Source organism: Coregonus clupeaformis, chromosome 36 (assembly GCF_020615455.1).
Source record: "Coregonus clupeaformis isolate EN_2021a chromosome 36, ASM2061545v1, whole genome shotgun sequence".
In the NCBI taxonomy this organism is placed as follows: domain Eukaryota; kingdom Metazoa; phylum Chordata; class Actinopteri; order Salmoniformes; family Salmonidae; genus Coregonus; species Coregonus clupeaformis.
The window spans coordinates 40,661,524-40,733,612 of NC_059227.1; the positions used below are offsets into that span (position 1 = coordinate 40,661,524).

The window sequence follows — 72,089 nt, forward strand, 5'->3', positions numbered from 1 at the left end:
ATAGTCCCACTAAGCGCAAACCAAATGTGATGGCGTATCGCTGCAGAATGCTGTGGTAGCCATGCTGGTTAAGTATGCCTTGAATTGTAAATAAATCTTAGTGTCACCAGCAAAGCACCATTACACCACCTCCGTGCTTCATGCTGGGAACTACACATGCGGAGATCATCCGTTCACCTATTCTGCGTCTCACAAAGATACGGCGGTTGGAACCAAAAATCTTGAATTTGGACTCCAGACCAAAGGACAGATTTCCACCAGTCTAATGTCCATTGCTCGTGTTTCTTGGCCCAAGCAAGTCTCTTCTTCTTATTGGTGCCCTTTTTAGTAGTGGTTTCTTTGCAGCAATTTGACCATGAAGGCCTGATTCACACAGTCTCCTCTGAACAGTTGATGTTGCGATGTCTGTTACTTGAACTCTGTGAAGCATTTATTTGGGCTGCAATCTGAGGTGCAGTTAACTCTAATGAATGTATCCTCTGCAGCAGAGGTAACTCTGGGTCTTCCTTTCCTGTCGGGGTCCCCATGAGAGCCAGTTTCATCATAGCGCTTGATGGTTTTTGCGACTGCACTTGAAAGTTCCATATTGACTGACCTTCATGTCTTAAAGTAATGATGGACTGTCGTTTCTCTTTGCTTATTTGAGCTGTTCTTGCCATAATATGGACTTGGTCTTTTACCAAATAGGGCTATCTTCTGTATACCACCCCTACCTTGTCACAACACAACTGATTGGCTGAAACGCATTAAGAAGGAAAGAAATTCCACAAATGAACTTTTAACAAGGCACACATGTTAATTGAAATCCATTCCAGGTGACTATCTCATGAAGCTGGTTGAGAGAATGCCAAGTGTGCAACGCTGTCATCAAGGCAAAGGGTGGCTACTTTGAAGAATCTCAAATACAAAATATATTTTGATTTGTTTAACACTTTTTTACTTTACTAGATGATTCCATATGTGTTATTTCATAGTTTTGTTGTCTTCACTATTATTCTACAATGTAAAAAATAAAGAAAAACCCTTGAATGAGTAGGTGTGTCCAAACTTTTGACTGGTACTGTAAATCTCAGAATATGAGAAGTAATGTGTTGCACCAGATTTAGCTGACGTCTAATTTACATCTGCAGTCCCTGGGCAACACATGACAACATTATGTACAAACAGATATATAAAACCATAGATCAGGACATACAGACATATGTTTAACAACATTTCATCAGGTGTAGTGCTTAATGTTTGCGAAGTTGAATAGGCTATGTATCAGAACAATATCTAGATTTATCATTCAGGACAAATCATTGAGTTTCCAAAGGTAATTCAAGATGTTCTTTATTGTCCCCAAGGGAAAATGTATTGGACACACACAGCTGCTCCATACAGTAACAATACAAACATGAAAGGTCATTAAATCACAAACATTGCATGTGTCCCTATCATACATACACAAATCACAGATTTAATCATATATATATATATATGAGTATACAAAACATTAACACCTGCTCTTTCCATGACATAGACTGACCAGGTGAATCCAGGAAAAAGCTTGTCACAACTTGATACAACTGTGGGAATCATTGGAGTCAACATGGGCCAGGATCCCTGTGGAATGCTTTTGACACCTTGTAGAGTCCATGCCCCGATGAATTGAGGTTGTTCTGAGGGCAAATGGGGTGCAACTCAATATTAGGAAGGTGTTCCTAATGTGTTGTACACTCAGTGTATATCACATTGCACATGGTCTCCCCCTACATCAGGGTTTCCCGACCCTGTTCCTGGAGAGCTACCCTCCTGTAGGTTTTCGCTCCAACCCCAGGCGTTACTAACCTGATTTCATTTTATCAACATGCTAATTATTAGAATCAGGTGTGCTAGATTAGGGTTGGAGCAAAAACCTACAGGAGGGTAGCTCTCCAGGAACAGGGTTGGGCAGTCCTGATGTAAACCTACAGGAGGGTAGCTCTCCAGGAACAGGGTTGGGCAGTCCTGATGTAAACCTACAGGAGGGTAGCTCTCCAGGAACAGGGTTGGGCAGTCCTGATGTAAACCTACAGGAGGGTAGCTCTCCAGGAACAGGGTTGGGCAGTCCTGATGTAAACCTACAGGAGGGTAGCTCTCCAGGAACAGGGTTGGGCAGTCCTGATGTAAACCTACAGGAGGGTAGCTCTCCAGGAACAGGGTTGGGCAGTCCTGCCCTACATACTGCTGATTAGGAGTTTGACTGACAGGGGGGAAAAAGGAGTGCTTATATCTGTTCAGCTTCCGCTGAGGAACCCTGTTGCATCTTCCTGATGGGGAGAAGCTGAAACGATGGGTGTCTCATGATTGTTTGTTCAAAGACAGTCTTTTTTTAATTTTAATTTTACCTTTTTTTAACTAGGCAAGTCAGTTAAGAACAAATTCTTATTTACAATGACGGCCTACACCGTTCAAACCCGGACGACGCTGGGCCAATTGTGCGCCGCCCTATGGGACTCCTAATCACGGCCGGATTGTGATACAGCCTGCAATCGAACCAGGGGTTCTGTAGTGACGCCTCAAGCACTGAGATGCAGTGCCTTAGACCGCTGCGCCACTCGGGAGCCCAAAGACAGTCTGCAGCGACGGGTGCTACCTCACACCTATCTCCTTCATGGCTGTCTGGACCAAGCAATTTATTTGTGATTTTTAAGGTAACTGACAAGTAGCCAAACTAGGCTGAAATGCCATAGAATAGAATGCTCTCTATGACAGCCTGGTAGAATAGGAGCATGACCGTCCGTTTGACACCAAAAAAAACCTGAACCTACACAGGAAATAAAGGCGTTGGACCCTAGAGCATTTGTAAGAGTGGACCTGAGTAATGTCCACATTATGGACCACCACAAAGGTGAGTGGTCAACAGATTTGGGGTCAAAAAAACAATTTCCTCACTTTGCTTGACATTTAGGATGAGTGTGGTCATCACACCACTGTACCTCTGACCTATAGACAGTAGTGTCAGTTTCTATACATTATATCTCTGCGCTATACACAGTAGTGTCAGTGTATTTACATTAGACCCAGAATGGCAGTACCATCAGAAAACTGGACAATATAGTTATCAGGGTGTCTACTTGTGTACAGTGTGAATAGGATGGGTGAACTCTCAGCCCTGGGAGGTACCTTATTTTTATTTTTTTGTCATTTAGCAGACGCTCTTATCCAGAGCGACTTACAGGAGCAATTAGGGTTAAGTGCCTTGCTTAAGGGCACATCGGCAGATTTTTCACCTAGTCAGCTTGGGGATTAGAACCAGCGACCTTTCGGTTACTGGCACAATGCTCTTACCCACTAAGCTACCTGCCTGACCCTGGGCTCAGGCAGGCTCTCGTTCACTAGGTCCTATTGGTCAGAAATAAGCGATTCCACCTGATGGGTTTGACTGACATCTGTCTGAGCTTACTGAGGAGGACGTGTGGCTGCAAGATGTTAAACGCTGAACTAAAATTCACAAATAGCAGTGGGGCACAGGCCTTGGGGGTTCCCCAGATGTTGCAGGATGAGATGCATTATACCGAGGATTGCTTCATCAGTGCCATGTTTGCGTTTGTAAGCGAAGTGATACAGGTCCAACACTGTTTTAGTTTGACTGACGCTTACACACCATGATGTCTTCAAGACACTTCATTACAATGGAGGTCAGAACAACAGGTCTACAGTTGTCGTTTTCTTTGGGAGAAGGTTTTTGGGGAAGAGGGGTGATGATTGCCTTCTTCCATCAACGTGGAACCGTGTGGGAATGTACAGACCTCTGAAAGACAGGGACACAGGCTGGTGTAAGTTCCTCTGCACAAAGCATAGATGCCTATCGGGGCCTGTTGCCAGTTTGCTTAAAGACTCTTGTGGCTTCTCTAGGGTTAAATTCTAAAATGGGGTCACAGCCATCAATAACAATGGTGTTGAGCATGTTAACACACTTGGCAGAGAAATAGTGTTAGTCAAACTTTATGTAGAAGTCATTAAAGTAATTATAATGAGCCTTATTCACAAAACACAATTTTATTGTCATCAGATGATAGCTGAACAGACTGAGTTATAGGCCTAATAATGATGGTGTATTAGTAATAAATAAAAATCTGGTAGACTAACTGATGTCAATTACTTTTATTTTCATATTTAGGCTGTAAGTGAGGTGTTTCTGTATTTTGTTAACATTCAAATGGCACAGTATGATTCTCTATCAAGAATAGAGTGGCTTTTAGCTCTCCCAGTCTTGTTTCACACGGTCAGGAACTGACCAATAAAAACGTTTTAAGAAACGGGAAAAACAACACGCTCAATCAAAGCCGGCTAACCAATTATAGAGCGCTGGTGTAACGCAGTTGAACCGCGCACTTCTGTTGACGCGCCCACTTTCAGACACCATTCTTGCAAAGGCAAAACAGTACCAAAGACAGTGTAGTATCAAGAAAGACTATAACTACTTCTCCAATAGAAATCCCCGATCGCACTTGTAGGCGGATGCCCATGGTGACGTTTGCAGCTAACCTCATGCGTAGAAAGAAGCACGTTATCTGGTCAAACGGTCGTCTCGCACCGAACTGCGGCATGTGCATGCCGTCAAATCATTGGCACTCCTTCGGTATAAAATATTTTTTTGACGAAGATGTGTCAGTTTGTCAATTTCACGAGGTTGGAGTAACAACATGTTCAACTACCTAAGACATTGGCTCGAAACTAGGTTGTGCCTTTCGATTTCGAGAAAATTAACAACTCAGGGAAGAATTGTTCACTTCTCATTGATTTCACAAACACAGACCTTGTCTGTTTCGCGAGCGTTCCCGGAAGTGTCGCGATGTTTCGCAAGCGTTCCCAGAAGTCTCGCATGCGTTCCAGGAAGTCTCGCGATGTTTCGTAAGCGTTCCCGGAAGTGTCGCGATGTTGCGCCTGTGGGTTTAGAAACTCTTGACAGTATGAACGGGACTGAAATCTAGCACTCCTACTACAATCTGGCGGTCGATGTGTTGTTGTTGCTACTGTTAATAAGTGGCATTTCCCCACACACTGTTCTGTGGTGGTGCGATTTAAATGGTCAAATGTACAGAGGCACATCGAGATAAAGAGCTAAGGTAAGATGTGATATTTACCTAGTTAACTTTAGACCTTGAATTAGCTAACGTTAACTAGCTAGCCTATAGCTAAATTATTTTCAGTGGTGCATTGGTGGATTAGCAGTTAGCTATATTGCAACCTGGTAAAATAGCCAAACACCCACTTATATGTAACTGAAACAGTTGTCGTTGGCTAATTAACTGGCTAAGTGCATGGCTAAAAGTCAGATAGCTGAATTTGTATTTTGAGTTTGCTAGCCAATAACCAAAGCAGTAGCTAGTTAGCGAACGTCGTTATGCCAGTCTATTTTTACTTAGTAGGTCAGTCTATCCGAAGGGCTAACGTAGTTAGCCAACGTTCACTAGCTCTGTTTTCAGCTACAGTAGCAGTTGTAGCAACTCCCTTTGTTTGCCATATTTGCCAGCGAAGTAACTAATGCATTGCAGAATCACTGTCATGTAAACGAATGTTTGTGTGAATTATTTGGGGATTGAATCTGGGAGTTCCGCAGATGTACAGCTTTAACCATACAAATATTAGAATGATAAAACTTTATTGACCTAATTTACGCTCCCAGCTGTTTGCAGATGTAAACACAAACAAAGTGTAATTACAGAACGCTAGTCGATTTATATTAAGAAGCAAAATGAAAACAGCCTTATTGTACTTTTTTTAATGTAATATTATAATTTTTCCTGTAATTTTTTTCCATGTTTTTATTTATTTGTATACCTCTGTGATTGTTGCATGTGCAGCATTGACTGAACGCAAGTCCCATGCTTGAGCAACAACAAACGCTCTCCTTGAGTGGCGGGGCGGTGCTAGGTTGTGTGGAAAGCGGCATGGAGAGAGATATATTTTGGAACTTTTGTGAGTTTACTGTTCATTTTTTGTTGTTTATTTCACTTATGTTTATTATCTAATTCACTTGTTTTGGCAATGTAAACATATGTTTCCCATGCCAATAAAGCCCCTTAAATTGAATTGAAATTGAGAGAGCAGAGAGAGATGACTCAAGTAGCGACGTAAACTATACAAATGGACGTTACACACGGCGTATCACATTTAACAAACCAAACATTCAAATATCGTTATAGAAGGTAAAGTATAAACCCAAACCGGTCCGTGCAATAATACCGGTATATCGTAACATCTGTTTGCAAAAAAACACCATGCAGAGAACGGTCACTAAGTGCATCATTGGAGCAATGTCCACTGATATGTAAAAAGGGAGCGCTGTTCGCGGATCAGCTTGCCCCATTCAAATCTGACCTTTTTTAAACATTATAATGTTATTCACAATACTGACGACGGATCAGCTCCTAGAGAAATATCACCGCCTACGGCTGCAAATGTTGACGTGGCTTATTCTAATGCTTACCCAATAAAAATGCATTAAATCACAGGTTTATCACATGCTAGGCTACACTTCATGAATTATATTGAGAAAAATTAGACAGCCTAGCCTACAAGTAGCGAGTCAGTGATTAGCCAACATTTTTACTACGTTGTACCAATAAAAATTATTTATTTAATCTTCAGAAATGACTTTGTTAAGGGAAAAAAAACAAGGGCTTTACAATGATGGTGAAAACTTGAAGACATGTTGGGGTGAAGTTAGCGTAGCCTCGTTCCCAGCCTGGGAACCCGGTGTAAATCATGTGATGCTTCGCAACATGTCAAACTAATTAAACGCCTTGCTCCAAAGTTGGTCACCAGATTTAGTGCCATATGAACTAAACATTTCAACAAAACAAGCACTGGTGACAAAAACGTTTGCAGCACGCTGATTTTCACAGCATTTATGTTATTTCGAGATGAGGTAAAGCTGCAACAAGGGGAGAGAAATGGTACACAATGCTGACCGTATAGATATTTTAACGTTTCTGAAGTGATATTTGTCTGTAAAGGCTAGCATGTGGGACAATCCACAATGGGGTTTGTTTTGAGAAGTCAGCTAACCTTGTAAGCTACCTAGGTATAATTAACTAGTTAGCTGCTAGTTCAATTTCTCTCACGATTATGAAGCCAACAAAATTTTAATAAAAACAACATTATTGACCTAACAGGTTAGCTGTGTTAGCCCAGTCGCTAGCTTATCCAGGGTCAGTGATGTATAGACGGTACCTGGTTGCTATGGGAACAACTGCAATCATTTTGTAAGCAACATTGCTAAAATGAATGAAATAAAATGAACATAAAATGTTAGCGCTGATGCTAATCTCCTGTAGCCTAATTGTCATCATCTTATTTTCATCCTGTACCTAAATTACAAGGGTTGGATTTGTACTAAACAATTTTATATGTCAGCACTTAAAAGGCATGTACAAAATCTGGTATATGGTTTTCCTCATACATTGTCTGCTGGTATCATTTTAAATGGAGAACATATAGCTCAACATGTAAACAATGTGTGAGTTTAGCTATTCTCTGCTTCAGATGCCAGATGCCCACTAGGCCAGTAATGACATACTGTAGGCCTCTGGTGCATTGGTGACGCATGCCATATGATAAGCTACAAAATGGATTCACATAGCTGATATACTGAGAGTGACAGTCAAATAAAACCGATTTGGAGATCTTACAACTAGACAAAAAGGAAATGTTCATTTGAGAATACAACACAGACACATTAGAGACAGAACCCTTCCCCTCTTTATTGCAGGACTGTGATATGTGATTAATCAACATTGACACTAGTTCATTTTAAATACTTTTTAAAAGTATAAAAACAAGTTTTTTTAAACACTTCACTTCAAATAATTAACACTTCATCACTTCAAAATGTACAAATATGCTAACTGGTATGTGAAGATTAGACATACAGTGAGGGGAAAAAGTATTTGATCCGCTGCTGATTTTGTACATTTGCCCACTGACAAAGAAGTGAAAAAAAATAAAAAATAACCTACCATTAAAATTATAGACTGATCATGTCTTTGTCGGTGGGCAAACGTACAAAATCAGCAGGGGATCAAATACTTTTTTCCCCTCACTGTATTAGTCTAAACAATAGATCATTGATTAGTAACAAGTAGACAATTATTACTAAAGCATAATTTCAGGTGAACAAGAGAACCTCCATACCAGTGGTGGTCAACCTTGCTCAACTGATCCTTGGTTTGATAAGTGGAATCAGTTGTGTAAATACACAAAAAATGTATGCACGCATGACTGTAAGTCGCTTTGGATAAAAGCGTCTGCTAAAATGGCATATTATTATTATTTATTATTATTATTAATGCTGGGCTGAAACAGAACCCTGCAGACCTCCAGCAGGGTTGGCCTGCTCCAATTGTAATAGGTTTATACATTGTGTGTGATGGTTAACTGTATTTTTGTATACATTTGCTAACATACAGTACCAGTCAAAAGTTTGGACACCTACTCATTCAAGGGTTTTTCTTTATTTTTACAATTTTCTACATTGTAGAATAATAGTGAAGACATCAAAACTATGAAATAACACATAAGGAATCATGTAGTAACCAAAAAAGTGTTAAACAAATCAAAATATATTTTAGATTCTTCAAAGTAGCCACCCTTTGCCTTGATGACGGCTTTGCACACTCTTGGCATTTTCTCAACCAGCTTCATGAGGAATGCTTTTCCAACAGTCTTGATGGAATTCCCACATATGCTGAGCACTTGTTGGCTGCTTTTCCTTCACTCTGCGGTCCAACTCATCCCAAAGCATCTCTATTGGGTTGAGGTTGGGTCATCTGATGCAGCACTGCATCATTCTCCTTCTTGGCCAAATAGCCCTTACACAGCCTGGAGGTGTGTTTTGGGTCATTGTCCTGTTGAAAAGCGCAAACCAGATGGGATGGCGTGTCGCTGCAGAATGCTGTGGTAGCCATGCTGGTTAAGTGTGCCTTGAATTCTAAATAAATCACTGACAGTGTCACCAGCAAAGCACCATTACACCTCCTCCTCCATCATCCGTTCACCTACTCTGTGTCTCATCAGACCAAAGTACAGATTTCCACCAGTCTAATGTCCATTGCTCGTGTTTCTTGTCCAAAGCAAGTCTCTTCTTCTTATTGGTGACCTTTAGTAGTGGCTTCTTTGCAGCAATACGACCATAAAGGCCTGATTCACACAGTCTCATCTGAACAGTTGACGTTGAGATGTCTGTTACTTGAACTCTGAAGCATTTATTTGGGCTGCAATCTGAGGTGCAGTTAACTCTAATGAACTTATCCTCTGCAGCAGAGGTAACTCTGGGTCTTCCTTTGCTGTGGCGGTCCTCATGAGAGCCAGTTTCATCATAGCGCTTGATGGTTTTTGCGACTGCACTTGAAAGTTCCATATTGACTGACCTTCATGTCTTAAAGTAATGATGGACTGTCGTTTCTCTTTGCTTATTTGAGCTGTTCTTGCCATAATATGGACTTGGTCTTTTACCAAATAGGGCTATCTTCTGTATACCACCCCTACCTTGTCACAACACAACTGATTGGCTGAAATGCATTAAGAAGGAAATAAATTCCACAAATTAACTTTTAACAAGGCACACCTGTTAATTGAAATGCATTCCAGGTGACTACCTCATGAAGCTGGTTGAGAGAATGCCAAGATTGTACAAAGCTGTCATCAAGGCAAAGGGTGGCTACTTTGAAGAATCTCAAATACAAAATATATTTTGATTTGTTTAACACTTTTGGTTACTACATGATTCCATATGTGTTATTTCATAGTTTTGATATCTTCACTATTATTCTACAATGTAGGAAATGGTCAAAATAAAGAAAAACCCTCGAATTAGAAGGTGTCCAAACTTTTGACTGGTACTGTATGCAGGTCTACACATATAACCCAGGGCATACAGGATAAACCCTTAGTGTCTTGGGACGTCTCTTCATCTGCTAACAGGCTTTCACAGCTTTACATATCTGAGGACAGAAAACATCACAAAGAAACAGGATTCATTATACTCAAATTAGACAGCACTGAATATTATGTTGCTATTATGTTTCTGCTCATGCTCCCAGGTGATATTTATTCATGACAACGTTTCCACCCTTAGGTCTTCATTTTTAATTTAACCTTTTATTTAACTATTTTTAAGGGCTCATTTGAGATTTGAGATCTGTTTTTCAAGAGCGTCGTGACCAAGATGGGCAGCACCATGTCATTACACAATTACAGACAGACAACATGAAAAACTACAAGTCATCTAGCAAACATCCATAGAAATCACAGGAGCATAACAGAATAATAAAACAGCAATTTAAAAAACATTGACAGGTCAAGGAATCAGCCTCAAAATCCTTCATCTATGATTTAAAGACACCAATCAGGACAAGTTCTTCCAGTTTTAAATGTATGTTGTAAGGCATTCCAAACCCATGGCGCTGAGTACATAAAAGCCCTTTTACCAAATTTCAGTTCGGACATTTGGAACAGTTAGCAGGATAAAGTCCTGCCAACGAAGGGCGTACCAACCATATTTCTGAAGAATAAAAAATGCCCAGATAAAATGGTAGTAAATCCAAAATGGCTTTGTAAATAAAAGTATACCAGTGACTGAGCCTACGAGTGACTAAAGAAGGCCAGCCAACCCTGGTATATAAAGTGCAATAGTGCGTAAGTGTGTTGTAGTTTTAAAATAAATCTCAAACACTGAGCGGAAGCATTTATATATATATATATATATATATATCTCCTTAGTCTAGTATAGGCATAAAAGTGTAGTGTAATAGAGATCAATATAATCATAACCAGGCTGCAGCACATTTTCCATCTTGTGAGGCATTGGCCGGTAATGTACGACTATTGACTAGATATTTCTGCTCGTGTTCCCAGGTGATATTTGTTTCGACCCTTAGGTCTTCCTAAGGGTGGAAACGTTGTTATAAATAAATATCACCTGGGAGCATGAGCAGCGGTGTGCGGGCTTTTTTCCTTTCTGTTTTCCATGAGTTCACCTACAACTCCAGCACCTGCGGAAAATACCTGGATGGGCCGATGTTTTTCAGCTTTTGCTATTATCTTTCTGCCTTCAAAAGCTTTCCCCTCTAGGGACTGGAACTGGAGATTCTTCTCGTAATGTCCTCCCACAAAATGACCTGCCCTATTCAGTAGCCTACGCTCTCCCTTTACTGACAGCTGGAGCTGCAATTTCACCCTCTTCCATGGTTGTTATCTAGAAATGCATTTGGAGACTGTTTTTTTTTAATGTACAATGGTTATATCAAGATAGCTAGCTGATGACATTTTAATTTACTTAGCTAAATAGTGTGTAAAGTTAGCTAGCTAAAGTTGAGTTAGCCTACAACGTGACCTACTGTAGCCAGCTAGCTAGCTAATAATACATTGTTTCTTTACATTTTAAAAACATATTTATTTACTTGAATAGGGTCTCCCACTGCCTCAGTTTTTTGGGTCCTTCCAAAAACAAAATAATGGGCAATCTTCACAGTATTTTGGGGGAAAAAGTGTCACCAGAGCAGTTTAGAACGTGTTGACTTTACCAGGGTAATCCAATTTCAGTAAAAATTAAATAGAAGACTGTCGGCCAAACTAGCATAGGCAATAACTCTCTACTAAATGTGTCCTACCCGGATAGAAAACAGTGACGCACATAACTCCCAGCAGCCCTTCTACGGACATGTGGGGGGAGGGTTCTTGAAATGTAACATCCAATCAAAATCTTGCCGCTGGAAGCCAGAGGACCATTCAAACCTTTTTTGCAATACAAAATCAACGATGTGATTTTGGAGGTATGGCAATGCGAGACTAGGGTTAAGTGGTTAAAATCTTTGAAGTCAGAGGGACGTGTGAAAATGTAGAATTTTGGAACTTTAGCAAGTCTTATTCGTATAAAACAAAAATATCACTTATTGAATTTTCCATGTGTTCTATATTAAAGGCCACTTAAAATATCAAAGGGACGCAAAAGGGTCTCTCGCGCGCGCACGCGTACATTGATACAATGTGGTAAAAACATGTCTTGTGGTCTAACTAGCAGTTCACCTTTTTGTTAGCTTTGTACTCCTTATGGTTAACCAAGCTGTGCTAGCTAACCGCTAACTCATGGCCTAGATAACTGCGTAAATAGCTCAGGCTCAGGTGGGTAGGTAATGGATACAATAGCAGTGATTTGAGCCTCAGCTGCTCTAGGCAAACTGTCTGTCAACAAAGAGAAAGGTAAGAATCCTGCTAATAAATTGTTCATTCACAACACCTTTTCAGCTTTGGTCCTATTGCATAACTCTTATTGATGGGCTATGGATTAGAAAAGTAAGTTGTACTACATGATTGAAATTGTTTAGGACTGTAGCTAGTAGCAGTTAGGTTCAAAGGTGTGATGGTTTAATAATGGTTTACTAGCCTACCCCTGACTCAGCCTAAATAGCAGCAGACTTTAAAAAAGCAAATTCAGGCTATACTGTAGTATGGTGGTTCTAGAACTAGGCTGTACTGTAGTATGGTGGTTCTAGAACTAGGCTGTACTGTAGTATGGTGGTTCTAGAACTAGGCTGTACTGTAGTAGTGTGGTGGTTCTAGAACTAGGCTGTACTGTAGTAGTGTGGTGGTTCCAGAACCAGGCTGTACTGTAGTAGTGTGGCGGTTCTAGAACCAGGCTGTACTGTAGTAGTGTGGTGGTTCCAGAACCAGGCTGTACTGCAGTAGTGTGGTGGTTCTAGAACTAGGCTGTACTGTAGTAGTGTGGTGGTTCTAGAACCAGGCTGTACTGTAGTAGTATGGTGGTTCTAGAACCAGGCTGTACTGTAGTAGTATGGTGGTTCTAGAACTAGGCTGTACTGTAGTAGTATGGTGGTTCTAGAACCAGGCTGTACTGTAGTAGTGTGGTGGTTCTAGAACTAGGCTGTACTGTAGTAGTATGGTGGTTCTAGAACTAGGCTGTACTGTAGTAGTATGGTGGTTCTAGAACTAGGCTGTACTGTAGTAGTATGGTGGGTCTAGAACTAGGCTGTACTGTAGTAGTGTGGTGGTTCTAGAACTAGGCTGTACTGTAGTAGTGTGGTGGTTCTAGAACTAGGCTGTACTGTAGTAGTGTGGTGGTTCTAGAACTAGGCTGTACTGTAGTAGTATGGTGGTTCTAGAACTAGGCTGTAGTATGGTGGTTCTAGAACTAGGCTGTACTGTAGTAGTGTGGTGGTTCTAGAACCAGGCTGTACTGTAGTAGTGTGGTGGTTCTAGAACCAGGCTGTACTGTAGTAGTGTGGTGGTTCTAGAACTAGGGATGTAAAGTGCAAGCATTGATCAGATCTAGTCAATAGTCGTACATTACCGGCCAATGCCTCACAAGATGGAAAATGTGCTGCAGCCTGGTTATGATTCTATTGATCTCTACTACACTGAAATGCTTAGCCTATGGAAAACCAAACAGAGAAATGCTTAGCCTATAGGAAACCATACAGAGAAATGCTTAGCCTATAGGAAACCATACAGAGAAATGCTTAGCCTATGGAAAACCAAACAGAGAAATGCTTAGCCTATAGGAAACCATACAGAGAAATGCTTAGCCTATGGAAAACCATACAGAGAAATGCTTAGCCTATAGGAAACCATACAGAGAAATGCTTAGCCTATGGAAAACCATACAGAGAAATGCTTAGCCTATAGGAAACCATACAGAGAAATGCTTAGCCTATGGAAAACCAAACAGAGAAATGCTTAGCCTATAGGAAACCATACAGAGAAATGCTTAGCCTATAGGAAACCATACAGAGAAATGCTTAGCCTATAGGAAACCATACAGAGAAATGCTTAGCCTATGGAAAACCATACAGAGAAATGCTTAGCCTATAGGAAACCATACAGAGAAATGCTTAGCCTATGGAAAACCATACAGAGAAATGCTTAGCCTATAGGAAACCATACAGAGAAATGCTTAGCCTATGGAAAACCATACAGAGAAATGCTTAGCCTATGGAAAACCAAACAGAGAAATGCTTAGCCTATAGGAAACCATACAGAGAAATGCTTAGCCTATGGAAAACCATACAGAGAAATGCTTAGCCTATGGAAAACCAAACAGAGAAATGCTTAGCCTATAGGAAACCATACAGAGAAATGCTTAGCCTATGGAAAACCATACAGAGAAATGCTTAGCCTATAGGATATCAAACAGAGAAATGCTTAGCCTATAGGAAATCAAACAGAGAAATGCTTAGCCTATGGAAAACCATACAGAGAAATGCTTAGCCTATGGAAAACCAAACAGAGAAATGCTTAGCCTATAGGAAACCATACAGAGAAATGCTTAGCCTATGGAAAACCAAACAGAGAAATGCTTAGCCTATGGAAAACCATACAGAGAAATGCTTAGCCTATGGAAAACCATACAGAGAAATGCTTAGCCTATAGGAAACCATACAGAGAAATGCTTAGCCTATGGAAAACCATACATAGAAATGCTTAGCCTATAGGATACCAAACAGAGAAATGCTTAGCCTATAGGATATCAAACAGAGAAATGCTTAGCCTATAGGAAACCATACAGAGAAATGCTTAGCCTATAGGAAACCATACAGAGAAATGCTTAGCCTATAGGAAACCATACAGAGAAATGCTTAGCCTATGGAAAACCATACAGAGAAATGCTTAGCCTATAGGATACCAAACAGAGAAATGCTTAGCCTATAGGATATCAAACAGAGAAATGCTTAGCCTATAGGAAACCATACAGAGAAATGCTTAGCCTATGGAAAACCATACAGAGAAATGCTTAGCCTATAGGAAACCATACAGAGAAATGCTTAGCCTATAGGATATCAAACAGAGAAATGCTTAGCCTATAGGAAACCAAACAGAGAAATGCTTAGCCTATGGAAAACCATACAGAGAAATGCTTAGCCTATAGGAAACCATACAGAGAAATGCTTAGCCTATAGGATATCAAACAGAGAAATGCTTAGCCTATAGGAAACCAAACAGAGAAATGCTTAGCCTATAGGAAATCATACAGCGGGGGAAGTGCATTTGTTATTGCTCTTAAAGCATAGCAGAATGATTGAGAGCATCAGCTGCTGCTTTCAAGGTGACTGCTATTGCTGCTGTTCTCCCCTGTTCTCCCTCCTCCTCACTCTCTCCCTCTACCCCGTTCTCTTTCCTCTCTCCTTCCTCCTCACTCTCCCTCCCTCTCCCCTGTTCTCTTCCCTCTCCCTCCCCCGTTCTCTTTCCTCTCTCCCTCCTCCTCACTCTCTCCCTCTCCCCCGTTCTCTTCCCTCTCCCTCTCCCTCTCCCCTGTTCTCTTCCCTCTCCCTCCTCCCCGTTCTCTTTCCTCTCTCCCTCCTCCTCACTCTCTCCCTCTCCCCTGTTCTCTTCCCTCTCCCTCCTCCCCGTTCTCTTTCCTCTCTCCCTCCTCCCCGTTCTCTTTCCTCTCTCCCTCCTCCTCACTCTCTCCCCCGTTCTCTTTCCTCTCTCCCTCATGCCTTCTATCCCCTTCACCTCTCACTTTATTTTTTCTCTCATCTCTCTCTCTCTCTCCCTCCCTCCCTCAGGATGTCTCATTACACAGACGAGCCTCGCTTCACCATCGAGCAGATCGACCTGCTCCAGAGGCTGCGGCGTACGGGCATGACCAAGCAGGAGATCCTCCACGCCATGGAGACCCTAGACCGGCTGGACCGCGAGCACGGGGACAAGTTTGGCCGTCGCACCTCCTATGGGGGAGGAGCAAGCAGCTCTGTGTCAGACCCCAATTGCACCACCACCAACAACAACAACACTGCCTCTCTCTCTGCCGCCACCACCTCCTCTACATCATCCTCTTCCTGTGTTATTAATAATAATGCCACCAGTGGTAGTGGGAGCAGCAATGTTACCAACACTGCCCTGGCCTCTTCCTCCACCAACTCTACCGCCACACACACCCAGTATCTCTCACCACGCGGGGGGCTGTCCCCGTCCCCTAGCAACAGCTACGACACCTCCCCACCGCCCGGCCCGCCCTCCGCCATCCTGCCCTCCCCAGTGTCGCTGGTCACCATGGCGCAGAATGGGGGGCGGGACAGCCTGGTGGCGACGCCCAATGGGAAGCTCTCACCGCCGCGATACCCTGTGAACAGCGCAGCGGCCGCCAGGGCGTTCGGGTTCGAGGCCACGGAGGAGGAGCTGGACATCGATGACAAGGTGGAGGAGCTCATGAGGTCAGTGATGATGGGGTCAAGGCGGGGTCAAAGTCACACCAGCCTATAGAGATCTAGCCTGAAATCCAGAACCCTTTTTTGTGCTAACTTTCCACTCCTTGTACTCCGTGTCATGCCAAACATAGGAGTGGCAAGGATTTGGCATGATATGGAGTACAAGGAGTGAAATGAAAGTTTAACAGAATGGTACCCAGGCTAACAGGGATCCTATTCAATATGTAATTTTATACAGCAGTCCACCACCATCAGGACTATATCAATCACACCTAAAAAAGCATGACAACATTTAGGCTACCACTTTCACGATTTAAGGCTGTCTTGCTGATCTGATACAACACAGCCTCGTTTGACCATCCTGATCCTGAGCTTAATGAACCGATTGAGAGCCCAGCGGTCAGGCTAACAACCACATGGCAAATTTGACAAAAACTGAAAGAACTGTGCAGATACAAAGAATTACAGTAAAATCTCCCTCAGGTTGAGAGAGACAGAGACAGAGAGAGAGATTCAACTACACATACTGTACATTTTGTTTAATCACAAAACCGGAGCGCAACATCTGTCTGATGTCCACAAAGCAAATATTCCATGTAACAATCAGTTACATGACCTGCAGCATGGTCAAGCAACTTAACGTTTCACAGTTCACTAATTAGAACCACGGCGTTACCGCAAGTCATCACAAAGACAACAGGATCACTGCCTCTGCTATTCCAGCACCATTTCAACTTCAACATTTAAACATCATCAAATCTAAAAGGCCATGGCTGCATCATGGTATGGGTATGCTTGTAATCGTTAAGGACTGGGGGACTTTTCAGGATAAAAAAGGAAATTAATTGAGCGAAGCACAGGCAAAATCCGAGAGGAAAACCTGGTTCAGTCTGCTTTCTACCAGACACTGGGAGATTAATGCACCTTTCAGCAGGACAATAACCTAAAACACAAGGCCAAATCTACACTGGAGTTGCTTACCAAGAATTGAGTGAATGTTCCCGAGTGGCCGAGTTACCGTTTTAACTTAAATCGCCTTGAACATCCATGGCAAGACCTGAAAATGGAGCTTGAAGAATTTTGAAAAGATTAATGAGCAAATATTGTACAATCCAGGTGTGGAAAGCTCTTAGAGACTTACCCAGAAAGACTCACAGCTATAATTGCTCCAAAGGGGCTTCTGCAAAGTATTCACTCGGGTGGGAATACTTATGCAAGTGTGAGAATTCTGTATTTCATTTTCAATAAATGTGCAAACATTTCTAAAAACATGTTTTGACTTTGTCATTATGGGGTATTTTGTGTAGATGGGTGAGATTTAAAAAAATATTTAATCCATTTTAAATTCAGGCTGTAAAACAGCAAAATGTGGAATAATCCAAGGGGTATGAATACTGAAGGCACTGTATGTGATAGTGGAAACACAGGTCCATATTTTACACAGCAAACTAATGTTGTCTGTGGCCCAGTTGGTAGAGCATGGCACTTGCAACGCCAAGATTGTGGGTTTGATTCCCGCTGGGACCAACCATTTGAAAATGTATATACTTAAGACTAAGTTGCTGTGGACTTTAAAAGGGTCTGTTAAATCGCATATGTTGTTTATTATTTTATATATATATATATATATACTGCTCAAAAAAATTAAGGGAACACTTAAACAACACATCCTAGATCTGAATGAATGAAATAATCTTATTAAATACTTTTTTCTTTACATAGTTGAATGTGCTGACAACAAAATCACACAAAAATTAATCAATGGAAATCAAATGTATCAACCCATGGAGGTCTGGATTTGGAGTCACCCTCAAAATTAAAGTGGAAAACCACACTACAGGCTGATCCAACTTTGATGTAATGTCCTTAAAACAAGTCAAAATGAGGCTCAGTAGTGTGTGTGTGGCCTCCACGTGCCTGTATGACCTCCCTACAACGCCTGGGCATGCTCCTGATGAGGTGGCGGATTGTCTCCTGAGGGATCTCCTCCCAGACCTGGACTAAAGCATCCGCCAACTCCTGGACAGTCTGTGGTGCAACGTGGCGTTGGTGGATGGAGCGAGACATGATGTCCCAGATGTGCTCAATTGGATTCAGGTGTGGGGAACGGGCGGGCCAGTCCATAGCATCAATGCCTTCCTCTTGCAGGAACTGCTGACACACTCCAGCCACATGAGGTCTAGCATTGTCTTGCATTAGGAGGAACCCTGGGCCAACCGCACCAGCATATGGTCTTTCAAGGGGTCTGAGGATCTCATCTCGGTACCTAATGGCAGTCAGGCTACCTCTGGTGAGCACATGGAGGGCTGTGCGGCCTCCAAAATAAATGCCACCCCACACCATGACTGACCCACCGCCAAACCGGTCATGCTGGAGGATGTTGCAGGCAGCAGAACGTTCTCCACGGCGTCTCCAGACTCTGTCACGTTTGTCACATGTGCTCAGTGTGAACCTGCTTTCATCTGTGAAGAGTGGCGTGGCGAATTTGCCAATCTTGGTGTTCTCTGGCAAATGCCAAACGTCCTGCACGGTGTTGGGCTGTAAGCACAACCCCCACCTGTGGACGTCGGGCCCTCATACCACCCTCATGGAGTCTGTTTCTGACCGTTTGAGCAGACACATGCACATTTGTGGCCTGTTGGAGGTCATTTTGCAGGGCTCTGGCAGTGCTGCTCCTGCTCCTCCTTGCACAAAGGCGGAGGTAGCAGTCCTGCTGCTGGGTTGTTGCCCTCCTACGGCCTCCTCCACGTCTCCTGATGTACTGGCCTGTCTCCTGGTAGCGCCTCCATGCTCTGGACACTACGCTGACAGACACAGCAAACCTTCTTGCCACAGCTCGCATTGATGTGCCATCCTGGATGAGCTGCACTACCTGAGCCACTTGTGTGGGTTGTAGACTCCGTCTCATGCTACCACTAGAGTGAAAGTACCGCCACCATTCAAAAGTGACCAAAACATCAGCTAGGAAGCATAGGAACTGAGAAGTGGTCTGTGGTCACCACCTGCAGAACCACTTCTTTATTGGGGGTGTCTTGCTAATTGCCAATAATTTCCACCTGTTGTCTATTCCATTTGCACAACAGCATGTGAAATGTATTGTCAATCAGTGTTGCTTCCTAAGTGGACAGTTTGATTTCACAGAAGTGTGATTGACTTGGAGTTACATTGTGTTGTTTAAGTGTTCCCTTTATTTTTTTGAGCAGTGTATGTATGTATGTATGTATGTATGTATGTGTGTGTAATATATATATATATACATATATATATATATATATATACACACCGTAATTTTCGGACTATAAGCCGCGCCTTTTTTCCAATTTTTCGACCCTGCAGCTTATAAAACGGTGCGGCTAGATTTTTACAGCTAACGGCCACTAGAAGACCTCCTAAATCTATGGATTTTACAGGTTACAGTCAACCAACTTTAACTCTATGGACTATATGACCGGTCCGCGCACCCCACCTTTTAAGCGGCGGGCTCAAGCAGGAAAAGCTGGAGGCCGGAAAAGAGTGAGACAGGTAGCGTGCAAAAGTAAAAGTGGAACCGAGAGTGGTACGAGAGATAGAACAAGAGACAGAACGAGAGCAAGACAGACATTACGAGAGCGAGATGATTGAAATGTTAATAAATGGGAGCTTCCTCAAGCAGCCATCTCTTTCCCGACAATCCCCTCTGTGCACGAACCCTTACATATGGTAATTAAACATTAAAACACCTGCGGCTTATAGTCCAGTGCGGCTTATATATGTACACATCATTCAATTTAGCTGCTGCGGCTTATACTCCGGTGCGCCTTATAGTGCGGAAAATACGGTGTGTATATATATATATATATATATATCCAATAACACTATGGTTAGCCTAGTTATGCACTGTCGTGTGTGTGTGTGTGTGTGTGTGTGTACACAGGAGAGACAGCAGCATTGTGAAGGAGGAGATCAAGTCGTTCTTGGGGAACAGGAGAATCTCTCAGGCTGTGGTGGCTCAGGTCACAGGTCAGTAACACACACAAACACACTGTGGTGGCCCAGGTCAGTAAGACCTTGAAGCTTCCACTATAATTGACAACCCCTCCCACAACAAGGCTCACACAGCAATCAGATTTATGTCAAACGCAGACATCAAATTAAATAGAATAGCCTTTGTTTAACTAGACATATCTAGGCAGTAGTGATAGCGGCAGTAGTGATAGCTACATTAGTAATAGATACATTAGTGATGTATATAGTCATTAGTGATAGCTACATTAGTGATATAGGCAGTAGTGATAGCTACAGTAGTGATGTATATAGGCAGTAGTGATAGCTACATTAGTGGATGTATATAGGCAGTAGTGATAGCTACAGTAGTGATAGCTACAGTAGTGATAGCTACAGTAGTGATGTATATAGGCAGTAGTGATAGCTATATTAGTGGATGTATATAGGCAGTAGTGATAGCTACATTAGTGATGTATATAGGCAGTAGTGATAGCTACAGTAGTGATGGCTACATTAGTGATGTATATAGGCAGTAGTGATAGCTACAGTAGTGATAGCTACATTAGTGATGTATATAGGCAGTAGTGATAGCTACATTAGTGATAGCTACATTAGTGATGTATATAGGCAGTAGTGATAGCTACATTAGTGGATGTATATAGGCAGTAGTGATAGCTACATTAGTGATAGCTACATTAGTGATGTATATAGGCAGTAGTGATAGCTACATTAGTGATGTATATAGGCAGTAGTGATAGCTACATTAGTGATAGCTACATTAGTGATGGATATAGGCAGTAGTGATAGCTACATTAGTGATAGCTACATTAGTGATGTAAAGAGGCAGTAGTGATAGCTACATTAGTGATAGCTACATTAGTGATGTATATAGGCAGTAGTGATAGCTACATTAGTGATGGATATAGGCAGTAGTGATAGCTACATTAGTGATGGATATAGGCAGTAGTGATAGCTACATTAGTGATGTAAAGAGGCAGTAGTGATAGCTACAGTAGTGATATAGGCAGTAGTTATAGCTACATTAGTGATGTATATAGGCAGTAGTGATAGCTACAGTAGTGATAGCCACAGTAGTGATAGCTACAGTAGTGATATAGATAGTGATAGCTACAGTAGTGATATAGACAGTGATAGCTACAGTAGTGAGACAGTGATAGCCACAGTAGTGATATAAACAGTGATAGCTATAGACAGTGATAGCCACAGTAGTGATAGCCACAGTAGTGATGTATATAGGCAGTAGATATGTAGATATATATATATATATATATATATATATATATATATATATATATATATATATATATATATATGCAGTAGTGATAGCCACAGTAGTGATAGCCACAGTAGTGATAGCCACAGTAGTGATAGCCACAGTAGTGATATAGACAGTGATAGCGACAGTAGTGATAGCCACAGTAGTGATAGCCACAGTAGTGATATAGACAGTGATAGCTACAGTAGTGATATAGACAGTGATAGCTACAGTAGTGATATAGACAGTGATAGCTACAGACAGTGATAGCTATAGACAGTGATAGCGACAGTAGTGATAGCGACAGTAGTGATAGCGACAGTAGTGATAGCGACAGTAGTGATAGCGACAGTGATAGCTATAGACAGTGATAGCGACAGTAGTGATAGCCACAGTAGTGATAGCGACAGTAGTGATATAGACAGTGATAGCTACAGTAGTGATATAGACAGTGATAGCTACAGTAGTGCTATAGACAGTGATAGCGACAGTAGTGATAGCGACAGTAGTGATAGCGACAGTAGTGATGTACATTGGCAGTAGTGATAGCTACAGTAGTGATATAGGCAGTAGTTATAGCTACATTAGTGATGTATATAGGCAGTAGTGATAGCTACAGTAGTGATAGACAGTGATAGCTACATTAGTGATGTAAAGAGGCAGTAGTGATAGACAGTGATAGCTACAGTAGTGATAGCTACAGTAGTGATAGCTACAGTAGTGATAGCCACAGTAGTGATAGCTACAGTAGTGATATAGATAGTAGTGATAGCTACAGTAGTGATATAGACAGTGATAGCTACAGTAGTGATAGACAGTGATAGCCACAGTAGTGATATAGACAGTGATAGCTATAGACAGTGATAGCCACAGTAGTGATAGCCACAGTAGTGATAGCCACAGTAGTGATAGCCACAGTAGTGATAGCCACAGTAGTGATAGCCACAGTAGTGATAGCCACAGTAGTGATAGCCACAGTAGTGATAGCCACAGTAGTGATATAGACAGTAGTGATATAGACAGTGATAGCGACAGTAGTGATAGCGACAGTAGTGATAGCTACAGTAGTGATAGCCACAGTAGTGATAGCCACAGTAGTGATAGACAGTGATAGCTACAGTAGTGATATAGACAGTGATAGCTACAGTAGTGATAGCGACAGTGATAGCGACAGTAGTGATAGCGACAGTAGTGATAGCGACAGTAGTGATAGCGACAGTAGTGATATAGACAGTGATAGCTATAGACAGTGATAGCGACAGTAGTGATAGCCACAGTAGTGATAGCCACAGTAGTGATAGCCACAGTAGTGATAGCCACAGTAGTGATAGCCACAGTAGTGATAGCCACAGTAGTGATAGCGACAGTAGTGATAGCGACAGTAGTGATAGCGACAGTTACAGTAGTGATAGCTACAGTAGTGATATAGACAGTGATAGCTACAGTAGTGATATAGACAGTGATAGCGACAGTAGTGATAACGACAGTAGTGATAGCGACAGTAGTGTTAGCGACAGTAGTGATAACGACAGTAGTGTTAGCGACAGTAGTGTTAGCGACAGTAGTGTTAGCGACAGTAGTGATATAGACAGTAGTGATATAGACAGTAGTGATAGCGACAGTAGTGATAGCGACAGTAGTGATAGCGACAGTAGTGATAGCCACAGTAGTGATAGCCACAGTAGTGTTAGCGACAGTAGTGTTAGCGACAGTAGTGTTAGCGACAGTAGTGATATAGACAGTAGTGATATAGACAGTAGTGATAGCGACAGTAGTGATAGCGACAGTAGTGATAGCGACAGTAGTGATAGCCACAGTAGTGATATAGACAGTAGTGTTAGCGACAGTAGTGTTAGCGACAGTAGTGATATAGACAGTAGTGATAGCGACAGTAGTGATAGCGACAGTAGTGATAGCGACAGTAGTGATAGCGACAGTAGTGTTAGCGACAGTAGTGTTAGCGACAGTAGTGATATAGACAGTAGTGATAGCCACAGTAGTGATAGCCACAGTAGTGATAGCCACAGTAGTGATATAGACAGTGATAGCTACAGTAGTAATAACTACAGTAGTGATAGCTACAGTAGTGATAGCTACAGTAGTGATAGCTACAGTAGTGATAGCTACAGCTGTGTGTAGACAGTAGTGATAGCGACAGTAGTGATATAGGCAGTGATAGCTACAATAGTGATAGCTACAGTAGTGATATAGACAGTGATAGCTATAGTAGTGATAGCTACAGTAGTGATATAGACAGTGATAGCTATAGTAGTAATAACTACAGCTGTGTGTAGAGTCACAGGCAGGTGACAGTAATACTATATATTGGATGTGTGTGTATCTCACTGGTAGCTATAGAAACTACTGTATACTATATATCTATACTGTGTGTTTAGAGTCTTACTGGCAGGTGCACTATTATGGTGCACTATTATTGGTTGTTATGACTACTGCCTCTCTAACCTGGTGTGTGTGTGTGTGTGTGTGTGTGTGTGTGTGTGTGTGTGTGTGTGTGTGTGTGTGTGTGTGTGTGTGGGTTCCAGGAATCAGTCAGAGCAGGATCTCTCATTGGTTGCTTCAACACGGCTCTGACCTCAGTGAACAGAAGAAGAGGGCTTTCTACCAGTGGTACCAGCTAGAGAAGACCACCCCAGGTACTCCTGTGTGTAACATCCTTGTCCTCTGCTGAATCACGTTCCTCTATGGAACTCTGCCAAATTACTCAGCATTAACTTCACACTTATTATGGAGAGACTGGCTGCCTCTACCCAACCCAAACTAGTCCCCCACACACACACACAGTCCTTCTCAATCCCACCTCTAATACGGCAGGGATCACTTTGGGAGTCCCTGAGGAATACCGCTCCAATGCTGGGTCCTATTCATTTCAGCAAAAGGTTTCAAAACATTCTACATTTTGGGATGAAATCAATTGTTTCTATTTGGAAGGAAGTTCAGATAGTACCTCCTTTTTCTGCCTCTTTGGTTTAATTTGGTGTCTAGTGAATACGAGACATGTTATAAAGGTTGTGACTTAATACTTTCCTGCTATTGGCTCTTCCAGGTGCCACTCTAAACATGCGCCACTCCCCCATGGCTCTGGAGGAAATGGAGTGGAGACAGACCATGCCCCCTCTAAGCAACGCCCCAGGAATCTTCCGGCTACGCAGAGGAAGTCGTTTTACCTGGAGGAAAGAATGTCTGGCTGTGATGGAGAGGTGAGGACTGAGGACAGAGGAGTGAGGTGAGGGGGGAGAGCGCAGAGGGAGGGGAGGAGAGGGGAGAGCGCAGAGGGAGGGGAGGAGAGGGGAGAGCGCAGAGGGAGGGGAGGAGAGGGGAGAGCGCAGAGGGAGGGGAGGAGAGGGGAGAGCGCAGAGGGAGGGGAGGAGAGGGGAGAGCGCAGAGGAGGGGAGGAGAGGGGAGAGCGCAGAGGGAGGGGAGGAGAGGGAGAGCGCGAGGGAGGGGGAGGAGAGGGGAGAGCGCAGAGGGAGGGGAGGAGAGGGGAGAGCGCAGAGGGAGGGGAGAGCGCAGAGGGAGGGCGGGAGGAGAGAGGTGGGGAGGGCGGGAGGAGAGAGGTGGGGACTGAGGTGAGGAGAGAGGGGGAGAGGAGAGAGGGGATGAGCGAGAAGGAGAGTGGGAGGGGGTGAGGGGGTGAGGATAGGGAGGAGCGAGGGCCCTGGTCTAAAGTAGTGCACTACCTGGGGAATAGTGTCATTTGTGACGCAGTTTAAATCTGTGTTTTGAGATGGCCACCTCTTCTCCTCAGCTACTTCAATGACAACCAGTACCCTGACGAAGCTAAGAGAGAGGAGATCTCTAACGCCTGCAACGCTGTCATCCAGAAACCAGGTATTTCCTTCCGACCACCTAACTGTTGTACCTTTCTTACACTGGGCTCTTCTTACTGGCACTGATTTAGCTGGTAGATGCTTTATTAAGGAATGTTTTACTATGATTGTGATATGTGGTTGTCCGTCTTACCTGGCAACCTGAAGTTGAAAGCACTAACTCTAAATCGCTCTGGATGGGAGTATGTTAATGACCAAAATGTAAATGTACAAATCAACAAAGATATATAAATGCAACATCCTACAATTTCAATGATTTTACTGAGTTACAGTTCATATAAGGAAATTGGTCTATTGAAATAAATTAATTAGGCCCTAATCTATGGATTTCACATGACTGGGAATACAGATATGCATCTGTTGGTCATAGATACCTTTAAAAAAAGGTAGGGGTGTGGATCAGAAAACCAGTCAGTATCTGGTGTGACCACTATTTGCCTCATGCAGCACGACGCATCTCCTTCGTATAGGGTTGATCAGGCTGTTGTTGATTGTGGACTGTGGAATGTTGGCCTACTCCTCTTCAATGGCTGTGCAAAGTTGCTGGATATTGGCGGTAACTGGAACACGCCGTCGTACACGTCGATCCAGAGCATCCCAAACATGCTCAATGGGTGACATGTCTGGTGGGTATGCAGGCCATGGAAGAACTGGGACATTTTCAGCTTCCAGGAATTGTGTACAGATCCTTGCAACATGGGGCCGTGCATTATCATGCTGAAACATGAGGTGATGGCGGCGGATGAATGGCACGACAATGGGCCCCAGGATCTTGTCATAGTATCTCTGGGCATTAAAATTGCCATCGATAAAATGCAATTGTGCTCATTGTCCGTAGCTTATGCCTGCCCATACCATAACCCCACCGCCACCATGGGGCACTCTGTTCACAACGTTGACATCAGCAAACCGCTAGCCCACACGACGCCATACACCTGGTCTGCGGTTGTGAGGCCGGTAGGACATACAGCCAAATTCTTTAAAACAACATTGGAGGCGGCTTATGGTAGAGAAATTAACATTAAATTCTCTAGCAACAGCTCTGGTGGACATTCCTGCAGTCAGCATAACAATTGCGTGCTCCCTCAAAACTTGAGACATCTGTGGCATTGTGTTGTGTGACAAAACTGCACATTTTTGTGGCCTTTTATTGTCCCCAGCACAAGATGCACCTGTGTAATGATCATGCTGTTTAATCAGCTTCTTGATATGCCACACCTGTCAGGTGGATGGATTATCTTGGCAAAGGAGAAATGCTCACTAACAGGAATGTAAACACATTTGTGCACAACATTTGAGAGAAATAAGATTTGTGTGTATGGAACATTTCTGGGATCTTTTATTTCAGCTCATGAAACATGGGACCAACGTTTTACATGTTGCGTTTACATTTTTGTTCAGTGTTCTTTGCAATATAATTTACTGTTTGGAATAATCTAGAATAATAATCTGGAGTTGTCTAATCTCCTGAATGTTATTTTATTTCAGGGAAGAAACTATCGGACCTGGAGAGAGTTACGTCTCTTAAAGTGTACAATTGGTTCGCCAACCGACGAAAGGAGATCAAGAGACGTGCTAATATTGGTAACATGGGCTGGGTCTGTTGTCATTGTTAATGTGGGCTGGGTCTGTTGTCATTGTTAATGTGGGCTGGGTCTGTTGTCATTGGTAACGTGGGCTGGGTCTGTTGTCATTGGTAACGTGGGCTGGGTCTGTTGTCATTGGTAACGTGGGCTGGGTCTGTTGTCATTGGTAACGTGGGCTGGGTCTTGTCATTGGTAACGTGGGCTGGGGGACGCTGGGTCTCTGTCATTGGTAACATGGGCTGGGGGGCGCTGGGTCTCTGTAATTGGTAACGTGGGCTGGGGGGCGCTGGGTCTCTGTAATTGGTAACGTGGGCTGGGGGGCGCTGGGTCTCTGTCATTGGTAACATGGGCTGGGGGGCGCTGGGTCTCTGTCATTGGTAACATGGGCTGGGGGGCGCTGGGTCTCTGTCATTGGTAACATGGGCTGGGGGCGCTGGGTCTCTGTCATTGGTAACGTGGGCTGGGGGGCTGGGTCTCTGTTATTGGTAACGTGGGCTGGGGGACGCTGGGTCTCTGTCATTGGTAACGTGGGCTGGGGTGCGCTGGGTCTCTGTTATTGGTAACGTGGGCTGGGGGGCTGGGTCTGTTGTTATTGGTAACGTGGGCTGGGGGGCTGGGTCTCTGTTATTGGTAACGTGGGCTGGGGGGCTGGGTCTCTGTTATTGGTAACGTGGGCAGGGGACGCTGGGGGTCTGTTGTCATTGGTAACGTGGGCTGGGGGGCTGGGTCTGTTGTCATTGGTAATGAAGCCCCTTAAAACCAGGGGATTTCAGTAGGACATCAATTTGTTTTACTGTCATCCATTTGTTCTATTAGTCTGGCTGCATATCTTTCAGTATTTAGACAGCCCCTTTTCTACCCCGTAGAAATCTCTCTCTACCCAGTACAGCCAGAACAGGACTGGCCGCCCCTCAGAGCCTGGTTCCTCTGGTCTACCAAGAACAGCCATGAGAGGACTGGCCACCACTCAGTCTGGTTCCTCTGGTCTACCCAGTACAGCCAGGAGAGGACTGGCCACCACTCAGTCTGGTTCCTCTGGTCTACCCAGTACAGCCAGGAGAGGACTGGCCACCACTCAGTCTGGTTCCTCTGGTCTACCCAGTACAGCCAGAAGAGGACTGGCCACACCTCAGAGCCTGGTTCCTCTCCAGGTTTCTTCCTTCTAGGGAGTTTTTCCTTCCTACTTTGTTTCTGCCTCAGCATTGCTTGCTGTTTGGGGTTTAGGCTGGGTATCTGTGAACTTCTGACGTAAAAAGGGCATTAGAAAATAAATGTAATTGATTGATTTTCCTCTGTATACAGCTGTGGTGTTCCGTTCAGAATTCTAGATTCCACCTGTGATGTGTCATGACTCATTAAATGTGATGACTTATTTATCGAATCAACTAACTATGTTTAATTGTTACATGATTCATTTAAAATTGGGTAACAATTAACTCATTAGGAATTTGGGGCACCACAGAAGAAGTTGTTTATGGAGTTACCATCTCCCGAATCAAAAGTTTGGACACACCTACTCAATCGAGGGTTTTTCTTTATTTTTACTATTTTCTACATTGTAGAATAATAGTGAAGACATCAAAACTATGAAATAACACATATGGAATCATGTAGTAACCAAAAATGTGTTAAACAAATCAAAATAGCCACCCTTTGACTTGATGACAGCTTTGCACACTGTTGGCATTCTTATGGAATGCTTATTCCAACAGTCTTGATGGAGTTCCCACATATGCTGAGCACTTGTTGGCTGCTTTTCCTTCTTTCTGCAGTCCGACTCATCCCAAACCATCTCAATTGGGTTGAGGTCGGGGGATTGTGGAGGCCAGGTCATCTGATGCAGCACTCCATCACTCTCCTTCTTGGTAAAATAGCCCTTACACAGCCTGGAGGTGTGTTGGGTCATTGTCCTGTTGAAAAATAATGATAGTCCCACTAAGCCCAAACCAGAAGGGATGGCGTATCGCTGCAGAATGCAGTGGTAGCCATGCTGGTTAAGTGTGCCTTGAATTCTAAATAAATCACAGACAGTGTCACCAGCAAAGCACCCCCACACCATAACACCACCTCCTCCATGCTTTACGGTGGGAACTACACATGCAGAGATCATCCGTTCACCCACACCACGTCTCACAAAGACACGGCGGTTGAAACCAAAAATCTCCAAATTGGACTCCAGACTCTTCACCTCGTGTAGAGATTCAAAGGTCTAACCCTTTTTAAGCCGTGTAGCCACAGCTCCACGCTTTCTGGTCTGAGTTTCAACCATTTGTAACGTTTAGCTCACGCTTCACGTCTGCTGGTCTAATGTAACATTTTGTTACCAAGGCTTTTTATCCTCGGGTAAAAAGGGGGCATTCCTTCACGCCGTCTGTGCTCACTTGGTGTGTGGCTAGTCAATGTGCATAGTTTACATGAAAACCTGATGATCTCGTTAGAAAACGAATCACATTCCTATCTTACCAAAAATACTTTCATAATTCTTCATTCATTATACACAACGTATTGGATGAAGACTTGACAGAAATGTGTATACTTTCCAATTTTTTAAAAATATGACATGATTATTCTTTAGATCCCCACTGACCATTCCCCACATTCTGATGTTGGAAATATTGATCCAGTGTTCACTTTTTGGACTTAAAAGTTTTGGCGGCAAAAGTCTTCTGGAGACAAAGCACATTCCTTTACCAATACTGAGGGGCAAGGGAGAGATACCCTTCCTGCCTAATTTACGACCGAGCGTTAAGGTGTCAAAACCGGCCCAGCCCCCCTTCCCCTCTTCTGTGGGTGAGAGGGTCTGGTTGTTGTCAGCCAATTGCCAAGCTGATCTGAGGCCTTTGGGTCCTCAACCAGGAGAGTCATGACAGATGAAAATGTTGTTAATGTAGTGACACAACCATCCACTGGGGGTCATGACCTTTTCACCTGGCTGGAGGTCACAGACAGTAACACTGAGGAAGATGTGGTGGAGTTGACTAGGTCTGACGCGTCATAAGGCTCCGATGAAGGCTATTATGCCGAAAACGTAAGCCTGTTTTGTATGCCCGTCACTAAATACTCAGATCTATGCAGAAATAGGGTGCTCCTTTTTTCTTTGTCCTCCTGGATAGTCAGTCACCAGTTGAAGTGTCCTGGGGTATGGAATGTTTTTTTTGTGTCATAATAACCGGCGCTCTGTTTTTTCCCAAGAAGCCACAATCCTGGAGAGCCATGGGATAGACGTTCAGAGTCCTGGAGGCCACTCCAACAGCGACGACATCGATGGAGGGGACTACACAGAACAGGCCTGTGACCTGCCCTACTTCGACAAGAGACCCATGGCCAGACCCTTTGGCTTCTACAGGCTGGAGCCCACTTCACCCACACAGGTATGCAGCCAGGACCAGGGGCAAATCAAACTGTATTTATTTAGCACATTTCTGACACGAATGCAACTCAAAGTAGAGCGCTGCGTTCTTGCGGGACCCACGGGCCCTGACATATCATTGTGGCGCGGTTGGCATTTTTCATGCTACAGGCGGGAGCGGGCAGTCGGACAACTTTGGGAAGAAAATATTTTAGTCCCACTGATTTTTTTCGAACAGTTGCATTTCTGTTTTGTATGTATCTAGTGTATTAAAAGCGCCTCTTAGTCACACAGGCTGATTTAAATTTCACTATCCTACCTCTTAGGGCTGGGCGATATATCAAATTAATTAGATTAATTTGAATGTATATTTTTGCACGATATTCCAAATGCCTGTATCGCAAGAATCAAGTTTACTTTTATAAATTTTTTGCATGCTCAGTTTGTTGCGTGCAGCATTGTGGTACCAAGTAGCAGCATTCTAGCTAAAAGACAGTTATACTAGCTGTCTAGTCTGTTTTTAAAAATGTGCAATATGCATAAAACACAATTATAAGGAATTGGCAACTCATTCTGAGATAAGGTAGGCCTCTTGATTTCAACATCTGAACAAAGTGGACAGGCTAACAGGCTTTTCAAACAGATGGAGATAGAAGGGTGTGGGGTGATTCTCACAAACTTGGTATTAATCTTGGTACATTTTGGAAATACTTTTTTTTGTAATGGATAAATTACCATCTCTAATTGTCTGTTAAATTAATCATCTTAACTGTTCAGATTTAAATTGTTTTTACACATGTTCTAAGACCATGCACAAAATAATCTCATTACCGTATCACTTGTAAAGTTAGAAAAAATACATAAAGGTGAAAATGTTAAATGTTTAATTGTCTAAGACACAGGAGAGTCATTACAACAATATTTCATAAAAGGACATTTTGATTTTAAATACACTGAGTATACCAAACATTAGGAACACCTTCCTAATATTGAGTTGCACTTCCCCCTTTTGCCCTCAGAACAGCCTCAATTTGTCAGGGCATGGACTCTACAAGGTGTCGAATGCGTTCCACAGGGATGCTGGCCCATGTTGACTCCAATGCTTCCCACGGTTGTCAAGTTGGCTGGATGTCCTTTGGGTTGTGGACCATTCTTGATACACACGGGAAACTGTTGAGCGTGAAAAACCCAGCAGCGTTGCAGTTCTTGACACAAACCAGTGCGCCTGGTACCTACTACCGTACCCCGTTCAAACGCATGTACATTTTTTTTGTCTTGCCCATTCACTCTCTGAATGGCACACATACACAATCCATGTCTCAAGGCTTAGAAATCATTTTTCGACCTGTCTCCTCCCCTTAATCTACACTGATTTTGAAGTGGATTTAACAAGTGACATCAATAAGGGATGATAGCTTTCACCTGGTTAGTCTGTCATGGAAAGAGCATGTGTTCCTAATGTTTTGTATACTCAGTGTATTTATTTTAAATCAGTTCTCATTGCCAGAATTTGTGACATGGTAATATAATTTCTGTTTTAAATTCGTATTTAAGAAAGTACACATCTAAAGAGCAAATTACACATTATGCACAGCTCAAATTTTGAATTCTGTAATATTATTCTAGGAATATTTTAATTGATGCATGTCGGTAATCAGATCCACGTTACTGTAGATGAGATCACATTACGGAAATGAGCAAACGGTACTTCATCAAGAGTAAAAAATATAATTTTGGCCTCCCGACTGGCGCAGCATCGCAGTGCTAGAGGCGTCACTACAGACCCGGGTTCGATCCCAGCTGTATCACAACCGGCCGTGATCGGGAGTCCTATAGGGCGGCGCACAATTGGCCCAGTGTCGTCTGGGGAGGGTTTCGACGGGGGCGCTCTATCAACTCCTTGTGGCGGGCCGGGCTCCTGCAGGCTGACCTCGGTCGTCAGGTGAACGGTGTTTCCTCCGACACATTGGTGCGGCTGGCTTCAGAGTTAAGCGGGCAGGTGTTAAGAGGCGCGGGTAGGCGGGTCATGTTTCGGAGGACACATGACACGACCTTCGCCTCCCAAGCCCGTTGGGGAGTTGTAGCGATGAGACAAGATCGAAATTGGGGAGAAAACAGGGGTAAAAAAATTAAAAATACTAAAACGATAGATAGATACAATTTTGAAGCATTAAGAACAACAAATTAATCATTAACTCCCCACCACTGCTAGCCATTACCTGCTAACAGCTGAGAACTGCTAGCTAGCAAGCACAAAAACGGTCAACTTTGGAAGGACAGACCCATAGAAATGAGCCGTGAATTTCTGAAAATGCACAGTCACTTTATTTTTATTTTTATAGAGGCATACGAAGATAAAAGAAATGTGACAGTGTGGAAATGAAGAAATTGATACAAATGCTGGAATTAAACAATTAACTATGCAAATGAGCAAAAGCTGTGTGCAATAAGGAAATATACGCCTGGCTCAAACAGAAGCCTGTCTCTAATAACCGGCTGTTGTGTTCAGGGAAGCAATTAAATGCACAGGCTATTATTTTAAGTTTGACTGTATATCGTAAGTGAAATCGCAGTATTTGGTTAAAATCACAATTAGATTTTTTGCCCATATCGTGCAGCCCTACTAACAACCTGGTATCTTTACCAGTATATGCAAACATTTGGTGGCACAGAAAGGAAACTTCCTGAGATGTGCTCCTAAATTAAGTAGGATTCATTTAGGCACAATGTAGGCTATATCTAAAAACATTTTGGGGTACTAAATTTTATATGGTGCTCCAAATGAAACATAAAAAAAAAAAAGGATGCATGGTTCTGATTATTATTATTAGTTTTATTAAGACAGACCTGAAAGCCAGATCGGTGATTGTTGCAAAAAAAAAGCAGGTTAAACAATTTTTATAAAATAATTAAATTATTAGTGGGAAGGCTTATATTTAGCCTAGGTATAATTTCACAAACCCTGAATTCTTTATATTATTGCTGACTGTTTGAAATGCAGTGTATTTGGCCTTTAAATGTGGTCCTCTGTAGCTCAGCTGGTAGAGCACGGCGCTTGTAACGCCAGAGTAGTGGGTTCGATCCCCGGGACCACCCATACAAAAATAACAAAATAAATGATGCACGCATGACTGTTGCTTTGGATAAAAGCGTCTGCTAAATGGCTTATTATTAAATTGTACAACAAAGCTTATTTAGAGAAAACTAACAAATGTAGATATCTTGAAGTTCGAAAAAAATTAAAATGTCGCCCAGCCCTACCATCACTCCTGTCTTTTGTTGGAGCTGAGATCAAATGATATAGCCTGTAGGCTAGACAGCGCCTTGTCATTTAGCAGACGCTCTTATCCAGAGCGACTTACAAGAGCAATTAGGGTTAAGTGCCTTGCTCAAGGGCACATCGACAGATGTTTCACCTAGTCGGCTCGGGGATTTGAACCAGCGACCTTTCGGTTACTGGTACAACGCTCTTAACCACTAAGCTACCTGCCGCCGTATTCAGACCCTTTGACTTTTTCCACATTTTGTTACGTTACAGCCTTATTCTAAAATGGTGTACATTTACTTTTTTTCCTCATCAATCTACACACACTACCCCATAATGACAAAGCAAAAACAGGTTTAGACATTTTTGCAAATATAAACAAACAAAAATAGTTTGGACACCTACTCATTCAATGAATTTTTTTTTTTTTAAACTATTTTCTACATTGTAGAATAATAGTATAGACTTAAACTATGAAATAACACATATGGAATCATGTAGTAACCAAAAAGTGTTAAACAAATCAAAATATATTTTAGATTATTCAAAGTAGCCACCCTTTGCCTTTGACAGCTTTGCACACTTGATTTGTTTAACACTTTTTTTGGTTACTACATGATTCCATATGTGTTATTTCATAGTTGATATCTTCACTATTATTCTACAATGTAGAAAATAGTAAAAATAAAGAAACCCTGGAATGAATGTGTCCAAACTTTTGACTGGTACTGTACCTTATGTACATAAGTATTCAGACCCTTTGCTATGAGACTCGAAATTGAGCTCGGGTGCATCCTGTTTCCATTGATCATCCTTGATGTTACTACAACTTGATTGGAGTCCACCTGTGGTAAGTTCAATTGATTGGACATGATTTGGAAAGGCACGTGCGTGTCAGAGGAAAAACCAAGCCATGAGGAATTGTCTGTAGAGCTCAGAGATGGGATTGTGTTGAGGCACAGATCTGGGCAAGGGTACCAAAACATTTCTGCAGCATTGAAGGTCCCCGAGAACACAGTGGCCTCCATCATTCTTAAATGGAAGAAGTTTGGAATCACCAAGAAAAACTGAGCAATCGGTGAAGAAGGGCCTTGGTCAGGGAGGTGGCCAAGAACACGATGGTCACTCTGACAGAGCACCAGAGTTCCTCTGTAGAGATGGGAGAACCTTCCAGAAGGACAACCATCTCTGCAGCACTCCACCAATCAGGCCTTCATGGTAGAGTGGCCAGACGGAAGCCACTCCTCAGTAAAAGGCACGACAGCCCGCTTGGAGTTTGCCAAAAAACAAGATTCTCCGGTCTGACGAAACCAAGATTGAACTCTTTGGCCTGAATGCCAAGCGTCACGTCTGGAGGAAACCTGGCACCATCCCTACGGTGAAGCATGTTGGTGGCAGCATCATGATGTGGGGATGTTTTTCAGGGGCAGGGACTGGGAGACTAGTCAGGATCGAGGGAAAGATGAACGGAGCAAAGTACAGAGAGATCCTTGACGAACACCTGCTCCAGAGCGCTCAGGACCTCAGACTGGGGCGAAGGTTCGGATCAAGTCTCTGAATGTCCTTGAGTAGCCCAGCCAAAGCCCGGATTTGAACCCGATCGAACATCTCTGGAGAGACCTGAAAATAGCTGTGCAGCGACGCTCGCCATCCAACCTGACAGAGCTTGAGATGATCTGCAGAGAAGAATGGGAGAAACTCCCCAAATACAGGTGTGCCAAACTTGTAGCGTCATACCCAAGAATACTCGAGGCTGTAATCTCTGCCAAAGGTGCTTCAACAAAGTACAGAGTAAAGGGTCTGAATACATATGTAAATGTGATCTGTTTTTTATTTTGTTTAAAAATGTGCAAACGTTTCTAGAAACCTGTTTTTGATTTGTCATAATGGGGTAGTGTAGATTGAGGTGGAAAAAAACAATTGAATCAATTTCAGAATAAGGCTGTAACGTAACAATGTGGGAAAAGTCAAGGCGTCTGAATATTTCCGAATGCACTGGCATAGAAGCACGGCGCTGTTGTCTTTCCATGGAAATGAATGGAGCCTAAACTATAGCCTCCAACATCGACTGAAAATAAATATTGATAACGAATTCTAATCTGCCTGCAAATCGTCCCGCTCCTAAAACAAATCGTCCCGCTCCTAAAACAAATCGTCCCGCTCCTAAAACAAATCGTCCCGCTCCTAAAAGTTCTTCAGAGCTCAGTGTCCACATTCCTATTTTATTTCTCCCCAACACTTTCAAACTACACTATATATACACACTGCTCTCTTTCAAACTACACTATATATACACACTGCTCTCTTTCAAACTACACTATATATACACACTGCTCTCTTTCAAACTACACTATATATACACACTGCTCTCTTTCAAACTACACTATATATACACACTGCTCTCTTTCAAACTACACTATATATACACTGCTCTCTTTCAAACTACACTATATATACACACTGCTCTCTTTCAAACTACACTATATATACACACTGCTCTCTTTCAAACTACACTATATATACACACTGCTCTCTTTCAAACTACACTATATATACACACTGCTCTCTTTCAAACTACACTATATATACACACTGCTCTCTTTCAAACTACACTATATATACACACTGCTCTCTTTCAAACTACACTATATATACACACTGCTCTCTTTCAAACTACACTATATATACACACTGCTCTCTTTCAAACTACACTATATATACACACTGCTCTCTTTCAAACTACACTATATATACACACTGCTCTCTTTCAAACTACACTATATATACACACTGCTCTCTTTCAAACTACACTATATATACACACTGCTCTCTTTCAAACTACACTATATATACACACTGCTCTCTTTCAAACTACACTATATATAAACACTGCTCTCTTTCAAACTACACTATATATACACACTGCTCTCTTTCAAACTACACTATATATACACACTGCTCTCTTTCAAACTACACTATATATACACACTGCTCTCTTTCAAACTACACTATATATACACACTGCTCTCTTTCAAACTACACTATATATACACACTGCTCTCTTTCAAACTACACTATATATACACACTGCTCTCTTTCAAACTACACTATATATACACACTGCTCTCTTTCAAACTACACTATATATACACACTGCTCTCTTTCAAACTACACTATATATACACACTGCTCTCTTTCAAACTACACTATATATACACACTGCTCTCTTTCAAACTACACTATATATACACACTGCTCTCTTTCAAACTACACAATATACACACTGCTCTCTTTCAAACTACACTATATATACACACTGCTCTCTTTCAAACTACACTATATATAAACACTGCTCTCTTTCAAACTACACTATATATAAACACTGCTCTCTTTCAAACTACACTATATATACACACTGCTCTCTTTCAAACTACACTATATATACACACTGCTCTCTTTCAAACTACACTATATATACACACTGCTCTCTTTCAAACTACACTATATATACACACTGCTCTCTTTCAAACTACACTATATATACACTGCTCTCTTTCAAACTACACGATATATACACACTGCTCTCTTTCAAACTACACTATATATACACACTGCTCTCTTTCAAACTACACTATATATGCACACTGCTCTCTTTCAAACTACACTATATATACACACTGCTCTCTTTCAAACTACACTATATATACACACTGCTCTCTTTCAAACTACACTATATATACACACTGCTCTCTTTCAAACTACACTATATATACACACTGCTCTCTTTCAAACTACACTATATATATATACACACTGCTCTCTTTCAAACTACACTATATATATATACACACTGCTCTCTTTCAAACTACACTATATATACACACTGCTCTCTTTCAAACTACACTATATATACACACTGCTCTCTTTCAAACTACACTATATATACACACTGCTCTCTTTCAAACTACACTATATATACACACTGCTCTCTTTCAAACTACACTATATATACACACTGCTCTCTTTCAAACTACACTATATATACACACTGCTCTCTTTCAAACTACACTATATATACACACTGCTCTCTTTCAAACTACACTATATATACACACATTGCTCTCTTTCAAACTACACTATATATATATACACACTGCTCTCTTTCAAACTACACTATATATATATACACACTGCTCTCTTTCAAACTACACAATATATATACACACTGCTCTCTTTCAAACTACACTATATATACACACTGCTCTCTTTCAAACTACACTATATATACACACTGCTCTCTTTCAAACTACACGATATATACACACTGCTCTCTTTCAAACTACACGATATATACACACTGCTCTCTTTCAAACTACACTATATATATATATACACTGCTCTCTTTCAAACTACACTATATATACACACTGCTCTCTTTCAAACTACACTATATATACACACTGCTCTCTTTCAAACTACACTATATATACACACTGCTCTCTTTCAAACTACAATATATATATATACACGCTGCTCTCTTTCAAACTACACTATATATACACACGCTGCTCTCTTTCAAACTACACTATATATATATACACGCTGCTCTCTTTCAAACTACACTATATATACACACTGCTCTCTTTCAAACTACACTATATATACACACTGCTCTCTTTCAAACTACACTATATATACACACTGCTCTCTTTCAAACTACACTATATATACACACTGCTCTCTTTCAAACTACACTATATATACACACTGCTCTCTTTCAAACTACACTATATATACACACTGCTCTCTTTCAAACTACACTATATATACACACTGCTCTCTTTCAAACTACACTATATATACACACTGCTCTCTTTCAAACTACACTATATATACACACTGCTCTCTTTCAAACTACACTATATATACACACTGCTCTCTTTCAAACTACACTATATATACACACTGCTCTCTTTTAAACTACACTATATATACACACTGCTCTCTTTCAAACTACACGATATATACACACTGCTCTCTTTCAAACTACACGATATACACACTGCTCTCTTTCAAACTACACGATATACACACTGCTCTCTTTCAAACTACACTATATATACACACTGCTCTCTTTCAAACTACACTATATATACACACTGCTCTCTTTCAAACTACACGATATACACACTGCTCTCTTTCAAACTACACTATATACACACTACTCTCTTTCAAACTACACGATATACACACTGCTCTCTTTCAAACTACACTATATATACACACTGCTCTCTTTCAAACTACACTATATATATACACACACTGCTCTCTTTCAAACTACACTATATATATACACTGCTCTCTTTCAAACTACACTATATATACACACTGCTCTCTTTCAAACTACACTATATATACACACTGCTCTCTTTCAAACTACACTATATATACACACTGCTCTCTTTCAAACTACACTATATATATACACACTGCTCTCTTTCAAACTACACTATATATACACACTGCTCTCTTTCAAACTACACTATATATACACACTGCTCTCTTTCAAACTACACTATATATACACACTGCTCTCTTTCAAACTACACTATATATACACACTGCTCTCTTTCAAACTACACTATATATACACACTGCTCTCTTTCAAACTACACTATATATACACACTGCTCTCTTTCAAACTACACTATATATATACACACTGCTCTCTTTCAAACTACACTATATATATACACACTGCTCTCTTTCAAACTACACTATATATATATACACACTGCTCTCTTTCAAACTACACTATATATATATACACACTGCTCTCTTTCAAACTACACTATATATACACACTGCTCTCTTTCAAACTACACTATATATACACACTGCTCTCTTTCAAACTACACTATATATACACACTGCTCTCTTTCAAACTACACTATATATACACACTGCTCTCTTTCAAACTACACTATATATACACACTGCTCTCTTTCAAACTACACGATATATATATACACACTGCTCTCTTTCAAACTACACGATATATATATACACACTGCTCTCTTTCAAACTACACGATATATATATACACACTGCTCTCTTTCAAACTACACTATATATACACACTGCTCTCTTTCAAACTACACTATATATATATATACACACTGCTCTCTTTCAAACTACACTATATATATATATACACACTGCTCTCTTTCAAACTACACTATATATATATATACACACTGCTCTCTTTCAAACTACACTATATATATACACACTGCTCTCTTTCAAACTACACTATATATATACACACTGCTCTCTTTCAAACTACACTATATATATACACACTGCTCTCTTTCAAACTACACTATATATACACACTGCTCTCTTTCAAACTACACTATATATACACACTGCTCTCTTTCAAACTACACTATATATACACACTGCTCTCTTTCAAACTACACTATATATATATACACACTGCTCTCTTTCAAACTACACGATATACACACTGCTCTCTTTCAAACTACACTATATATACACACTGCTCTCTTTCAAACTACACTATATATACACACCGCTCTCTTTCAAACTACACTATATATACACACCGCTCTCTTTCAAACTACACTATATATACACACTGCTCTCTTTCAAACTACACTATATATACACACTGCTCTCTTTCAAACTACACTATATATATATACACACTGCTCTCTTTCAAACTACACTATATATACACACTGCTCTCTTTCAAACTACACTATATATACACACTGCTCTCTTTCAAACTACACTATATATATATACACACTGCTCTCTTTCAAACTACACTATATATATATATACACACTGCTCTCTTTCAAACTACACTATATATATATACACACTGCTCTCTTTCAAACTACACTATATATATATACACACTGCTCTCTTTCAAACTACACTATATATATATACACACTGCTCTCTTTCAAACTACACTATATATATATACACACTGCTCTCTTTCAAACTACACTATATATATATACACACTGTCTCTTTCAAACTACACTATATATACACACTGCTCTCTTTCAAACTACACTATATATACACACTGCTCTCTTTCAAACTACACTATATATACACACTGCTCTCTTCAAACTACACTATATATATATACACACTGCTCTCTTTCAAACTACACTATATATATATACACACTGCTCTCTTTCAAACTACACTATATATATATACACACTGCTCTCTTTCAAACTACACTATATATATATACACACTGCTCTCTTTCAAACTACACTATATATATATACACACTGCTCTCTTTCAAACTACACTATATATATATACACACTGCTCTCTTTCAAACTACACGATATATACACACTGCTCTCTTTCAAACTACACGATATATACACACTGCTCTCTTTCAAACTACACTATATATACACACTGCTCTCTTTCAAACTACACTATATATACACACTGCTCTCTTTCAAACTACACTATATATACACACTGCTCTCTTTCAAACTACACTATATATACACACTGCTCTCTTTCAAACTACACTATATATACACACTGCTCTCTTTCAAACTACACTATATATACACACTGCTCTCTTTCAAACTACACTATATATACACACTGCTCTCTTTCAAACTACACTATATATACACACTGCTCTCTTTCAAACTACACTATATATACACACTGCTCTCTTTCAAACTACACTATATATACACACTGCTCTCTTTCAAACTACACTATATATACACACTGCTCTCTTTCAAACTACACGATATATACACACTGCTCTCTTTCAAACTACACTATATATACACACTGCTCTCTTTCAAACTACACTATATATACACACTGCTCTCTTTCAAACTACACTATATATACACACTGCTCTTTCAAACTACACTATATACACACACTGCTCTCTTTCAAACTACACTATATATACACACTGCTCTCTTTCAAACTACACTATATATACACACTGCTCTCTTTCAAACTACACTATATATACACACTGCTCTCTTTCAAACTACACTATATATACACACTGCTCTCTTTCAAACTACACTATATATACACACTGCTCTCTTTCAAACTACACGATATATACACACTGCTCTCTTTCAAACTACACGATATATACACACTGCTCTCTTTCAAACTACACTATATACACACTGCTCTCTTTCAAACTACACTATATATACACACTGCTCTCTTTCAAACTACACTATATATACACACTGCTCTCTTTCAAACTACACGATATATACACACTGCTCTCTTTCAAACTACACGATATATACACACTGCTCTCTTTCAAACTACACGATATATACACACTGCTCTCTTTCAAACTACACGATATATACACACTGCTCTCTTTCAAACTACACGATATATACACACTGCTCTCTTTCAAACTACACGATATATACACACTGCTCTCTTTCAAACTACACTATATACACACTGCTCTCTTTCAAACTACACTATATATACACACTGCTCTCTTTCAAACTACACTATATACGCACTGCTCTCTTTCAAACTACACTATATACACACTGCTCTCTTTCAAACTACACTATATATACACACTGCTCTCTTTCAAACTACACTATATATACACACTGCTCTCTTTCAAACTACACTATATATACACACTGCTCTCTTTCAAACTACACTATATATACACACCGCTCTCTTTCAAACTACACGATATATACACACTGCTCTCTTTCAAACTACACTATATATACACACTGCTCTCTTTCAAACTACACGATATATACACACTGCTCTCTTTCAAACTACACTATATATACACACTGCTCTCTTTCAAACTACACTATGTACACACTGCTCTCTTTCAAACTACACGATATATACACACTGCTCTCTTTCAAACTACACTATGTATAAACACTGCTCTCTTTCAAACTACACGATATATACACACTGCTCTCTTTCAAACTACACTATATATACACACTGCTCTCTTTCAAACTACACTATATATACACACTGCTCTCTTTCAAACTACACTATATATACACACTGCTCTCTTTCAAACTACACTATATATACACACTGCTCTCTTTCAAACTACACTATATATACACACTGCTCTCTTTCAAACTACACTATATATATACACACTGCTCTCTTTCAAACTACACTATATATATACACACTGCTCTCTTTCAAACTACACTATATATATACACACTGCTCTCTTTCAAACTACACTATATATATACACACTGCTCTCTTTCAAACTACACTATATATATACACACTGCTCTCTTTCAAACTACACTATATATACACACTGCTCTCTTTCAAACTACACTATATATATACACTGCTCTCTTTCAAACTACACTATATATACACACTGCTCTCTTTCAAACTACACTATATATACACACTGCTCTCTTTCAAACTACACTATATATACACACTGCTCTCTTTCAAACTACACTATATATACACACTGCTCTCTTTCAAACTACACTATATATACACACTGCTCTCTTTCAAACTACACTATATATACACACTGCTCTCTTTCAAACTACACTATATATACACACTGCTCTCTTTCAAACTACACTATATATACACACTGCTCTCTTTCAAACTACACTATATATACACACTGCTCTCTTTCAAACTACACTATATATACACACTGCTCTCTTTCAAACTACACTATATATATACACACTGCTCTCTTTCAAACTACACTATATATATATACACACTGCTCTCTTTCAAACTACACGATATATACACACTGCTCTCTTTCAAACTACACTATATATACACACACACCGACTGCGAGCCAGGCCTAATCGCCCAACATCAGTGCCCGACCTCACTAATGCTCTTGCGGCTGAATGGAAGCAAGTCCCTGCAGCAATGTTCCAACATCTAGTGGAAAGCCTTCCCAGAAGAGTGGAGGCTGTTATAGCAGCAAAGGGGGGGGACCACTCCATTTGAATGCCCATGTTTTTGGAATTAATGTTCGACGAGCAGGTGTCCACATACTTTTGGTCATGTAGTGTACGTATAACATATTGGTTGAAAATACCACGTCAATCTCAGGCAATATTTTTAGCCACATTTTGATCTTGCCTAGGGTGGCAAAATTGCTGGGACTGGGGCTGCAAAGCGAGCTGAGAAACATACATCTAAAATAACATTGCGGGACTGCAGTCGGGTTCGGGCCCAGTTCTTGTGGGAGTCGGCGTGAGTCGGACAAGAAGCCAGCGGGGGTGCTATGAAGGGGGATGAAGAAATCAGTCTCAGCCCTCTAATTCAATGTACTTAAAAAAACAGAAATAAAATAGAACTATACATCTATGTTTCTCCCCTTTCTTCCAGGACGATGGTACTGGTCACGGGGACCACCAGGACCCCATCTCTCTGGCCGTGGAGATGGCTGCAGTCAACCACACCATCCTGGCTCTGTCCCGGACCGGAGGGGTGCCCAGCGACATCAAGACCGAGGCCCTGGACGATGACTGAGGAGGGGAGGGGGGTTACTGGACAGTGACTGGGGAAGGGAGGAAGAGGATGAGGAAGGAGTGGAGAGCGAAGGGTAATAATGGAGAGAGGATATGTCGTGTGTGTGCATGAGTGATTGAGTAGGTCAAGGAATGTGAAGATGACCAAATGAAGCTATCCACCTCCAGCCCCCCTCGTTCCCCTTGTGCTCTCAGCCCCTCCACTGCCCCAGTGTACTGTACCCTGCCCTGCTCGGAGTGAAAAAGTTGAGTGGGGGGAAAATAAATGGCTGTATTTTCTGGACCCCCCAACATGGTGGTGCTGGCCTGGGGCCCTGGTCAACCCCTCTTCCCACCTGAGAGCAGCAGTTGTGTGTGTGTGTGTATGTATATGGTATCTAATCTCAGAGACACAGAATGGTTCTCATGCTCAATCTTGTGCTGCCCTGAACCCTTTTCCTTGTGTAATGCATTGGTAGAGCATCAGTGGCCTCTTACTAACAATTCTGGGAGGGATGGATGGATGAATGGATGGATGGTGGGAGATGGAGAGGGATGGATGGATGTAGTTTATCACCTTGCCCCAGAACAGTCAGTTGAGAACTACCTGTTTGTGGATTGGACTGTTCTGATTGGACTAGACTGTTCCCTAAATGTTCAATGTATCCTGCAGTCTAGAGCTTCCATTCCTACTGGAATCTTAAAGTTTCGTTTGTAAACATTGATTTTTTTGTTATGAAGTTTCCCCATGTCCGTGTGTTCTTTGAATCGAACGGCCACCAGAAATACAGAAGTTGCCTTCTGTAACGGACGGTTACGTGCAGGTGGCAAAAAGCAATCTGAAACCAAGCAGTACCACCCCAAAGCCAAATGAGATGAGACACAGGGCTAACTTCTGTAGGTCAGTGGGTATTAAAGGGACAATCTGGTATTGGTAAATCATTTGATTTAAATAATGATATATTTACCCATTGTTTTTGGAATAATATAATTTATAAAATGCCTCATGCGCTTGCTTTAACCCCCATCAGAACACAAAATATGTTTTACTCAATTCTTTGTAAACAATGTAATTGTAGACGAATACTGAGTAGCGTCAAAACATGGTTAAAACTATAATTTTCTCATGGGGATGGTCACTCCTTGCATCGTAGCTCAGTCTATGAATTTGAGTGGTTACATTTCTCCAGCTCCATCCATCAGCTGTTTACCAAAAGTTGCGGGTTGTTGCTTTGTTTGTACTGCAGATTGCCCCTTTATGGACTGCTGTCTGAGCTGCTCAAACTGACCCGAGAGCTGTGTTACAGAGAGATGGTGGGTCTATTCTTTTTAATGGTTCAGTTTTATCAAAAGTAAATTAACAGCGGGTGAGTTTCCTTAAGGTTTGGTAGCACTAAGATCACGTCCAATGGCGGCAACCTGTGAAAGATGATCTCAGTGCGACAGACCGTACAAAGCTTTTGGGTAACTCACCCTCATTGGCGGACGTAACATATCATATGAAATGGATGATGTAGTACCCAATTGGATGAGCACTACTTTCAAAACTACTGGCTGAAATTATACAAAAGTTCCGGAGCGTCACTCTGAGTCAGGGGTGTCAAACTAATTTTTCCCCCCCGATCCGCAGTCGGTGTTCAACGAGGTCCCGAGGGCCGCACTGAAAGTATATTTCCTCGCTGTCAAAATGTGCAATAAGATAGTCCTCTAACCCTCGTTTTGAGTTTTCGATACTCCCTGACTTTCTAGCTTTAATTTCAGTAATTAATAGCGAGCTGGACACAGTCAAGGAACTGTATAAATGTAGGTCCATTATTATTTTTACACAGTTACGATTTGGTTTTAGTCATTTTGAAGTATATCGAGTTCGCCCCCCTTAAAAAAAAAAAAATATCAACCCAACACTACTTTTACTCAAACCCGTATGTGACACCTCTGCTTAAAGGGGGGAGTGAATATCTGCAGATACTCTGCCCTCCGTGGCTTGAGTTTGACACCCCTGTGTTAGATTAACTGGCTGACAGTGGATATACAGTGCATTCAGAAAGTATTCAGACCCTTTGACTCTTTCCACATTTTACTTTAGCCCTATTCTAAAATGGATTATTTCCCCCCCATCAATCTACACACAATACCCCATAATGACAAAGCAAAAAGTTAAGTTTTTGCAAATGTATTAAAAATAACCTGAAATATCGCGTTTACATAAGTATTCAGAACCTTTACTCAGTACTTTGTTGAAGCACCTTTGGCAGTGATTACAGCCTCGAGTCTTCTTGGGTATGACGCTACAAGCTTGGCACACCTGTATTTGGGGAGTTTCTCCCATTCTTCTCTGCAGATCCTCAAGCTCAGTCAGGTTGGATGGGGAGCGTCGCTGCAAAGCTATTTTCAGGTCTCTCCAGAGATGTTCGATCGGGCTCAAGTCTGGGCTCTGGCTGGGCCACTCAGAGACTTGTCCCGAAGTTTGCTCCTATCACAGCCATTAGACTAACTGTTGTTAGTGACCATTTGCCTCATGGTGAAATCCCTGAGTGGTTTCCTTCCTCTCCGACAACTGAGTTAGGAAGGACACCTGTATCTTTATAGGGACTGGGTGTATTGATACACCATCCAAAGTGTAATTAAGAACTTCACCGTGCTCAAAGGGATATTCAATGTTTGCTTCTTATTTTTACCAAATCTACCAATAGGTGCCCTTTGCGAGGCATTGGATAACCTCCCTGGTCTTTGTGGTTTAATCTGTGTTTGAAATTCACTGTTCGACCGAGGGACCTTACAGATCAATTGTATGTGTGAGGTACAGAGATGGGGTAGTCATTAAAAAAAAATCATGTTCAACACTATTATTGCACACAGTGAGTCCATGCAACTTAAGCAAATATTTACTCCTGAACTTATTTAGGCTTGCCATAACAAAGGGAACACTTGACTCAATACATTTCAGCTTTTCATTTTTAATTAATTTGTACACATTTTCGAAAAACACAATTCCACTTTGACATGATGGGGTATTGTGTGTAGGCCAGTGACAAAACATCTCAATTTAATCAATTTTAAATTCAGGCTGTACCAACGTGGGAAAAGTCAAGGGGTGTGAAGACTTTCTGGTGGCACTACATGTGCTTTTAAAAGATAGTTTGATCCTTCACACACTTGAGGTCTAGCTGAGCAGAGCTAAGCATTCTTGTTGGAACCGTGCTGGAAAGGACAATGCCAAAGGAAATGATCTGAGCCAGTATTGTTTGGTTTGGCACGATAGGGTGGAAATACGATAGTGTGAAAAGGGTATTTATCTGACGGGTATTATATTTAATTCTGCTGGTGCTTGAGAGGATCTAGTCTTGCCCTAACCCTGCACTGGGTTCACTGTCCTTGAAGAAAGAAATATATATTTTTTTTAAAGACAAGTGTATTTATATTATTTATTTTGTATGTTCTTAGTGTAAAATTATGAGGATGATACTGTTTTGGAAATTATGCTTTTATTGTGAAATCAATCAATGTCTCTTATTGTTCTTATGCTTCTGTTGTGTGTTTATCCCCTGATGAAGAACAGTCTTCATGTCAAGAGATGACTAGATACTGTATTGTGTAATAGCAATGCAGTCCTCTATTGCAGGTGAACTGTCCTGTTATAAAGGCTACTCCTGTAGTAGCGCCTCCCAACCTGAAGTGGTGCTGTGGTACAGGTCCTGTATGCTAGAAATGTTAAACATTTTACTACTTTGTGTGACGACTGGGGTTTCGAACCCAGGTCCACTACACGCCATAAGCACCAACTCACAGCCTAGGCGTTAGCTCAGGGATCTAACAAAGTCGTCAAGGCCAAATAGGTATCCTGTACAAAATGTAAATGATGTTATTCTAATGGTTGTCTGATCACACAAACTAATAATAAATAAGTCAGACAAATGAAAGTAACCTCTACTCCCTCTCCTTGTCCTCCATTGAGCACTGTGCAAGGGGGTCAGAGGCAGACTGGCAATTCAGGCCAATGCCAGATGGGCCAGTCCATCTTTAGCCCAGAGGGTCTGGCTAAATTGGGGTTATTGCATAGAATAATCATTATTTGGCTACTAATGAGGGCCTAAAGCAAAAAAAAAATACCCGGTGTGGGAGCTTCAAGGAAAATAATGGGCCAGTGTGTTGGAAATGCCAGGGTCGATTTCTGGTCCCACTCCGCCCCTGAAGGGGGGTGTTTGCTGTGTCAGGGTCCGGGCTCAGACTTATATCTTCAGTTCCTTCCATGTCTCCTGTCCCCAGTAAATATAATCAACTACATTAAATTAAAACTGTCAATATAGCTCTCTGAAATGACAAGTCCAAGATTGAATGCTGTTTTATCAATCTTTCTCTGATAGTCTTCTGAATTACTGTATTGCCCATTAAATAATCGAGTGCCTTTTTTTGGACAGTATACTTTGTTCTGTAATTAAAATGTATATTTAAGTTTTTCTACCGTTTCTTTTATTTTATTTTGTATGATATATATACACACACAAGAAAATTATAAACATTTTTTATACCAAATGCTAAGAACCGAAAAACTATAGATAAAGTTAATGATACCATCAAACTCCTTGCCACGTCACGTAGTAGACTAGGTCTACGCTACAATGTAAGTCAAAGCTACAGATGTCCATACGCTCTGAGTTAAAACATTTGAGAACTATAATTGAATGCACCAATTTGTAAGTCGCTCTGGATAAGAACGTCTGCTAAATGACGTAAATGTAATAATTCAGTTACAGGATTAATTCCCTCTGCTCTCCAGTATCCTTAGTGGCACTTTACAAAATCCTAGGAAAGGCTCAAAGTAATGGCTGGAACAAAATGAATGGAATGGTAGCCAACACACATTGTTTCTCCATTCCGGCCATTATTATGAGTCCTCGTCCTCTCACCAGCCTCCTCTGCACTGTGTCTAGGCTAAGGATTTTATTGTCAGGGCAAGGCTTCTCCAGGGTGGTTTTGGCCTAGGTTAGGAGAAGGCAAAGTTCCAGGTGATTCCCAGCAGAAAGCGCAGCCCCACCACCGTCACTATGAGCTTGGTGCCTGTCCCCTGCTGCTGGGCCTGGTCCATGCCCGGCTTGGTCTAGGGTCAGGGTCAGGGTCACAAGGTTAGTTAGTAGTAGGTAAGCCTCCAAGCTCGAACAAGCCATGACTCGTGCAAGGCTACTTACTTCATTACTGACTGACTAACTAAATAAACCTTAGACAAGTAAGCCTTGTCCAAGCCAGAACGGCCCATCACAAGGTTAAGACAATTGTATACAATGCAGAAGTTTTCAAAAAATTTACTAATTAATGGGACCAGCGACTTTGCTAATTTAGCTAAAGACTCTACAGGATGAGCATTGATAATGTGACCAGCGTTCGGGAAATCTAGTAATAAAGTGGCTGTAGATGTTTAGAAAAACCGTTTAAATGAAGAGTGACACTGAAGCGGGTTGCTATGTGTTTGCTGAGTAGTTAGCCGAAATTCACTACCACTTTGTTTATTATCCACTTTGATGGCGAACTTTCTTTGCTGCTACCGTTAATTTCACAGTCATTTTTGCTTGCATCGCTGGTCCCTTTGTTTAGAGTTCTTCCGCAATTATGCAAAAGTGTTATGGGATGATAATGACTTTACCTTGGTAGGTATAACAACCTTTGTTCTTGGTGCTCTTAGGGTGGTGAACGTGAAGAGGAAGACCAGCGCATAGTAGCCAAAGTTCTCTATGTAGTGCACGTCAATATCCGGGAAACGGGGAGAGGTTGAGAGCTTGTAGATTATCACAGGATCAATCTGAAGGAGGGAGACAAAATCAAAATGTATCAACCAAAAGCAATGGCATTCGCTTGTTCAGCGGGACCTCCGTCAGTGTAGATGGTCTGTTCTTCATATTTACCCAGATTGAAGAGGACATTGGGTGAGTAGAGGTTTTCGGGAGAAAAAAAAAGTGAAAGTACTGTTACTTGTAATTTACTCAAGTAAACGGTCCTGGGGACCCCAATGGCTGCACGTTTTGGTTTTTGACCTAGCTACACAGCTGATTTTGAATAATCAAAGCTTGATGAGTTTACTATTTGAATCAGCTGTGTAGCGCTAGGGCCAAAACCAAAACGGGCACCCCTTGGGTTGCCTAGCTACCCAGGCTCCATGCGCGGGGAGAACGCTATGCCACGCCCACTGTAATGAGTCTGGATGTTAGTTCCTCCCCGACACTTCACCAAAACGTCAACACATTCAGGCCGTCTGATTGGTCTGGAAACCAATGGGTTGGGCCAGAGCCAGAACAAAGGTGAGTAAATCGGCGGTTTGAAAATGTCACGTTTTTAGTCATTTAGCAGAAGCTCTTATCCAGAGCGATTTACATGAGCAATTAGAGTTAAGTGCCTTGCTCAAGGGCACATCGACAGATTTTTCACCTAGTCGGCTCGGGGATTAGAACCAGCGACCTTTCGGTTAATGGCACAACGCTCTTAACCACTAAGCTACCTGCCGCCAATGTGTCTTTGGCTTTGATACTCTGATTGGTTAGAGACGATCCAATCGCTGATTACTTTGTTTTTTTACAACACCCATCGTCACTACAAAATACTGAAATATGCATGTGTCTGCTCAAACGGTCAGAAACAGACTCCATGAGGGTGGTATGAGGGCCCGACGTCCACAGGTGGGGGTTGTGCTTACAGCCCAACACCGTGCAGGACGTTTGGCATTTGCCAGAGAACACCAAGATTGGCAAATTCGCCACTGGCGCCCTGTGCTCTTCACAGATGAAAGCAGGTTCACACTGAGCACGTGACAGACGTGACAGAGTCTGGAGACGCCGTGGAGAACGTTCTGCTGCCTGCAACATCCTCCAGCATGACCGGTTTGGCGGTGGGTCAGTCATGGTGTGGGGTGGCATTTCTTTGGGGGGCCGCACAGCCCTCCATGTGCTCGCCAGAGGTAGCCTGACTGCCATTAGATGAGATCCTCAGACCCCTTGTGAGACCATATGCTGGTGCGGTTGGCCCTGGGTTCCTCCTAATGCAAGACGATGCTAGACCTCATGTGGCTGGAGTGTGTCAGCAGTTCCTGCAAGAGGAAGGCATTGATGCTATGGACTGGCCCGCCCGTTCCCCAGACCTGAATCCAATTGAGCACATCTGGGACATCATGTCTCGCTCCATCCACCAACGCCACGTTGCACCACAGACTGTCCAGGAGTTGGCGGATGCTTTAGTCCAGGTCTGGGAGGAGATCCCTCAGGAGACCATCCGCCACCTCATCAGGAGCATGCCCAGGCGTTGTAGGGAGGTCATACAGGCACGTGGAGGCCACACACTACTGAGCCTCATTTGGACTTGTTTTAAGGACATTACATCAAAGTTGGATCAGCCTGTAGTGTGGTTTTCCACTTTAATTTTGAGGGTGACTCCAAGTCCAGACCTCCATGGGTTGATACATTTGATTTCCATTGATAATTTTTGTGTGATTTTGTTGTCAGCACATTCAACTATGTAAAGAAAAAAGTATTTAATAAGATTATTTCATTCATTCAGATCTATGATGTGTTATTTTAGTGTTCCCTTTATTGTTTTGAGCAGTGTACTAAACAAAAATATAAATGCAACATGTAAAGTGTTGGTTTCATGAGCTGAAATAAAAGGTCCCAGAAATGTTCTATATGCACAAAAAGCTTATTTCTCTCAAATTTGGTGCACAAATTTGTTTACATCCCTGTTAGTGAGCATTTCTCCTTAGTCAAGATAATCCATCCACCTGACAGATGTGGCATATCAAGAAGTTGATTAAACAGCATGATTATTACACAGGTGCACCTTGTGCTGGGGACAATAATAGGCCACTTTAAAATGAGCAGTTTTGTCACACAACACAATGTCACAGATGTCTCAAGTTTTGCATGCTGACTGCAGGAATGTCCACCAGAGCTGTTACCAGATAATTTAATGTTCATATCTCTACCATAAGCTGCCTCCAATGTCGTTTTAGTGAATTTGGCAGTACGTCCAACCGTCCTCACAACTGCAGACCACGTGTAACCACGCCAGCCCAGGACCTCCACATCCGGCTTCTTCACCTGCGGGATCGTCTGAGACCAGCCACCCGGACAGCTGATGAAACTGAGGAGTATTTCTGTCCGTAATAAAGCCTTTTTGTGGGGAAAAACTCATTCTGATTGGCTGGGCCTGGCTCCCAATTGGGTGGGCCTTTGCCCTCCCAGGCCCACCCATGGCTGCGCCCCTGCCCAATCATGTGAACTCCATAGATTAGGGCCTAATGAATTTATTTCAATTGACTGATTTCCGTATATGAACTGTAACTCAGTAAAGTAGTTGAAATTGTTTCATGTTGCGTTGATATTTTTGTTCTGTATAAATGTACTGTTTCGGATTTACTTACATAATAATACGAAATGCTCTGAGACCAGGTTGAATGAGGAGGCAACAGGCCAATAAGCCATCCATCCTCAACAGCTCCTTCCTGTAGGTGTTTAGGCCAACATTGCTGTTCTGCAGAATAAACGAGTTGTGCGTTTTCCACCTGGCCACCACATTCTGCAGCATTTTTTTTTTGCGCATCAGGTGACCTAACCTGCACATTTAAGAGTGGAAGCGTTTTCTGTTCACATAGTTTAACTCGTTTTGGTTGCCTTATACATGCTAGTCAGCCATATACATGCTAGTCAACCATACTGTACATGCTAGTCAACCATACTGTACATGCTAGTCAATCATGTACATGCTAGTCAACTATATACATGCTAGTCAGCCGTATACATGCTAGTCAGCCGTATACATGCTAGTCAGCCGTTCTAGTCAGTGGGATGTTCTTTTGTCTATCTTCTATTTATGCATTTTAGTTAGACTTTTTTGTCTGTGCTGTTTAACCTGAATACAGACCTGGTATAACTTAGTGGTCTTTGCTGTTTAACCTGAATACAGAGCTGGTATGACTTAGTGGTCTTTGCTGTTTAACCTGAATACAGAGCTGGTATAACTTAGTGGTCTTTGCTGTTTAACCTGAATACAGAGCTGGTATAACTTAGTGGTCTTTGCTGTTTAAACTGAATACAGAGCTGGTATAACCTAGTGGTCTTTGCTGTTTGCCTTGAGTACAGAGCTGGTATGACTTAGTGGTCTTTGCTGTTTAAACTGAATACAGAGCTGGTATAACTTAGTGGTCTTTGCTGTTTGCCTTGAGTACAGAGCTGGTATGACTTAGTAGTCTTTGCTGTTTGCCTTGAGTACAGAGCTGGTATGACTTAGTGGTCTTTGCTGTTTAAACTGAATACAGAGCTGGTATAACTTAGTGGTCTTTGCTGTTTAAACTGAATACAGAGCTGGTATAACTTAGTGGTCTTTGCTGTTTAACCTGAGTACAGAGCTGGTATAACTTAGTGGTCTTTGCTGTTTTACCTGAATACAGAGCTGGTATAACTTAGTGGTCTTTGCTGTTTAACCTGAATACAGAGCTGGTATAACTTAGTGGTCTTTGCTGTTTAACCTGAATACAGAGCTGGTATAACTTAGTGGTCTTTGCTGTTTGCCTTGAGTACAGAGCTGGTATGACTTAGTGGTCTTTGCTGTTTAACCTGAATACAGAGCTGGTATAACTTAGTGGTCTTTGCTGTTTAACCTGAATACAGAGCTGGTATAACTTAGTGGTCTTTGCTGTTTAAACTGAATATAGAGCTGGTATAACTTAGTGGTCTTTGCTGTTTAACCTGAATACAGAGCTGGTATAACTTAGTGGTCTTTGCTGTTTGCCTTGAGTATAGAGCTGGTATAACTTAGTGGTCTTTGCTGTTTGCCTTGAGTACAGAGCTGGTATAACTTAGTGGTCTTTGCTGTTTGCCTTGAGTACAGAGCTGGTATGACTTAGTGGTCTTTGCTGTTTGACTTTAATAAAGAGCTGGTAAGGTGGAGCAGATGAATACGGACAGGAGACTGCAGACCCTGCTGTGCTGTCAAAAGAGTCTGATGAACAAAGAACTCTCCACAGTAAGGACGCACGTGCATGCACACACACAACTGATTGATTGTGTTTCAAATTAAATGTTCCCCTTCATCTAAAATTAAGGCCTATAAATGTTCCCTAATGCAAATGGCGGGTTCTAAACAGCTCTCCTCTCCTCCTCTCCTCTCTCAGTTGGAGTGAACACCTTTGACTACCTGGGTGATATCCTCAGCTACATTGTTGTCTCCATCCCCATCTTCACTGTTTGTGACCTCATTCCAGGGGTGCTCAGTGCTCTCATCAGTAAGGTACAGTAGTCCAGGGGAGCTCAGTGCTCTCATCAGTAAGGTACAGTAGTCCAGGGGAGCTCAGCGCTCTCATCAGTAAGGTACAGTAGTCCAGGGGTGCTCAGTGCTCTCATCAGTAAGGTACAGTAGTCCAGGGGAGCTCAGTCTCCTCATCAGTAAGGTACAGTAGTCCAGGGGACAGTGTCCTCATCAGTAAGGTACAGTAGTCCAGGGGGCAGTCTCCTCATCAGTAAAGTACAGTAGTCCAGAGGAGCTCAGTGTCCTCATCAGTAAGGTACAGTAGTCCAGGGGGCAGTGTCCTCATCAGTAAGGTACAGTAGTCCAGGGGGCAGTCTCCTCATCAGTAAGGTACAGTAGTCCAGGGGGAAGTCTCCTCATCAGTAAGGTACAGTAGTCCAGAGGAGCTCAGTGTCCTCATCAGTAAGGTACAGTAGTCCAGAGGAGCTCAGTGTCCTCATCAGTAAGGTACAGTAGTCCAGAGGAGCTCAGTGTCCTCATCAGTAAGGTACAGTAGTCCAGGGGGCAGTGTCCTCATCAGTAAGGTACAGTAGTCCAGGGGGCAGTCTCCTCATCAGTAAGGTACAGTAGTCCAGGGGGAAGTCTCCTCATCAGTAAGGTACAGTAGTCCAGAGGAGCTCAGTGTCCTCATCAGTAAGGTACAGTAGTCCAGAGGAGCTCAGTGTCCTCATCAGTAAGGTACAGTAGTCCAGGGGACAGTGTCCTCATCAGTAAGGTACAGTAGTCCAGGGGAGCTCAGTGTCCTCATCAGTAAGGTACAGTAGTCCAGGGGGCAGTCTCCTCATCAGTAAGGTACAGTAGTCCAGGGGAGCTCAGTGTCCTCATCAGTAAGGTACAGTAGTCCAGGGGGCAGTCTCCTCATCAGTAAGGTACAGTAGTCCAGAGGAGCTCAGTGTCCTCATCAGTAAGGTACAGTAGTCCAGAGGAGCTCAGTGTCCTCATCAGTAAGGTACAGTAGTCCAGGGGACAGTCTCCTCATCAGTAAAGTACAGTAGTCCAGAGGAGCTCAGTGTCCTCATCAGTAAGGTACAGTAGTCCAGAGGAGCTCAGTGTCCTCATCAGTAAGGTACAGTAGTCCAGGGGAGCTCAGTGTCCTCATCAGTAAGGTACAGTAGTCCAGGGGGCAGTCTCCTCATCAGTAAGGTACAGTAGTCCAGAGGAGCTCAGTGTCCTCATCAGTAAGGTACAGTAGTCCAGGGGAGCTCAGTGTCCTCATCAGTAAGGTACAGTAGTCCAGAGGAGCTCAGTGTCCTCATCAGTAAGGTACAGTAGTCCAGGGGAGCTCAGTGTCCTCATCAGTAAGGTACAGTAGTCCAGGGGGCAGTCTCCTCATCAGTAGTCCAGAGGAGCTCTCCAACCTGTCCTTGTTACTGTCCATGCCGATTGTCATTACCCCCTCTATCCACTGGGTGGCAGTATATACCAACTACTTTACCTTGACAAGGTTATCTGATACCTGCTATGTGGACACCTGCTAGTCGAACATCTCATTCCAAAATCATGGGCATTAGTGTCGAGTTTGTCCCCCCTTTGCTGCTATAACAGCCTCCACTCTTATGGGAAGGCTTTCCACTAGATGTTGGAACATTGCTGTGGGGACTTGCTTCCATTCAGCCACAACAGCGATAGTGAGGTCGGGCACTGATGTTGGGCGATTAGGCCTGGCTCAGAATTGTCTAGTATTTGTATTTATTATGGATCCCCATTAACTGCTGCCAAGGCATCAGCTACTCATCCTGGGGTCCGGCAAAATTACATTACAATACATTCATAACAGATTTCACAACACACTAAGTGTGTGCCCTCAGGGTCCCAGGCCCTCAGGCCCCATGTGTACGTGTGTGTATAGTGCGTACGTTATCGTGTGTGTGTATGCATGTGTCTGTGCCTATGTTTGTGTTGCATCACAGTCCCCGCTGTTCCATAAGGTGTATTTTTATCAGTTTTTTAAAATCTGATTCTACTGCTTGCATCAGTTATCTGATGTGGAATAGAGTTCCATGTAGTCATGGCTCTATGTAGTACTGTGCACCTCCCATAGTCTGTTCTGGACTTGGGGACTGTGAAGAGACCTCTGGTGGCATGTCTTGTGGGGTATGCATGGAACTCTGCGCTGTGTGCTAGTCGTTTAAACAGACAGCTCAGTGCTTTCAACATGTCAATACCTCTCACAAATACAAGTAGTGATTAAGTTAATCTCTCCTCCACTTTGAGCCAGTAGAGATTGACATGCTCTGTGTACATCCAAGGCCAAGCCGTGCTGCCCTGTTCTGAGCCAATTGCAATTTTCTTAAGTCCCTCTTTGTGGCACCTGACCACACGACTGAACAGTAGTCCAGGTGCGACAAAACTAGAGCCTGTAGGACCTGCCTTGTTGATAGTGCTGTTAAGAAGGCAGAGCAGCGCTTTATTATGGACAGACTTCTCCCCATCTTAGCTACTGTTGTATCAATATGTTTTGACCATGACAGTTTACAATCCAGGGTTACTCCAAGCAGTTTAGTCACCTCAACCTGCTCAACCTGCTCCTTCCACATTATTTATTACAATATTTAGTTGAGGTTTAGGGTTTAGTGAATGATTTGTCCCAAATACAATACTTTTAGTTTTTGAAATATTTAGGACTAACTTATTCCTTGCCACCCATTCTGAAACTAACTGCAGCTCTTTGTTAAGTGTTGCAGTCATTTCAGTTGCTGTAGTAGCTGACGTGTATAGTGTTGAGTCATCTGCATACATAGACACACTGGCTTTACTCAAAGCCAGTGGCATGTCGTTAGTAAAGATTGAAAAAAGTAAAGGGGCCTAGACAGCTGCCCTGGGGAATTCCTGATTCTACCTGGATTATGTTGGAGAGGCTTCCATTAAAGAACACCCTCTGTGTTCTGTTAGACAGGTAACTCTGTATCCACAATATAGCAGGTGGAGTAAAGCCATAACACATATGTTTCTCCAGCAGCAGATCATGATCGATAATGTCAAAAGCTGCACTAAAGTCTAACAAAACAGCCCCCACAATCTTTTCATCATCAATTTCTCTCAGCCAATCATCTGTCATTTGAGTAAGTGCTGTGCTTGTTGAATGTCCTTCCCTATATGCGTGCTGAAAGTCTGTTGTCAATTTGTTTACTGTAAAATAGCATTGTATCTGGTCAAACACCATTTTTCCAAAACTTTACTAAGGGTTGGTAACAGGCTGATTGGTCGGCTATTTGAGCCAGTAAAGGGGGCTTTACTATTCTTAGGAAGCAGAATTACTTTACTATATTGTGATCACTATATCCGATGGATCTGGATACTGCTTTCAAGCACATTTCTGCAGCATTAGTAAAGATGTGATCAATACATGTTGATGATTACGTTCCTGTGCTGTTTGTAACTACCCTGGTAGGTTGACTGATAACCTGAACCAGGTTGCAGGCACTGGTTACAGTTTGTAGCTTTTTCTTGAGTGGGCAGCTTGATGAAAGCCAGTCAATATTTAAATCACACAGAAAATATACCTCTATGTTGATATCTCATACATTATCAAGCATTTCACACATTATCCAATACTGACTGTTAGCACTTGGTGGTCTATAGCAGCTTCCCACCAGAATGGGCTTTAGATGAGACAGATGAACCTGTAGCCATATTACTTCAACAGTATTGAACATGAGATCCTCTCTAAGCTTTACAGGAATGTGGTTCTGAATATAAACAGCAACACCTCCACCACTGGCATTTCTGTATTTTCTGTAAATGTTATAACATTGTATTGTTACCACTGTATCATCAAAGGTATTATCTAAGTGAGTTTCAGAGATAGTCAAAATATGAATGTCATCTGTTACTAGCAAGTTATTAATTTAATTAAACTTGTTGCTCTGACGTAGCCGGCCGCGACCGGGAGACCCATGGGGCGGCGCACAATTGGCCCAGCGTCGTCCAGGCTGGGGGAGGGAATGGCCGGCAGGGATGTAGCTCAGTTGGTAGAGCATGGCGTTTGCAACGCCAGGGTTGTGGGTTCGATTCCCACGGGGGGCCAGTATGAAAAATAAAAATAAATACAAAATACAAAACAAGTATGCACTCACTAACTGTAAGTCGCTCTGGATAAGAGCATCTGCTAAATGACTAAAATGTAAATGTAATGTAAATGTGTTAAGCTACATACAGTTCCTTGCAAAAGTATTCATCCCCCTTGGCGTTTTTCCAATTTTGTTGCATTACAACCTGTAATTTAAATTGATTTTTTAATTGAATTTCATGTAATGGACATACACAAAATAGTCCAAATTGGTGAAGTGTAATGAAAGAAATAAATAACAGAAAAGTGGTGCGTGCATATATATTCACCCCCTTTGCTATGAAGCCCCTAAATAAGATCTGGTGCATCCAATTACCTTCAGAAGTCACATAATTAGTTAAGTAAAGTCCACCTGTGTGCAATCTAAGTGTCACATGATCTGTCACATGATCTCAGTATATATACACATGTTCTGAAAAGCCCCAGAGTCTGCAACACCACTAAGCAAGGGGCACCATCAAGCAAGCGACACCATGAAGACCAAGGAGCTCTCCAAACAGGTCAGGGACAAAGTTGTGGAGAAGTACAGATCAGGGTTGGGTTATAAAAAAATATCTGAAACTTTGAACATCCCACGGAGCACCATTAAATCCATTATTAAAAAATGGAAAGAATATGCCACCACAACAAACCTGCCAAGAGAGGGCCGCCCACCAAAACTCACGGACCAGGCAAGGAGGGCATTAATCAGAGAGGCAACAAAGAGACCAAAGATAACCCTGAAGGAGCTGCAAAGCTCCACAGCGTAGATTGGAGTATCTGTCCATAGGACCACTTTAAGCCGTACACTCCACAGAGCTGGAATTTACAGAAGAGTGGCCAGAAAAAAGCCATTGCTTAAAGAAAAAAATAAGCAAACACGTTTGGTGTTCGCCAAAAGGCATGTGGGAGACTCTCCAAACATATGGAAGAAGGTACTCTGGTCAGATGAGACTAAAATTGAGCTTTTTGGCCATCAAGGAAAACGCAATGTCTGGCGCAAACCCAACACCTCTCATCACCCCGAGAACACCATACTCTACTCAGCTGGTAGAGCACGGCGCTTGTAACGGCAAGGTAGTGGGTTCGATCCCCGGGACCACCCATACACCAAAAAAAATAATTATGCACGCATGACTGTAAGTCGCTTTGGATAAAAGCGTCTGCTAAATGGCATATTATTATTATTATCCCCACAGTGAAGCATGGTGGTGGCAGCATCATGATGTGGTGGCAGCATCATGCTATGGGGATGTTTTTCATCGGCAGGGACTGGGAAACTGGTCAGAATTGAAGGAATGATGGATGGCGCTAAATACAGGGACATTCTTGAGGGAAACCTGTTTCAGTCTTCCAGAGATTTGAGACTGCGACGGAGGTTCACCTTCCAGCAGGACAATGACACTAAGCATACTGCTAAAGCAACACTCGAGTGGTTTAAGGGGAAACATGTAAATGTCTTGGAGTGGCCTAGTCAAAGCCCAGACCTCAATCCAATTGAGAATCTGTGGTATGACTTAAAGATTGCTGTGCACCAGCGGAACCCTTCCAACTTGAAGGAGCTGGAGTAGTTTTGCCTTGAAGAATGGGCAAAAATCCCAGTGGCTAGATGTGCCAAGCTTATAGAGACATGCCCAAGAGACTTGCAGCTGTAATTGCTGCAAAATGGTTGGTGAATAGTTATGCACGCTCAAGTTTTCAGTTTTTTTGTCTTATTTCTTGTTTGTTTCACAATAAAAAATATTTTGCATCTTCAAAGTGGTAGGCATGTTGTGTAAATCAAATGATACAAACCCCCAAAAAATCTATTTTAATTCCAAATTGTAAGGCAACAAAATAGGATAAATGCCAAGGGGGGTGAATACTTTCGCAAGCCACTGTATGTTAACGTGGACTATTTTGAGCACTTTTCTGGGATGCTTGCTTGTTTTCATTGCTTTACTGGGAAGCTTAGCAGAAGTAGATATTCTCATGTTATTTATGTTAATGCAGGGTGAGCTGCACACAGTGGACTTCCTCAGTGCCTCAGTGCTAACAGCATAAATCTGGTCAATAGGCACATGGTTGCTGCATACAAAAGCTGTAGGATCAGCAGAGGCATTCATGGCAGTTAGACGGACATCAATTAGGTTACTTACATTGTGTCTACCAACACCTCTGGTATAATGTACATTTGCTAAAGCATTATGACAACTCAGCAACACAATGGTAGGGATTAACCGAGCTGGGCTTGGGTCATTGATAAGTCATTGTCTCAACGCAGCTTTATAATGCTGTGAAAGGATCCAGGAACCCAAATGATTTGGGTGGATCCCATCCTCCTTATAAAATTTGTTTTGTTTCTAAAAAGTATTGAAATTGTCAACAAAAGTTACACCCATTGAGCTGCAATGGTCACGTAGCCAGTTGTGAAGAGAAAGAATCCTGCTAAAACGTTCAGTGCCACGATTCAGAGAGGGCACAGGGCCAGATATGATGGGTCTTTTATTCATTTCTAGCAGAGAGTCAATCAGCTCTTTAAAATCCAGTGTCAAATGTTCAGAGCTGCCCTTCATTATGTCATTAAAACCTAGATGGACTACGATAGAATCGATTTCCATGTCCTGACGTAGTACATTCGGGAGCAGCTTAGTAATGCCATTTACTCGAGCTCCGGGATAGAACATTGTTTTTGCACCATGAAAAGTCACATTTCTTACCATGGAGCTGCCCAAAATTACGGCTGGTGAGAAGGACGAGGAAACCCGCCCACTCCCACACTTCACAGGATTCGGAGAACCCTTTAAGGACGTGCGAGAGGCAGGATAACTTGAGCCCGCAGTTCCCGGCGCCTGGTGCAGGCCTCTGACAGATGGAGAAGCTCCGCTCGATACAGAGCAGGGACTGCGGGCTCAAATTTGTCCTTTGATCTGGACTCCAAATTTGACATTTTTGGTTCCAACCACCGTGGATTTGTGAGACTCGGTTTGGGTGAATGGATGATCTCTGCATGTGTATTTCCCACCGTAAAGCATGGAGGAGGAGGTGTTATGGTGTGGGGGTGCTTTGCTGGTGACACTGTCTGTGATTTATTTAGAATTCAAGGCACACTTAACCAGCATGGCTACCACAGCATTCTGCAGTGATATGCCATCCCATCTGGTTTGGGCTTAGTGGGACTATCATTTGTTTTTCAACAGGACAATGACCCAACACACCTCCAGGCTGTCTAAGGGCTATTATACCAAGAAGGAGAGTGATGGAGTGCTGCATCAGATGACCTGGCCTCCACAGTCCCCCGACCTCAACCCAATTGAGATGGTTTGGAATGAGCCGAACCGCAGAGTGAAGGAAAAGCAGACAACAAGTGCTCAGCATATGTGGGAACTCCTTCAAGACTGTTGGAAAAGCATTCCAGGTGAAGCTGGTTGAGAGAATACCAAGAGTGTGCAAAGCTGTCATCAAGGCAAAGGGTGGCTATTTGAAGAATCTCAAATACAAAATATATTTTGATTTGTTTAACACTTTTTTGGTTACTACATGATTCATATTTGTTATTTCATTGTTTTGATGTCTTCACTATTATTCTACTATGTAGAAAATAGTACAAAATAAAGAAAAATCCTGGAATGAGTAGGTGTGTCCAAACTTTTGACTGGTACTGTAGAAGAGGCATTTGAATTTCACTGAATTCAATATTTTTTTAAACTTTAATTCGAATTGCAATTCTGTATGTTTACTACCTCAATTCAAATTCAAGAATTGAATTGGAATTCATGAGAAATTCTCAATTCAATTCTGAATTGAGTACCACCCTGGTGTATTGTGGGCAGGATAGGAGAGCTGAGGGAGGTAATTGATGATATGTTGAGGACACAGTGTGACTACGACCCTGCATCAGGAGAGACCTTCGACATTGACAGGTAAAAAAGCTATGTTCCATTAAGTTCCAGAGCACTGGAACCTCCTCAGCTACATTGTTATCTCAAACAGAGCACAGAAATGAGTTTTTAAGGTTGGATTACAACGATGCTGAAAGGAACATATATAAAGACTCTCTACTCCTCCTCTCCTCCTCCCCTCTCCTCTCCTCTCCTCTCCTCTCCTCTCCACCCCACTCCTCCTCTCCTCTCCTCTCCTCTCCTCTCCTCTCCTCTCCTCTCCTCTCCTCTCCTCTCCTCTCCTCTCCTCTCCTCTCCTCTCCTCTCCCCTCCCTCCTCCCCTCCTCTCCCTCTCCTCTCCTCTCCTCTCCTCTCCTCTCCCTCTCCTCTCCTCTCCTCTCCTCTCCTCTCTCCTCTCCTCTCCTCTCCTCTCCTCTCCTCTCCTCTGACGATGTCCAGCAGACAGTGTGTCCTACAAGAGTCCCTTCTCTGAGCAGCTGCTGGTTGAAGAGCTGACTATCAAGATTAGCCAGGGCTCCCATCTGCTGGTGGTGGGGAACACAGGTAGGGGTAGACAGGTATATTTTAATATACATTTACATTTTAGTCATTTAGCAGACGCTCTTATCCAGAGCGACTTACAGTTAGTGAATACATATTTTTTTTATACTGGCCCCCCGTGGGAATCACGGCGTTGCAAACGCCATGCTCTATCAACTGAGCTACATCCCTGCCGGCCATTCCCTCCCCTACCCTGGACGACGCTGGGCCAATTGTGCACCGCCCATGAGTCTCCCGGTCGCGGCCGGCTGCGACAGAGCCTGGATTCGAACCAGTGATTCGATGCAGTGCCTTAGACCACTGCGCCACTCAGGAGATAATATAATATACAGGTAGGAGTAGACAGGTGTATTATAATATACAGGTAGGGGTAGACAGGTATATTATAATATACAGGTAGGGGTAGACAGGTATATTATAATATACAGGTAGGAGTAGACAGGTATATTATAATATACAGGTAGGAGTAGACAGGTATATTATAATATACAGGTAGGAGTAGACAGGTATATTATAATATACAGGTAGGGGTAGACAGGTATATTATAATATACAGGTAGGAGTAGACAGGTATATTATAATATACAGGTAGGAGTAGACAGGTGTATTATAATATACAGGTAGGGGTAGACAGGTGTATTATAATATACAGGTAGGGGTAGACAGGTATATTATAATATACAGGTAGGGGTAGACAGGTATATTATAATATACAGGTAGGGGTAGACAGGTATATTATAATATACAGGTAGGAGTAGACAGGTATATTATAATATACAGGTAGGAGTAGACAGGTATATTATAATATACAGGTAGGAGTAGACAGGTATATTATAATATACAGGTAGGGGTAGACAGGTATATTATAATATACAGGTAGGAGTAGACAGGTATATTATAATATACAGGTAGGAGTAGACAGGTATATTATAATATACAGGTAGGGGTAGACAGGTATATTATAATATACAGGTAGGAGTAGACAGGTATATTATAATATACAGGTAGGGGTAGACAGGTATATTATAATATACAGGTAGGAGTAGACAGGTATATTATAATATACAGGTAGGAGTAGACAGGTATATTATAATATACAGGTAGGGGTAGACAGGTATATTATAATATACAGGTAGGAGTAGACAGGTATATTATAATATACAGGTAGGAGTAGACAGGTATATCATAATATACAGGTAGGAGTAGACAGGTATATTATAATATACAGGTAGGAGTAGACGTATATTATAATATACAGGTGGGGTAGACAGGTATATTATAATATACAGGTAGGGGTAGACAGGTATATTATAATATACAGGTAGGGGTAGACAGGTATATTATAATATACAGGTAGGAGTAGACAGGTATATCATAATATACAGGTAGGAGTAGACAGGTATATTATAATATACAGGTAGGAGTAGACAGTATATTATAATATACAGGTAGGAGTAGACAGGTATATTATAATATACAGGTAGGGGTAGACAGGTATATTATAATATACAGGTAGGAGTAGACAGTATATTATAATATACAGGTAGGAGTAGACAGGTATATTATAATATACAGGTAGGGGTAGACAGGTATATTATAATATACAGGTAGGGGTAGACAGTATATTATAATATACAGGTAGGAGTAGACAGGTATATTATAATATACAGGTAGGGGTAGACAGGTATATTATAATATACAGGTAGGGGAGACAGTATATTATAATATACAGGTAGGGGTAGACAGGTATATTATAATATACAGGTAGGGGAGACAGTATATTATAATATACAGGTAGGGGTAGACAGTATATTATAATATACAGGTAGGAGTAGACAGGTATATTATAATATACAGGTAGGGGTAGACAGGTATATTATAATATACAGGTAGGAGTAGACAGTATATTATAATATACAGGTAGGAGTAGACAGGTATATTATAATATACAGGTAGGGGTAGACAGGTATATTATAATATACAGGTAGGAGTAGACAGGTATATTATAATATACAGGTAGGGGTAGACAGGTATATTATAATATACAGGTAGGAGTAGACAGGTATATTATAATATACAGGTAGGGGAGACAGTATATTATAATATACAGGTAGGGGTAGACAGGTATATTATAATATACAGGTAGGAGTAGACAGGTATATTATAATATACAGGTAGGGGAGACAGTATATTATAATATACAGGTAGGGGTAGACAGTATATTATAATATACAGGTAGGAGTAGACAGGTATATTATAATATACAGGTAGGGGTAGACAGGTATATTATAATATACAGGTAGGAGTAGACAGTATATTATAATATACAGGTAGGAGTAGACAGGTATATTATAATATACAGGTAGGGGTAGACAGGTATATTATAATATACAGGTAGGAGTAGACAGGTATATTATAATATACAGGTAGGGGTAGACAGGTATATTATAATATACAGGTAGGAGTAGACAGTATATTATAATATACAGGTAGGAGTAGACAGGTATATTATAATATACAGGTAGGGGGAGACAGGTATATTATAATATACAGGTAGGGGTAGACAGGTATATTATAATATACAGGTAGGAGTAGACAGGTATATTATAATATACAGGTAGGGGTAGACAGGTATATTATAATATACAGGTAGGGGTAGACAGGTATATTATAATATACAGGTAGGGGTAGACAGGTATATTATAATATACAGGTAGGAGTAGACAGGTATATTATAATATACAGGTAGGAGTAGACAGGTATATTATAATATGCAGGTAGGAGTAGACAGTATATTATAATATACAGGTAGGGGTAGACAGGTATATTATAATATACAGGTAGGGGTAGACAGGTATATTATAATATGCAGGTAGGAGTAGACAGGTATATTATAATATACAGGTAGGAGTAGACAGGTATATTATAATATACAGGTAGGGGTAGACAGGTATATTATAATATACAGGTAGGAGTAGACAGGTATATTATAATATACAGGTAGGAGTAGACAGGTATATTATAATATACAGGTAGGAGTAGACAGGTATATTATAATATACAGGTAGGGGTAGACAGGTATATTATAATATACAGGTAGGAGTAGACAGGTATATTATAATATACAGGTAGGGGTAGACAGGTATATTTTAATATACAGGTAGGAGTAGACAGATATAATATACAGGTAGGAGTAGACAGGTATATTATAATATACAGGTAGGGGTAGACAGGTATATCATAATATACAGGTAGAGGAGACAGGTATATTATAATATACAGGTAGGAGTAGACAGGTATATTATAATATACAGGTAGGAGTAGACAGGTATATTATAATATACAGGTAGGAGTAGACAGGTGTATTATAATATACAGGTAGGGGTAGACAGGTATATTATAATACACAGGTAGGGGTAGACAGTATATTATAATACACAGGTAGGAGTAGACAGGTATATTATAATATACAGGTAGGAGTAGACAGGTATATTATAATATACAGGTAGGAGTAGACAGGTGTATTATAATATACAGGTAGGGGTAGACAGGTATATTATAATACACAGGTAGGGGTAGACAGTATATTATAATACACAGGTAGGAGTAGACAGGTATATTATAATATACAGGTAGGAGTAGACAGGTGTATTATAATATACAGGTAGGGGTAGACAGGTATATTATAATATACAGGTAGGGGTAGACAGTATATTATAATACACAGGTAGGAGTAGACAGGTATATTATAATATACAGGTAGGAGTAGACAGGTGTATTATAATATACAGGTAGGGGTAGACAGGTATATTATAATATACAGGTAGGGGTAGACAGGTATATTATAATACACAGGTAGGGGTAGACAGTATATTATAATATACAGGTAGGAGTAGACAGGTATATTATAATATACAGGTAGGAGTAGACAGGTATATTATAATATACAGGGTGGGCCATTCTATTGTATTGATCTATTATAATTATAATTTCAAAATGGTGTACCCTGTATCAGTCCACCGAATCCAAGCAGTTTTATCAGTCTACTCTGGTCTACTTGGAGTAGGCCTACACAGTGGGCGTGTGCGCAATTTACAATGGCAAGACCAAGAGGAATGGATGCACACATGCTGCGTTCAAAATCCGAATGAAAACGACTCCGATGGTGGGGAAGAAATGAGTCATGACATCTCTGATGATTCTTCTTCTGATTCTGAGCCTCAGATGCCTAGGCGCGCCACCATCAAACGAAACGGTGAGACAAGAGAGAGGAAGGGACGGCACCGTTTGGATAGAACAAACCGGTGACAATGCTACAAGGCGATTATCAGAACAACATGTCATCACTGAGAGTGCAGGCCCTACAAAAAAAAAGAAATCAGCAACGCACTCACCAGCTTTCGTTGTTTATGTGACATGGACACGCTCCAACTGATGACATTGCGTGAAGAAGCAGAATGTAATCTATTTTGGACTGCTGTCATATCGACATTTATATTAATTATGCCATTATTGCTTTTGTGCTGATTTTCACTATTTATCAAGCACACTTGGCGCTTATAATGACGTTTAGGCTACTGATGTCTTCATAATTTGACAGCACATGTTGCTGACCGTGCGTCTTTGTGGTTGGGGTATTTTGACGCTATAAAAAGAAGCTGGGGGGGGTCACTCAAAGCCCAGCAGTTTTAGTTCATTTCATTATCATATGCAGCACTTGCACACATAGGAGGTCCCGTGAAAAAAAAATTGTGCCCCTATGGAAAATGTGTGCCCCTATGGGAAATGTGTGCCCCTATGGAAAATGTTCGCCCCTATGGAAAATGTGTGCCCCTATGGAAAATGTGCGCCCCTATGGAAAATGTGCGGCCCTATGGAAAATGTGTGCCCCTATGGAAAATGTGCGCCCCTATGGAAAATGTGCGCCCCTATGGAAAATGTGCGCCCCTATGGAAAATGTGCGCCCCTATGATTTGTTCTGATGCCGGCCCTCACCCAAGCCATGGCCAGTACTGGTAACTAACGTTTTTGTGGATGGAGCTTTGTTATGGTGGAATATAAACTGCACAAGGGAAGTTAAATCGTCTACTGATGAATATACTGGGTCTTAAAGGAAAACTCCACCCCAAAACTATATTCTGGTGTTTGTTTCATTAGTCCATTGTTGACATAGTCCCAAAATGTTTTGCTTGTCAGCAATCACGTTTTCAAGATACAGTATGTATCTTTCAAAAATACAGAAATCCTCACCGTATGATGCGTTTTGCATCATACAGGTTTTTTTAAAGGTTCTCCGATATTATTACACTTCCCTCTAGTTACCAAGGGGCGGGGTTTATTGTGGAATGGATGTGGATACAGCGTTACCAAGGGGCGGGGTTTATTGTGGAATGGATGTGGATACAGCGTTACCAAGGGGCGGGGTTTATTGTGGAATGGATGTGGATACAGCGTTACCAAGGGGCGGGGTTTATTGTGGAATGGATGTGGATACAGCGTTACCAAGGGGCGGGGTTTATTGTGGAATGGATGTGGATACAGCGTTACCAAGGGGCGGGGTTTATTGTGGAATGGATGTGGATACAGCGTTACCAAGGGGCAGGGTTTATTGTGGAATGGATGTGGATACAGAGTTACCAAGGGGCGGGGTTTATTGTGGAATGGATGTGGATACAGAGTTACCAAGGGGCGGGGTTTATTGTGGAATGGATGTGGATACAGCGTTACCAAGGGGCGGGGTTTATTGTGGAATGGATGTGGATACAGCGTTACCAAGGGGCGGGGTTTATTGTGGAATAGATGTGGATACAGCGTTACCAAGGGGCAGGGTTTATTGTGGAATGGATGTGGATACAGCGTTACCAAGGGGCGGGGTTTATTGTGGAATGGATGTGGATACAGCGTTACCAAGGGGCGGGGTTTATTGTGGAATGGATGTGGATAGAGTTACCAAGGGGCGGGGTTTATTGTGGAATGGATGTGGATACAGAGTTACCAAGGGGCGGTGTTTATTGTGTAATGGATGTGGATACAGCGTTACCAAGGGGCGGGGTTTATTGTGGAATGGATGTGGATACAGAGTTACCAAGGGGCGGGGTTTATTGTGGAATGGATGTGGATACAGCGTTACCAAGGGGCGGGGTTTATTGTGGAATGGATGTGGATACAGCGTTACCAAGGGGCGGGGTTTATTGTGGAATGGATGTGGATACAGCGTTACCAAGGGGCGGGGTTTATTGTGGAATGGATGTGGATACAGCTTTACCAAGGGGCGGGGTTTATTGTGGAATGGATGTGGATACAGCGTTACCAAGGGGCGGGGTTTATTGTGGAATGGATGTGGATACAGCGTTACCAAGGGGCGGGGTTTATTGTGGAATGGATGTGGATACAGAGTTACCAAAGGCGGGGTTTATAAAACATGGCCAAATAGAATGTTGCAGATAGAGATATAATTTATAGAGCTGATATGATGATTCTCTACTGGTCATGACATCGTCCGCTCTACACAATACATTTCTATGTGAATGTTCCGTAATGTTTAAAGGGACACTTCACCAATGTTTAACCTCATATTCATCGTCTCCCGGCACCATATCACTGTCTGCATATGTGAAAACTGCTGTTTTCTTTGTTCTGTAGTCGAAAAGATACAAATTGGTAAAGTGTCCCTTTAACACCCTGATGTTACTACTGCTGCTTGCCATTGACACGGAGATGCTGGTGAACCCTGATGACCAGGGTCGTCTAGCATGCTAAGGTCACCCAACTCGTCCGTGTTCCACTGTACGACCTTCCTCAGGACACGACGCATGATCTTCCCAGAGCGAGTCCTCAGTAGATGCCTCGTCCCGTCCACGAGAGAAAAGGCCATGTTAATACTTTTAAAATGCATCCTTCCTCCTTTCCTTGATTGAAGGTTTACAATAGCAACACATTTTCGTTTGCGCTAACGGTGTTTTGCTACGGTATGCCCAACTTTACACTACCCAGCTGTCATGGCTGTTAACTTTATCTTAACTCATGTTCAGGACAGTCTTACGTTGGCTTTATGACATTGTTTATGACATTATAAAGTAGACAAGAGAGTTCAAGGATTGAAAGTATCATAAGTGAATCGTCCCCACTAGACTACCAGTAATAGTAGTACTACCTGTGTGAAGTATGGGCAGGAAACTTGGCGATGCTCCTGGACACCATCTCTCTGAGCTGCTAGATTTCCTGCTTATTCCCTCCTGATAGCAGGAATCTTCCAGCTGTGATTTTGGGACAACACGTCACTGGAATTTTGCAACCCCATCACTGACACTACTTGTGCTTATTTATATGTAAGTTGATAATTGAGCGATAAAAAGGCACGTGAGGCAGTGCTGTATCATGAATACAGTCGTTGTTCAGTCAACTCATTTACCAGCGACTGTATTCACGATACAGTCGTTGTTCAGTCAACTCATTTACCAGCGACTGTATTCACGATACAGTCGTTGTTCAGTCAACTCATTTACCAGCGACTGTATTCACGATACAGTCGTTGTTCAGTCAACTCATTTACCAGCGACTGTATTCACGATACAGTCGTTGTTCAGTCAACTAATTTACCCGCGACTGTATTCACGATACAGTCGTTGTTCAGTCAACTCATTTACCTGCGACTGTATTCCCGATACAGTCGTTGTTCAGTCAACTCATTTACCAGCGACTGTATTCACGATACAGTCGTTGTTCAGTCAACTCATTTACCTGCGACTGTATTCCCGATACAGCACTGCCTCGCGTGCCATATTGCTTTTATAAATCTGTTACCAACATACTAAAACAACAACGAAAGTCCATATTTTCAGTAAAAACTTTATTTAGATAAGTCAATTCATACAATTTAATTCTCCCATCCGAAGAGATAGCCTGGGAAGAAATCTGTTCGTTAGTTATTTTGGTCATGTTGCTACAGAAACGCCCCAGTAGGTAATTATTTTTGCATAGTTGCTATGGAAAAGGACTGGTCGTCGGTTGTAACAAAAAACGGTTGCTATGTAGGCTGAATAGCCTAATGTTCTTGTCACTTCCTAGTAAGGTAGTGTCACGCCCTGACTCAGGGGACGCTTATATGTTGAGTCAGGGTGTGTATATTCTATGTTGTGTTGTTATAGGTTCTAGTATGGGTATTTCTATGTTGGCCGGTGTGGTTCCCAATCAGAGGCAGCTGTCGCTCGTTGTCTCTGATTGGGGACCATACTTAGGCAGCCTATTGGCACTAGTGTGTTGTGGGATCTTGTTCCGTATAAGGTATGTTGTTTGTGTCTACCTTGGACTTCACGTTTCGTTTCTTGTTTTGTCGTTGTGTTTAATAGTCAAATAAACATGTATGCATATCACGCTGCGCCTTGGTCCATCCCGTCTGTAAACGACCGTGACAGGTAGCCAACGTCAGCTAACTAAGTCACGTCAAATTGGAGTCAATTTGTATAATCATGTAGCCAAAACCAACGCAGCCTACATATCAATACATACACTATCTAGGTCAAATAGGGGAGAGGCGTTGTGCTGTGAGGTGTTTCTTTATCAGTTTTTTTTTAACCAGGTTTGCTGTTCATTTGAGCAATATGACATGGAAGGGAGTTCCATGCAATAATGGCTCTATACAGTGCATTCGGAAAGTATTCAGACACCTTCACTTTTTCCACATTTTGTTACGTTACGCCTTATTCTAAAATTGATTAAATACAAAATGTCCCTCATCTATCTACACACAATACCCCATAATGTCGAAGCGAAAACAGGTTTTTAGACATTTTCGCAAATGTATTAGAAATGAACCCTTCGCTATGAGACTCGAAATAGAGCTCAGGTACATCCTGTTTCCATTGATCATCCTTGAGATGTTTCTACAACTTGATTGGAGTCCAAGAGCTGGCCGCCCGGCCAAACTGAGAAATCTGGGGAGAAGGGCCTTGGTCAGGGAGGTGACCAAGAACCCGATGGTCACTCTGACAGAGCTCCAGAGTTCCTCTGTGGATATGGGAGAACCTTCCAGAAGGACAACCATCTCTGCAGCACTCCACCAATTAGGCCTTTATGGTAGAGTGGCCAGACGGAAGCCACTCCTCAGTAAAAGGCACATGACAGCCCACTTTGAGTTTGCCAAAAGGCACCTAAAGGACTCTCAGACCATGAGAAACAAGATTCTCTGGTCTGATGAAACCCAGATTGAATTCTTTGGCCTGAATGCCAAGCGTCACGTCTGGAGGAAACCAGGCACCGCTCATCACC

At 41.9% G+C, this 72,089-nt stretch overlaps 1 protein-coding gene across 2 annotated transcripts; it reads left to right on the top strand.

Annotated features, from left to right (window-relative positions):
* Nucleotides 1-4,895: 4,895 nt before the first annotated feature.
* Nucleotides 4,896-44,373, top strand: LOC121552402 (homeobox-containing protein 1). Of its 2 annotated transcripts, none has more exons than XM_041865303.2 (9): nucleotides 4,896-5,093; nucleotides 15,552-16,199; nucleotides 20,107-20,192; nucleotides 23,997-24,107; nucleotides 24,518-24,671; nucleotides 25,220-25,302; nucleotides 26,790-26,885; nucleotides 30,080-30,258; nucleotides 43,948-44,373. In XM_041865303.2, the coding sequence occupies exons 1-9, from the start codon at nucleotides 5,053-5,055 to the stop codon at nucleotides 44,089-44,091; spliced, it is 1,542 nt and encodes a 513-aa protein (XP_041721237.1). In that variant the 5' UTR covers nucleotides 4,896-5,052; the 3' UTR covers nucleotides 44,092-44,373. The 2 variants fall into 2 exon arrangements, with proteins under 2 accessions (XP_041721237.1, XP_041721238.1); XM_041865304.2 differs by having other exon boundaries at nucleotides 30,083-30,258.
* The last annotated feature ends 27,716 nt before the right edge of the window (nucleotides 44,374-72,089 follow it).

Bases quoted from the DNA above. Each gene is read 5' to 3' on its own strand.
- LOC121552402 (XM_041865303.2), top strand. From the start codon at position 5,053: ATGGTCAAATGTACAGAGGCACATCGAGATAAAGAGCTAAG. The intron at 20,193-23,996 runs GTCAGTAACACA...TGTGGGTTCCAG, and splicing joins TGTGGTGGCTCAGGTCACAG to GAATCAGTCAGAGCAGGATC. The intron at 30,259-43,947 runs GTATGCAGCCAG...CCTTTCTTCCAG, and splicing joins AGCCCACTTCACCCACACAG to GACGATGGTACTGGTCACGG.